Consider the following 69,499-nt stretch of genomic DNA (forward strand, 5'->3'; position numbering starts at 1 on the left):
GTTCCACCTGATCTCGCCTCCTCCTACCTGCCTTCCATCTTTGAGGACATGTAGTTCCATTACTAGAGCGGTCACATGACTATCTTGTCAATAAATAGACTATCTTTGTTTGGAGGGCGTGCGCCTGTCATGTGCGTATTAGATATCAAGCAGGTGCTAGCGCTCACCGCTCATTCATTTGTATGTTTTATGTTGATCTGTATTTTCCTAGCATATGTTAATGTTATCTTTTTTCCTGAGATATTCAAATGTGTTATGTACTGACCATTGATTAGCATTGATTATAGAGTGAGATGTCACTTGATGAAATATCTGTTTCGGTGTACTTTGGATAATCCCCGTGTTAGGGGTTGGACTTAAACTCAGATGCTCAAAGGGTTACATTGTATAAGTTGTCCATGTGATCAGGCCAAAGGCAAGAATGAAAGACAGCTGACAGAAAATATGTCTTTCATAATCCATATGAAACCTGAGAGATAGAGGGAGAAGAGGAGAAAGAGAGGGGGGAGGTATGGAAGTGGAGAGCATGGGATAAAACCAGATATCAGAGCATGGATAAACCACTTATCAGTCAATCAATCAAATGTATTTATAAAGCCCTTTTTACATCAGCCAATGTCACAAAGTGCTATACAGAAACCCAGTCTAAAACCCCAAACAGCAAGCAATGCAGATGTAGAATGGTGGCTAGGAAAAACTCCCAAGAAAGGCAGGAACCTAGGAATAAACCTAGGAAGAAACCTATAGAGGAACCAGGCTCTGAGGCGTGGTCAGTCCTCTTCTGGCTGTGCCAGATGGAGATTATAACAGGACATGGCCAAAATGTTCAAGCGTTCATAGATGACCAGCAGGGTCAAATAATAATAATCACAGTGGTTGTAGAAGGTGCAACAGGTCAGCGCCACAGGAGTAAATGTCAGTTGGCTTTTCATAGCCGAACATTCAGAGTTAGAGACAGCAGCTGCGGTAGAGAGATAGTCGAAAAACAGCAGGTCCGGGACAAGGTAGCACGTCCAGAGAACAGGTCAGGGTTCCATAGCCACAGGCAGAACAGTTGAAACTGGAGCAGCAGCACAACCACGTGGACTGGGGACAGCAAGGAGTCATCAGGCCAGGTAGTCCTAAGGCATGGTCCTAGGGCTCAGGTCCTCCGCGAGGGGAGCGAGAGGGAGAAAGAGAGAATTAGAGGGAGCATACTTGAATTCACACAGGACACCGGATAAGACAGGAGAAATACTCCAGATATAACAGACTGACCCTAGCCCCCCAACACATAAACTACTGCAGCATAAATACTGGAGGCTGAGACAGGAGGGGTCGGGAGACAGTGTGGTCCCGTCCGACGATACCCCCGGACAGGGCCAAACAGGCAGGATATAACCCCACCCAATTTGCCAAAGCACAGCCCCCACACCACTAGAGGGATATCTTCAAACCACCAATTTACTACCCTGAGACAAGGCTGAGTATAGCTCACATGGATCTCCCAACACGGACAGAAGATCGTCAGTGATCTCAAGTGGCGCACCCCTCCTAGGGACAGCATGGAAGAGCACCAGTACGCCAGTGACTCAGCCCGCGTAATAGGGTTAGAAGCAGAGAATCCCAGTAGAGAGAGGGGAACCGGCCAGGCAGAGAAAGCAAGGGCAGTTAGTCGCTCCAGTGTCTTTCCGTTCACCTTCACACCCCTGGGCCAGACTACACTCAATCATAGGACCTACTGACGAGATGAGTCTTCAATAATGACTTAAAGGTCGAGACCGAGCCTGCGTCTCTCATATGGATAGGCAGACCATTCCATAAAAATGGTGCTCTATAGGAGAAAGCCCTTCCTTCAGATGTTTGCTTAGAAATTCAAGGGACAGTAAGGACGCCTGCGTCTTGTGACCGTAGCGTACGTGTAGGTATGCACGGCAGGACCAAATCGTGGGGGATAGGTAGGAGCAAGCCAATGTAATGCTTTGCTGGGTAGCAGTAAAATCTTTAAATCAGCCCCAGCCTTAACAGGAAGCCAGTGTAGAGAGGCTAGCCTTGGAACAATAATGATCACATTTTTTTGCTTTTAGTCAAGATTCTAGCAGCCGTATTTAGCACTAACTGAAGTTTATTTTGTGCTTTATCCGGGTAGCCGGAAAGTAGAGCATTGCAGTTGTCTAATCTAGAATTGACAAAAGCCTGGATTAACTTTTCCGCATAATTTTTGGACAGAAGTGATTTTTGCAATGTTACGTAGATGGAAAAAAGCTGTCCTTGAAATAGTCTTGATATGTTCGTCAAAAGAGAGATCAGGGTCCAGAGTAACGCCGAGGTCCTTCACAGTTTTATTTGAGACGACTGTACAACCATCAAGATTAATTGTCAGATCCTACAGAAGATCGCTTTGTTTCTTGGGACCTAGAACTAGCATCTCTGTTTTGTCCGGGTTTAAAAGGTAAACATTTGCTGCAATCCACTTCCTTATGTCTGAAACACAGGCTTCCAGGGAGGGCAATTTTGGGGCTTCACCATGTTTCACTGAAATGTACAGCTGTGTATCGTCCGCATAGCAATGAAACTTTCATATAATGTAAAACATAGAATCAAATTAATAAAAGCAGCATTTGCACTTCTAAGCTCTGGCTTCAAGTCGATATGGACACTGGCTTTTCTCCTCAATTTACATATGAGCTCAACTGCCACTGTATATTCCACCAATGTCCTCTCCAACAGAAACAAATGTATAATTGAATCAATTAGAAACGGAAATCCTGGGACCTCCACTGGGCCTGTCGTAGTCTACCAAGCACAGACTGTCTTTGTCTTGCTTGACAAATTCTGTAAGGTCTGGATGTAACATCCTGCAGGAATGAGAACCAGGTGTGTGTGTGTGTGTGTGTGTGTGTGTGTGTGTGTGTGTGTGTGTGTGTGTGTGTGTGTGTGTGTGTGTGTGTGTGTGTGTGTGTGTGTGTGTGTGTGTGTGTGTGTGTGTGCATCTTAGAGATTAAACTCCTCTCTCTGAGAATTAGGCAGCCGTCTCCTGACACCCTGGTTATTGGTTCAGAATCAGAACACACACGGAGACCGCCCGGCTCGCCGTCCATCTACAAGGCTCTGGCCAAATGTTACACACTAGCCACTATAAACAGGGGTGCTATTCTGGAAGCAGACAAAAAGTTGAAGTCGGAAGTTTACATACACTTAGGTTGGAGTCATTAAAACTTTATTTTCAATCACTGCACAAATTTCTTGTTAACAAACTATAGTTTTGGCAAGTCAGTTAGGACATTTACTTTCTGCATGACACAAGTAATTTTTCCAACAATTGTTTACAGACAGATTATTTCACTTATAATTAACTGTATCACAATTCCAGTGGGTCAGAAGTGTACATACACTAAGTTGACTGTGCCAAAAAACAGCATGGAACATTCCAGAAAATGATGTCATGGCTTTAGAAGCTTCTGATTGGCTAATTGACATCATTTGAGTCAATTGGAGGTGTACCTGTGGATGTATTTCAAGGCCTACCTTCAAACTCAGTACTTCTTTGCTTGACATGATGGGAAAATCAAAAGAAATCAGCCAGGTCCTCAGAAAAACATTGTAGACCTCCACAAGTCTGGTTCATCCTTGGGAGCAATTTCCAAACGCCTGAAGATACCACGTTCATCTGTACAAACAATAGTATGCAAGTGTAAACACCATGGGACCACGCAGCCGTCATACCGCTCAGGAAGAAGACGCGTTCTGTCTCCTAGAGATGAAAGTACTTTGGTGCGAAAAGTGCAAATCAATCCCAGAGCAACAGCAAAGGACCTCGTGAAGATGCTGGAGGAAACAGGTACAAAAGTATCTATATCCACAGGAAAACAAGTCCTATATCGACATAATCTGAAAGTGTGTATTGAGTGTATGTAAACTTCTGACCCACTGGAAATGTGATGAAAGAAATTAAATTAAAATAAATTGTTCTATTGGTAATGGGGAGGATTAGCCCTGTAGTTGCACTGGCTCTGAGAGAGACTCTGGTTTGGCATCCAGCCTGGTAATAGCAGAACATTTTCTCATGAATTGGGCCTTATTATATTGGATCGATACCAGATGGACCAAGATGGACCTAGCTCAGTTCAGTTCCGACGCCCACCTGCCCAGCACCCCGGCTGGGGTGAGAAGGTCACCACCTACCCCCTCACATCATATCAACCCCCTGGTTGAGTTCAGTAGGGCACACCGTAGAAAAATAATATATATATATGTTTTGAAATGTTTTGAAATGGAAAAAGTCCAAGTAGTCCCTCCCTGATTTAGTCCCTGTTATTTCCGGTACCTAATGAAAATGACCCTGGTTCGTCAGGCATAGGTTCTGCAGGTGGACTGGAGAAAGGTGAGTCACATTTCCTGGGAAAGCATTTAATGCAGTTCAGTGTGAGACATCAGGCTACGACAGGATGTGGAATTCTGTCCAAGTCAACTATTACAAGATTACAAGGCTGAGCCTGAAAAGTGCTTCCATGAGCATGTAATTATGAGATTGTGGGATAATTCATGGTCCTACAGAGAGCAATGGTTAAACAGAGAGAGAGAGGAGGTGGGGCCAGCAGTGCGGAGATTGAAACACTGGTAGGCTAGGATGTGATGACAGGGTATAAGTAACTAATTGCATGCTTCAAGATGAGCGAAAGACAAGGAGAGAGAAAGACAGGGAGAGAGAAAGACAGGGAGAGAGAAAGAAAGGGAGAGAGAAAGACAGGGAGAGAGAGAGACAGGGAGAGAGAAAGACAGGGAGAGAGAAAGACAGGGAGAGAGAAAGACAGGGAGAGAGAAAGACAGGGAGAGAGAGAGACAGGGAGAGAGAGAGACAGGGAGAGAGAAAGACAGGGGGAGAGAAAGACAGGGAGAGCGAAAGACAGGGAGAGAGAAAGACAGGGAGAGAGAAAGACAGGGAGAGAGAAAGACAGGGAGAGAGAAAGACAGGGAGAGAGAAAGACAGGGAGAGCGAAAGAGAAAGAGAGAGAGAGAGATAGGTTTACTGTCTGTCCACTAGGGTACAGGGAGATGGTGGTCCCATCCACCAAATTGAGAAGAGTTACCCAGGGGAGGGATTCAGGGGGAATGCTGATTTGGTTCAGAACACAGCTAACACATAGAACTAATCAAAACAGGTGTCCTTAGGGTGGTGGACCATTCCTGATACGCACAGGAAACTGTTGAGTGTGAAAAACCCAGCAGCATTGCAGTTCTTGACACAAACCAGTGTGCCTTGCACCTGCTGCCATACCCCGTTCAAAGGCATTCAATCTTTTGTCTTTCCCATTCACTCTCTGAATGGCACACATACGTGATCAATGTCTAAACTGTTTCAAGGCTTAACAATCCTTCCTTAACATGTCTCCTCTCCTTCAACTACAATGATTGAAGTGATCTAACAAATAAGGGATCATAGCTTTCACCTGGATTTACCTGGTCAGTCTGTCATGGAAAGAGCATGTGTTCTTAATGTTTTGTATACTCAGTGTATATCCTCACATCAGAATTGACTAACTACAAGGATGAGAGCTTATCCATTCTAGAAGTGGAGATCAATGATTTCCGGGCCCAGGGAAATGTTTTGATCTGTGTTGATCTTAATGCTAGGACTGGAGAAGAACCAGATACCTTTAGCACACAGGGAGACAAACACATAACTACAAACCTCAGCATTCCTCTGGCCTCATATCCCCCCAGGAAGAACTTTGATCAAAACTACCACAGAAACGGGAACCAACTACTGCAGCTCTATCGAACGCTGGGTCTGTATGTAGTCAATGGAAGGCTACAAGGAGACTCTTTTAGGAGGTATGCATACATACAACTCACCTCTTGGCAGTAGTACTGTAGATGATGTCATCACAGACTTAGGTCCAGTACTCACAGTCAGCCCACTAACACCACTATCAGACTATAGACAAATTACAGCATATCTAAACAGGGAGAAGAGCACAGTAAATTACACAAGACCAATCAGTCCTATAGATAGACTAAGAATAGTATGGAAAAGTACCAGAAAGCAATTGGCAATCAAAAAATGTAATCCCTCCTAGACAACTTTCTGGCCCACACATATCATTAAAATAATGGCAGTGTAAATTTGGCTGTACAAAACACAAACTTTTTTTTTTTTTTTTTTTTTTTTAGAACTTGGCATCCTTATCTAATTAAAAAAGACAAAATGGTTTGATTATGATGGCAAATCTATAACAAGAAAACGTAGGAATCTATCCAACCAAAAACATAGAAAACCAGACAACCAGGATATGCGCCTTCAGTATTAGGCAACCCTAAAAGAATCCAAACAGACTCTAGGAACAAAAAATGGACACCACAAGAGACACCATTTTAATGACATTGAGGACTCCATTGATTCAAACAACTTCTGGGAAAATTGGAACTCCCTAAACAAACCCCACAAAGAAGACTGAATTGGCAATCCTAAAAAGTGACCTATATAACACTCACTTTAAAGAACTGGTGTATATAGAAATATTAAGATGAATTTGGAACAAAAAGAAATATCTGAAAAACTGCAAATTCTTGAATTAGCCGATAAAGACAATGTCCTGAGCAAAATTCAAATTGGATTCCTACCAAATGATCAAACATCAGACCACATTTATACCCTACACACCCTAATTGATAAAACCTTTTTTAATCAAAACTAAAACAAAATCCTGTTTTTTGGATTTCCAAAATGCCTTTGATTCAATTTGACATGAAGGCATTTTTCTCAAATGTGTTGAAAGTGGTGGGGATGGAAAACCATATGATGTCATCAAATGAATGTACACAAATACAAATGTGCAGTCAAAATTGGAAATAAACATACACATTTATTTTCCCAAGGCCGTGGAGTGAAACAGGGGAACAATGTGAGCTCAAGTCTATTTAATATATACATGAATGGATTTTCAAAAACACTAAAACAATCAACATCTACCGGGCTCACTATTAACAACACAGAAATACAATGCCTCCTGTATGCAGACGACCTGGTACTGCTGTCCCACAAAAAAAGAGGGGCTACAGCAACAATGACATCATCTGCAACAATTCTGTTAGACCTGGGCCCTGCCAATCAATCAAATGAAAAACTAACTTTATTCCAGAAACGATCTCTATGTCAGTGAAACCGAGATACATTTTTACTGGGCTCCACTGACACAGAACAAACACTTACACATATTTGGGACAAAAAAATCAGCTCCACAGGGAACTCCAACCTGGCTGTGAAGGAACTGAAAGACAAGGCAAGGAGGGCTTTCTAGGCCATTAAAATATCTATCAAATTAGATATACATGATTAATATCCAAAAAAGAGCCACTAAGTTTTATAATAATTTAAAACCACTCTTACCATTACAAAGCCCTCTACTGCCAAGAGGTAACCATAGAGAAGATTCCCCTCAGACAGCTGGTCCTGAGGCTCAATTCACTAACCACTACAAACCCAACAAAGCCTCAGGACAACACTCAGAAAATATGGCCCAACCAAATTTTCACAAAGCAAAAATAAAAATATATCACCTATTGGAAAGACACAACAAAAAATCGAAGTAAACTTGCCAAATGCTATTTGGCTCTTAACAAGGTGACAGGCGATCTGACTACTTTGACTGATACTGACTACTGTATGTATAGACTCATTCTGCCCTCAGGAAGAGTTATAGACAGAGCTGCATTTTCTGTCAAGTTGTGACAGATAGTCTGACATGAGAAATACATTCTTCCCTAAATTATAAAACAATACAAAGAATTTGAAAGCCTAAATTATAAAGATACATTTAAATACATACTTGGTGAAAAAACTAAATGCTGTGTTTTGGCAGCCACATTTGTGGCCTCCTGACAAGACCTGAGGGACAGCTAGAGACAAATACAGTGTGATTATTCAGATTAGCCTATTATTACTAACAGTCTAGTATAGTCCTGTCTTTGACCATGGTTGTTATATGTTTACTTTGACAATGTACGTGTTTTACTTTCCATGTCAAGAAAGTATATGAGAGAGAGACAGATGGGGAGAGAGAGAGAGAGAGAGAGAGAGAGAGAGAGAGAGAGAGAGAGAGAGAGAGAGACAGATGGGGAGAGAGAGAGAGAGAGAGAGAGAGAGAGAGAGAGAGAGAGAGACAGATGGGGAGAGAGAGAGAGAGAGAGAGAGAGAGAGAGAGAGAGAGAGAGAGAGAGAGAGAGAGATATGGGGAGAGAGAGAGAGAGAGAGAGAGAGAGAGAGAGAGAGAGAGAGAGAGAGACAGATGGGGAGAGAGAGAGAGAGAGAGATGGGGAGAGAGAGAGAGAGAGAGAGAGAGAGAGAGAGAGAGAGAGAGAGAGAGAGAGAGAGAGAGATGGGGAGAGAGAGAGAGAGAGAGAGATGGGGAGAGAGAGAGAGAGAGAGAGAGAGAGAGAGAGAGAGAGAGAGAGAGAGAGAGAGAGAGAGAGAGAGAGAGAGAGAGAGAGAGAGAGAGAGAGAGAGAGAGAGAGAAAGAGATGTGATTGCAGATTGCAGATTGACTATGCAAATACGAGTTGAAACGGGAGATGGGGAGAGAGAGAGAGAGAGAGAGAGAGAGAGAGAGAGAGAGAGAGAGACAGATGGGGAGAGAGAGAGAGAGAGAGAGAGAGAGAGAGAGAGAGAGAGAGAGAGAGAGAGACAGATGGGGAGAGAGAGAGAGAGAGAGATGGGGAGAGAGAGAGAGAGAGAGAGAGAGAGAGAGAGAGAGAGAGAGAGAGAGAGAGAGAGAGAGAGAGAGAGAGAGAGAGAGATGGGGAGAGAGAGAGAGAGAGAGAGAGAGAGAGAGAGAGAGAGAGAGAAAGAGATGTGATTGCAGATTGCAGATTGACTATGCAAATACGAGTTGAAACGTGGCCCATGACCTGTGGATCACTTTCTGTTTCTTGTAAGGGCGTTTCTTACAGCGTGTTTGTGGTAGTTACGGTAATAAATAAAGCTAGGTGGTCTTACAGCATCACTGCTACTCAGAGGAGAATATGTAATCAGGGATAATTACAGAGAGGAAGTTTTACAAGCCTTGTATTATTGTGTCAATGACGCAAGCTCCGTTCTGAGATTCACAGACATGATTTCCCTATGCTTCTCCCTCATGGAATGCACCACTCTGTACTACTCTGGTACTGTCAGGTTTAGAACCACTCTGTCCTAATACCAAAATGAGCTGTCATCCCCAAACTACAAATATCAAGCGTTCCCAATGCTCTTTGAGGAAAGCATAACTTCCCCATGGTACTTGCACCACAATTTTAATGACAGCTCATTTTGGTATTATGTTAACATGTAGCCGCTGACTGGAACAGACCCAATAGCCTGGAGGAGAGGGGATTCCGGCAGAGAGTAGAGCTTGTATTAGACTCAATATAACATTTTATTACTGGCTAATACATCTGTTGTTACTGACTTCCTGTTTCCTGTGAAGTTATAGCTCCTCTGTCTGTGGCCTTGTGCTCAAAGCATTTAATTACTAATGATTAAAGCACAATTTATTGACAAGTCAAAAACATATTATACTAATTATTAAAGAAAAGTCATTCTTTATATTCAATCAGTGATCTAATCATAGTAGACATGATTTATTTCATTATCCAAGGCAAATAATTTGAGACACAATTTGTCCTGAAAGTGATTACATAGAATCTAGCAAATATATAAAAACATGAACTTATTTATATTTAGTTCAGCTATCCCCATACAAAAATATATTACATTGTCATAGTCATCTTTGACATACATTAAAAAGTAACCCAGAGTATAGAATCACTATTTATATACATACTCTGGCTTTTTCTGTTAATCTAAACATTATGATGTGGACAACATATTCATCTGTTGAGAGAACTCCTCATCTTAGCTGTCAAATGCGGTTCTTGTGCGATTTGAACTAGTCTCATTCTATCATACAAAAATGCATACATACACAAACACATCCACAGTGGTCAATATTTGGCAAACCAGTTGCACTGTCTGAGGAATCATTCCATAGCCTTCTCAATATAGCTGCATTAAATACAGCAAACACATTGTTGCCTTCTAAACAAAACTAGTGTCTGTTGGTGTTGTTTCTGAAGTGGAGGCACAGAGACCTTCCAACCCCTCAGAGGTGTACAGAGCCCCCTCCTGACCAGGGGGCTCAGTTCAGTATTTTTTAGGCTGTTCTTCTGCCCAGTCCTCCTGCCCAGAACGTCCATTCTTCCCTTCCTTTCCCTTCCTCCTCTTGGGCCCCTGGAGTGTGGAGCCCTGGCCCTGGGCCTGCCTGACCTCCAGCTCTGACTTCCCATTCCCTGAGTCATTGTTCTGCCTGGAGTAGCGTTTACACTTGCAGGAAGTAACCACAGTGATCTTATAGGTCCTGGACCTTCCGTCCTGACACTGCAGGCTGATGCGCTGGGTCCGGGTCCGGTCGATGACGCAGCGCCACTCCTGGGCCTCCCTGCGGCTCCAGAACTTTCCGGTGTAGCCGGGACCGGAGCCGATCCAGTTGGGCAGTAGGTGGGAGGGAAGACACTCCCCGGCACACACCAGCTCCTTGACCGGGTTCAAGCTGGTGCACTGACCATCTGAGATGTACTTGGTGGAACGCAGCTCTCTGCAGCCCACCTGGCTCTGTGCCTGACCCTGCTCTGTGATTGAGAGGGGAGGAGAGAGTGTTACATTCTGTCAGATACATATTGCATGGCATCTATATGACATTGCAAATACTTGAATTTGATTTAGTTTGCAGTTTGCGCTTTTGGATTATTCCATTTGCTGCTCATAAAGATTCGTTTTGACAGGAACTTCGGCATGATCAGGGGCATCAAAGCTGGGACCTAGAGACTGAAAAACAGCTTCTATCTCAAGGCCATCAGACTGTTAAACAGCCACCACGAACATTGAGTGGCTGCTGCCAACACACTGACTCAACTCCAGCCACTTTAATAATGGGAATTGATGGGAAATGATGTAAAATATATCACTAGCCACTTTAAACAATGCTACCTAATATAATGTTTACATACCCTACATTATTCATCTCATATGTATACTTATATACTGTACTCTATATCATCTACTGCATCTTTATGTAATACATGTATCACTAGCCACTTTAACTATGCCACTTTGTTTACATACTCATCTCATATGTATATACTGCACTCAATACCATCTACTGTATCTTGCCTATGCCGCTCTGTACCATCACTCATTCATATATCTTTATGTACATATTCTTTATCCCCTTACACTTGTGTCTATAAGGTAGTAGTTTTGGAATTGTTAGCTAGATTACTTGTTGGTTATTACTGCATTGTCAGAACTAGAAGCACAAGCATTTCGCTACACTCGCATTAACATCTGCTAACCATGTGTATGTGACAAATAAAATTTGATTTGATTTGAAAGACAGCATGAGTTGACAAGAGGTCCACCACAATTCCAAATTCTTGATTCTTTCTCCCATTCAAACACAAGTCTATGATTTATATTTCATTTTCATTTAGTCCCATTCATGTCTATGGAAAATGTGCCTATATAAGGAATGGAGTAATTCCAAATGTCAGGATCAATGAATCTATATGAATCGTCGAATCAATACATTTGATATGCGCATAAAAATGCAATTCACCTTTCCGCGCAGCGCTGGTCAAACGCCTTCCTCCGTTGCGTGCTTGATTCATTGATACATTACTACTCGGTGTATCCTGGACGGTACTGATCAACTGAGCGTTTAACTTTTCCGTATCGCTGTTCTTGGCAGCTGGACAGTTACTTATAAGAAGGCAGAAGAGCGCGAGCTGGAACACACTCGTGGTAAGAAGCATCCCTGCAACTCTCCGTAGGCACTCCGCAGTACAGATAGACAGGTAGGTAGGTAGGTAGGTAGGTAGGTAGGTAGGTAGTTGTGTCGTTATGATGTTACTTGTCGTTCAGTCGCTTATATACCCGCCCCTTGTCTTGGCACGACACAGCGCGCATGTAGTGCGTACATTTTATGAATCAACTAGGCGTTTTCACGCATAGCTACGCCCACTGAAGCAAAGGGTAATGCATATTTTTTGTGTGTACTCTTCCAATGTAGAGCCTACCTACCAGTCTGTCAACACAGACAAGTAATATATATTTCTGCCAATATAGTTTGATGAATGTTGCTTTCCCTTATGGATAGGACACTGTCACTGGATAAAACACGATCGAGACCTTTATAACGGCTTGTCATAGACAGTTCATTTTGGTTTGTTGACCAGTTAACTGTGTAAATAATTGATTCATGATTACACTATTGTAAATTCTAAGTAGACAATGAAAGAGTTTGCCAAAAAGGTTGTATGTGCCACATGCCAGAGGCATATCCTTTGATAGTCTATTTCATGATGATTTGTAAGTTCAAGTTCATATTTTATTCCATGTCTGAACGGATTGATTTGGTTTAGCAAGGGAGGTCAGCTGGAGACTGCATTCACGCCAGCTGAGTGCCTAGCTCTGGTCCAGGGCGATAGTGAGTGATCCCAGAGTGAACTCGCTAATGCCCTGGACCAGAGCTATTGAACACTGTAGATCTCATGTTGTGTTCTCGGATCCAGTGATCTCTGCAGGACAGGTGCTTCAGGTTATCTCACCAACACGATGTATGATGCATTACCCAAATTAGAGAACAATAGAAAGGTTCCGATCTCCTCCTTCATCCCTCCATCTATCCCTTCATCCCTCCATCTATCCCTTCATCCCTCCATCTATCCCTTCATCTATCCCTTCATCCCTCCATCTATCCCTTCATCTATCCCTTCATCTATCCCTTCATCCCTCCATCTATCCATCTATCCCTTCATCTATCCCTTCATCCCTCCATCGATCCCTTCATCTATCCCTTCATCCCTCCATCTATCCCTTCATCTATCCCTTCATCCCTCCATCTATCCCTTCATCTATCCCTTCATCCCTCCATCTATCCCTTCATCTATCCCTTCATCTATCCCTTCTATCCCTTCATCCCTCCATCTATCCCTTAATCTATCCCTTCATCCCTCCATCTATCCCTTCACCTATCCCTTCATCTATCCCTTCATCCCTCCATCTATCCCTTCATCTATCCCTTCATCTATCCATCTATCCCTTCATCTATCCCTTCATCTATCCCTTCATCCCTCCATCTATCCCTTCATCTATCCCTTCATCCTTCCATCTATCCCTTCATCCCTCCATCTATCCCTTCATCTATCCCTTCATCCCTCCATCTATCCCTTCATCTATCCCTTCATCCCTCCATCTATCCCTTCATCCCTCCATCTATCCCTTCATCTCTCCATCTATCCCTTCATCCCTCCATATATCCCTTCATCCCTCCATCTACCCCTTCATCCCTCCATCCCTCCATCTATCCCTTCATCTATCCCTTCATCCCTCCATCTATCCCTTCATCCCTCCATCTATCCCTTCATCTATCCCTTCATCCCTCAATCTGTCCCTTCATCTATCCCTTCATCCCTCCATCGATCCCTTCATCCCTCCATTTACCCCTTCATCCCTCCATCCCTCCATCTATCCCTTCATCCTGCCAACTCTGTGCCCCTAAGAACCAGGGTTCTCTTTCACTCCTTTCACAGGGATCCTTGACAATGAATTCCCACAATGTCTCCTCAGCTATGTTCCCTCCTTTGATAGCAGTGAAAATAAATCCACTGTAAAACTGTCCAGGCTCATTCCATATTGTTAATTAAGCAGGTAGATTTTCTTTGGTGGGATGGTGTGGATGGGGAAACGGTGTATTGGGTGGATGGGGAAACAGGATGATTGGGGTGGATGGATAAACAGAGGGATGAGGTGGATGGGGAAACAGAGGGATGGGGTGGATGCAGAAACAGGGGAGATGGGGAAACATATTATGGGGTAGATGGGGAAACAGATTATGGGGTGGATGGGGAAACAGAGGGATGGGGTGGATGCAGAAACAGGAGAGATGGGGTGGATGGGGAAACAGAGGGATGGGGTGGATGCAGAAACAGGGGAGATGGGTGGATGGGGAAACAGAGGGATGGGGTGGATGGGGAAACAGAGGGTTGGGGTGGATGCAGAAACAGGGGAGATGGGGTGGATGGACAAACAGGGAGATGGGGTGGATGCAGGAACAGGGGAGATGGGGTGGATGCAGAAACAGGGGAGATGGGGTGGATGGACAAACAGGGGAGATGGGGTGGATGGGGAAACAGAGGGATGGGGTGGATGCAGAAACAGGGGAGATGGGGAAACGGGAGATGGGGTGGATGGGGAAACAGGGTGGATGGGGAAACAGAGGGATGGGGTGGATGCAGAAACAGGGGAGATGGGGTGGATGGGGAAACAGGGTGGATGGGAGCGATGGAGAAACAGAGATATGGGATGGATGCAGAAACAGAGGGATGGGGTGGATGGACAAACAGGGGAGATGGGGTGGATGGGGAAACAGACGGATGGGGTGGATGGGGAAACAGAGGGATGGGGTGGATGGGGAAACAGAGGGATGGGGTGGATGGGGAAACAGGAAGATTGGGGTGGATGGGGAAACAGAGGGATGGGGTGGATGGACAAACAGGGGAGATGGGGTGGATGGGGAAACAGATATATGGGGTGGATGGGGAAACAGAGGGATGGGGTGGATGGACAAACAGGGGAGATGGGGTGGATGGGGAAACAGAAGGATGGGGTGGATGGGGAAACAGAGGGATGGGGTGGATGGGGAAACAGAGGGATGGGGTGGATGGGGAAACAGAGGGATGGGGGGATGTGGAAACAGTGTTATTACATAGGTGGTGCTAAAGACAGTCTGGAAGATGTGCATAGCAACCAAGAGGAGGCCGCCAACAAAAAAGGTAAACAATGGAGTAATTGGGAGATGTAGCCGTATTTGTTTATCAAGGACTTTTGTCTTCATGACTGGCTGATACATGAATAAGAATTGAAGGTCACTGTATACACTGTGAGAATTTGTCATTAGAATGAGCTCTGTTTCATGCTCACTCTCTGTAGAGAAAAAGTCTGACTGCATATTGTATAGAACTATCGCTGTAGCAAAAAGACCATCATGCTTCAGTACCCTTTGAACATTGCCAACAGAGTGCAGTAGCTATATTACCAGTCATCATCAATGCATGGTAGTAAAGGGGAAAGCTGCCATCTAGTGTCCAAACAAATATGGGCATATCCCCATAACAACAATGGACAATGAAGGAGAATTTTTAAGGCACTCTTTATTGACGTAATTGAAAATGTAAAACTGTCAACCAACACAAAAGCCACTTAGGTGTAAAGGGTTTGCCAGAGTTAAAGTCAGATCATTATTGGATCATCATTCTACTCTGTGACATGGAATGGTATTGATACATCACTGGTAAGACATCTGTGTCAACAAAGGGAACATAGAAATAATGATAATATGTTCAAATTATAGCAGGAATACACAACTTAACAATAACGCATAAAGAAGCCCTTAATATTGTGTTTTCTACCCATGGCCATACCTAAATAATTAGAGATGTATTGTTCAATAAGGTGGTCCCATTTCAACATGAGTGCATTTTTAAAATGACTACAGTGAGGGATGAAATTGTTATTTCAAGACATTAAAGAATATTCAAGGCTTACATTTTAAATAAGAGAAGGAATTGCTCAAATGACATACAAAGAACAAAAAAAGAAAACACCACCACAGCTAATCCAAATACAACTCAATGGCTGCATTTACACAGGCAGCCCAATAGTGATCATTTGCACAATTATTGGCCAAAGATCTGATCTGACTTGTTAAAAGACCCGTTATTGGCAAAATATCAGAATTGGTCTGCCTGTATAAACACAGCCAATAGACTGTACATCATATGCACACCCTGTATACTTCAGCCTCCCCTAGCCAAATAGACCACATTGGGTCCATAGTAACAATCCTTCCTTAGACTCCAGTCCAGCTGCCTGTTGGGTAAAGCATTCATCCCCACTAACTCCTTTCTCTCTAATCTGGACATCATGGCCAATCAGTAGTACTGCTGATTTAAAAAAAAATCATTCTCCTTTAACCAGGGACTGATTCAGACCTCAGGTGAATGTAATCAATTCAGTTTAATATTCAATAAAACTTTATTATTAATATCACTGAACTCTGGCCAATCAGTAACATTCATCAATGAATCAATACTACCCAGTAGAAAAGAACACCAGCAGTCCATCTCATTCCTGGTTGCAGGATGGTGGTCCCTCTGAGGATGTGGAGGGACAGTTCAGCTGGTCTGGCGCTGAGGGACCGGGACACCCTGATGACACCATGCGCTCCTCTGCCTTCAAACACAGCTCTGCCAGGAAGCTGGCTGTCTCCTTCACCATGTCACTCTCCTCATCTGGGCCCAGGATAAAGAGGAGAGGGGTAAAACAGTCTAAAGTTGACCTTAGAGGGCGAAACAAAGCCACAAGTACGTAACAAGCTACAGTAGTAATGTAGACTATAGAGGCCGGTATACCGAATCCAGATTAAGCCAATTCCTTGGTTAAAAAGCATGTCTGAAGCACTATAGTACACTGTAGTATAGCTGCAGTATGTACAGTGGGGAGAACAAGTATTTGATACACTGCCGATTTTGCAGATTTTCCTACTTACAAAGCATGTAGGGGTCTGTAATTTTAAACATAGGTACACTTCAACTGTGAGAGACGGAATCTAAAACAAAAATCCAGAAAATCACATTGTATGTTTTTTAAGTAATTATTTTTCATTTTATTGCATGACATAAGTATTTGATACATCAGAAAAGCAAAATGTAATATTTGGTACAGAAAACTTTGTTTGCAATTACAGAGATCATACGTTTCCTGTAGTTCTTTACCAGGTTTGCACACACTGCAGCAGGGATTTTGGCCCACTCCTCCATACAGACCTTCTCCAGATCCTTCAGGTTTCGGGGCTGTCGCTGGGCAATACGGACTTTCAGCTCCCTCCAAAGATATTCTATTGGGTTCAGGTCTGGCTGGCTAGGCCACACCAGGACCTTGAGATGCTTCTTACGGAGACACTCCTTAGTTGCCCTGGCTGTGTGTCTCGGGTCGTTGTCATGCTGGAAGACCCAGCCACGGCCCATATTCAATGCTCTTACTGAGGGAAGGAGGTTGTTGGCCAAGATCTCGTGATACATGGCCCCATCTATCCTCCCCTCAATACGGTGCAGTTGTCCTGTCCCCTTTGCAGAAAAGCTTCCCCAAAGAATGATGTTTCCACCTCCATGCTTCACAGTTGGGATGATGTTCTTGGGGTTGTACTCATCCTTCTTCTTCCTCCAAACACGGCGAGTGGAGTTTAAACCAAAAGCTCTATTTTTGTCTCATCAGACCACATGACCTTCTCCCATTCCTCCTCTGGATCATCCAGATGGTCATTGGCAAACTTCAGACGGGCCTGGACATGCGCTGGCTTGAGCAGGGGGACCTTGCGTGCGCTGCAGGATTTTAATCCATGACGGCGTAGTGTGTTACTAATGGTTTTCTTTGAGACTGGTCTCTTCAGGTCATTGACCAGGTCCTGCCGTGTAGTTCTGGGCTGATCCCTCACCTTCCTCATGATCATTGATGCCCCACGAGGTGAGATCTTGCATGGAGCCCCAGACCGAGGGTGATTGACCGTCATCTTGAAACTTCTTCCATTTTCTAATAATTGCGCCAAGAGTTGTTGCCTTCTCACCAAGCTGCTTGCCTATTGTCCTGTAGCCCATCCCAGCCTTGTGCAAGTCTACAATTTTAGCCCGGATGTCCTTACACAGCTCTCTGGTCTTGGCCATTGTGGACAGGTTGGAGTCTGTTTGATTGAGTGTGTGGACAGGTGTCTTTTATACAGGTAACGAGTTCAAACAGGTGCAGTTAATATAGGTAATGAGTCGAGAACAGGAGGGCTTCTTAAAGAAAAACTAACAGGTCTGTGAGAGCCGGAATTCTTACTGGTTGGTAGGTGATCAAATACTTATGTCATGCAATAAAATGCAAATTAATTACTTAAAAATCATACAATGTGATTTTCTGGATTTTTGTTTTAGATTCCGTCTCTCACAGTTGAAGTGTACCTATGATAAAAATGACAGACCTCTACATGCTTGTAAGTAGGAAAACCTGCAAAATCGGCAGTGTATCCAATACTTGTTCTCCCCACTGTATATTGTATGTGTTTTCAACAGTGTGTAGTTTACCATTGAGCTCCCTCAGCCTCGGGGCATCCTTCTCCTGCAGTCCTTTACAGATCTTCTTATGGGTGAACCAGTGGAGTCGCTGACACATCAGGCCACAGTACGTCACCTGTAGTAGTAGTAGTAATAGGAAGAATTTATTAATCATTTTATAGGCATTCATAATGGTGTATTCATGAGCGTTATCATTAAGTAATAAAGAGGGAAATGATTGAGAGAAGCACTGTGCTTGTGGTCGGAGGTGGTTTTCGTACCATTTTGCAGAGGGAGCATCGCTTCTCGGCCCCCCTCTCTCCACACGTAGCACAGAACTCAGCGTCTATGAAGGCCATCTTACCCGTGAGAGCCTGGGTTAGCACCGAGAATGCTGTCGGGTCGTTACCCTGGAGACAAGAGAAGCAGTGGAACATTGAACAGTAAACATTCCCTTACGAACATCAATTGTCAAAAAAGTCTGAATTCATTGAACATGATCATGAACTCCTTAAAAAGGTACAATGCAGCCATTTTTATCTCAATACCAAATCATTTCTAGGTAACAATTACAACCTTACTGTGATTGTTTTAAATTAAAAATCAAAAAGAAACAAAAATAGTTTCTTATCAAAAATCTATTTCTCAAGCGATAATTTTGCTAGGATTGTTTAGGAGTTTTTTGCAATAACTTTTGTTATTGACCAAATACTTATTTTCCACCATAATTTGCAAATAAATTCATTAAAAATCCTACATTTTTTTTTTCTTTTTTTTTCCTGTCATAGTTGTAGTGTACCTATGATGAAAATTACAGGCCTCTCATCTTTTTAAGTGGGAGAACTTGCACAATTGGTGGCTGACTAAATACTTTTTTGCTCCAGTGTACATAAGTATTCAGACCCTTTGCTATGAGACTCAAATTGAGCTCAGGTGCATCCTGTTTCCATTGATCATCCTTGAGATGTTTCTACAACTTGATTGGAGTCCCCCTGTGGTAAATTCAATTGATTGGACATGATTTGGAAAGGCAAACACCTGTCTATATAAGGTCCCACAGTTGACAGTGGATGTCAGAGCAAAAACCAAGCCATGAGGTCGAAGGAACTGTCTGTAGAGCTCCGAGGCAGGATTGTGTCGAGGCACAGATCTGGGGAAGGGTACCAAAACATTTCTGCAGCATTGAAGGTCCCCAAGAACACATTTGCTTCCATCATTCTTAAATGGAAGAAGTTTGGAACCACCAATGTTTGGAACCGCCAGGCCAAACTGAGCAATCGGGAGAGAAGGGCCATGGTCATGGAGGTGACCAAGAACCTGATGGTCACTCTGATAGAGCTCTAAAGTTCCTCTGTGGAGATGGGAGAACCTTCCAGAAGGACAACCAACTTTGCAGCATTCCACCAATCAGGCATTTATGGTAGAGTGGCCAGACGGCAGCCACTCCTTAGTAAAAGTCAAATGACAGCCTGCTTGGAGTTTGCCTAAAGGCACCTAAAGACTCTCAGACCATGAAAAACATGATTCTCTGGTCTGATGAAACCAAGATTGAACTCCTTGGCCTGAATTCCAAGTGTCACGTCTGGAGGAAACCTGGCACCATCCATACGGTGAAGCATGGTGGTGGCAGCATCATGCTGTGGGGATGTTTTTCAGCTCATGGACTGGGAGACTAGTCAGGATCGAGGCAAAGATGAATGGAGCAAAGTACAGAGAGATCCTTGATGAAAACCTGCTCTATAGGTCCCAGCACCTCAGACTGTGACAAAGGTTGACCTTACAACAGGACAACAATCCTAAGCACACAGCCAAGACAACGCAGGAGTGGCTTCGGGACACATCTCTTTAAGGTCCTTGAGTGGCACAACCAGAGCCCGGACTTAAACCTGATCGAACATCTCTGGATAGACCTGAAAATAGGTGTGCAGCAACACTCCCTATACAACCTGACAGAGCTTGACTGGAAGAAACTCCCCAAGTACAGGTGTGCCAAGCTTGTAGCGTCATACCCATGAAGACTCGAGGCTGTAATCGCTGCCAAAGGTGCTTCAACAAAGTACTGAGTAAAGGGTCTGAATACTTATGTAAATGTAATGTTGCAGTTTATTATTTTTAATAAATTAGCAAAAATTGTGTGTGGATTGATGAGGGGAAAAAACTATTTAATCAATTTTAGAATAAGGCTATAACCTAACAAAATGTGGAAAAAGTCTAGGGGTCTGAATACTTTCCGAAGGCACTGTATGTAACCTTCAAACTAGCTGTTATTGGCAGAGATGTTTGAAACTTTATTTGTTGTTGGTCTATTGAAGTAACTGTCCAGTGTTTCCAGATTTCTATATGACCTATAATTAATTTCAATATAGAGTGAAATAGTTTTCCTTACAAAAAATGATAATTAAGTATGTTAAAAATAAACTTTTCTGTGTTGGAATGGTGTGGGCAGACCCGAACTACAGAATGGTGTGGCCGTATACCGGTCATTAAAAATATTAATGCGAGTAGACCACTGATTGGTCAGCTCATTGATATATTCTCAATCAATTTTGAAACGGTCTGTTTGAGATACAAGTTTGAGGTGGATTTTTTTAAGTGTTTAAAAAAAAGTCCTATTCATGTTTTGGCCACAAATACGAGTAGAGGATTAGTCAACAACATAATTTGTGTATAAATTAACAGAATCTGAACTTTTAAAAAAGCGAGATTTTCACTGGACAGTTACTTTACCTTGGCGTTTTAATGTAAGCTTGCGGGATCAGGTGGCTTTGCAAGGCTAACTTTAACTTATGCCACCTGGTGATGTCACCAGGCAGGCCAAAACTCCACCCATGCAAAACGTGCTGAACTTTCAGGCGGTCTTTTCAAACAGCTCTTACACTAACAGGGTATTATCGTAATTTTCAAAAATTCCAAGTATTATTCCAACCTCATAGTGTGGAAATGTACAGTATATAAAACACAGGAAATCACATTTTGGACTGCACTGCCCCTTTAATATATAAATGTATAATTTAAAAAATGTTGCGCAACCCAATCAATCTTCAATTGGTTAATTTCCCGAGAGGACTAATTAAGTGAGTCCATAAGTGAGTCCATAGGAGGAGCCTTACATTGGATAAGACCTAAGTCAAAGGAAAGTTTGAATCAATGAATGACAGGAAGCTCACTCACAATCTCCACTGGTGCGATGCTCCTGACCAGCTGCTGTAGTAGTGCGGCTTCACAGTAGGGAAACTTCCTGATGCAGTCTCTAATGAACTTCTCCTGGTACTGAGGAAAACCATCTCCATCCCTCCCCTTCAACAGGCTGAGAGAAGAGACACAAATTAAATCAATGTAAAGAACTGTCTATGCAGTTTACGTACAATATTCATGCAATATACAGCACTAAAAATAAACTATGAAACACAATTCGTACCCAATGGTTAGTCTCAGAATTTTGTGCAATAACAGAAAAATGTATTGGACAGTTACCGGTTAGAATGCCAGCAATGCAATCAATCAATCAAATCAACCACTGTCAAGAAAAACAAGATGATGTACTGAGAGTGACACACACACAACACACACACACACACACACACACACACACACACCACACCTCTTGATGAGCACATCTAGCTTGTCATCACGGTCCAGAAGGAAGGCCATGCATTTCTGCAGCACATAGCTAATGTAGTGCATCTTCATGGCCAGGACTTCATTCATATCCTGCTGCTTCACACACTGCTCACACAGCAGATCCATGACATGGTAACACTTCTCTAATGCTCCCACGTCCACCAGCAGAGGGTTCTCCCTGACCAGCATCACCAGCTAAGAAAGGGGGGAGGTGTGGAGGAGGTGTGAAGTGTTATAGAGAATATTAGAAAGAGAGACAAAGAAAGAGTTAGAAAGAGAGATTTAGAAAGAGAGAGAGAGAGAGAGGGAGAGAGAGAAAGAAAGATTTAGAAAGAGAGAGATAGAGAGTTAGAAAGATACATTTAGAAAGAGAGAGGGAGAGAGAGAGAGAGAGGAAGAAGAAGATGTTACGTTCCCCAGTTTATGTGTTGTAGTTTGTGTATTTGCATGTGTTTTATTTCAGGAAATGGCTTCCTGAAATCCCTCAAGCAGCTGATTGGTCGACTCCAGGGCTAATTGGAGAGCTGACCCCGCCCCCTCGTCAAGACACAGCTGTCTCCAGTTACATTCATTCTGAAGCTATATAAAAGCCAGTGTTCTGTTCAGGAGAGAGAGATTTTGGAGGTAGGGATTACTGAGAGAGATTTGCTGGGAGGTCATTGCAAAGCGATTGTTTGTGATAGAGATTTTGCTGAGGTCATTGCAGAGCGATTGTTTGTGATAGAGAGTTTTTGCTAGAGGTTGATCTTGCTGGGAGTTCATTGCTGGGAGTTCGTTGTTGGTATGTTCTGTGAGTTTGTTGCTCAGGTAGAGCTTATTTGATGACCTTTGTTTCTTAGTTTGTTTGTGAAATTGTTTAATATTTTGTTTCATTTGTTCCCAGGGGGGAAGGGGAAGGCACCTTGGGAGTGTTTAGGCAAGAGGCCCGCGGGCATACATATACCCGTAGTATATTCACTGTCTAGGCACACTAGGTAAGACCTGGGCGGACCACCCCCTGTATTTTGGTTAGGGCACCAGGTGGTGCTAAATTAGGTAAGTAGTGGGTAGGCAGGTAAGATAGGAGAGGGGGGGGGCTTTGAGATTTACTTTCTTTGCTTTGGTTCCGTCCAGCCCCTTTTCCCCATATTACCGTGTAAAGGAATAAAGTCCTTGTAAACCACATGTCAGAGTCAAGGCCCGCGGGCCACATCCGGCCCGCAAGAAGGTTTTTTACGGCCCCTGGGATGATCTTGATTTATTATTAGAACCGGCCCGCAGCAAGCCGGCAGCCCGCAGATCTTTTACACGCACCAATACTACATTTCCCACAATGCAAAGGTGACGCACCGAGCAGTAGGCTGCTTCATTTCAATATTTATTGGCACAGCAGTCGTCAGCATCACAGTAAAATTAACTTTCAGATACCCATCAAAAATGGCAAAACGGAAGGTGGATACTGAGAACCGGGGGTTTCAAACAAGGTGGGAGTCGGAGTATATGTTCACGAAGGTAGCTGGAAAACCTGTGTGTCTTCTGTGTGGAGAAAGTGTGGCGGTACTGAAAGAGTATAATCTGAGACGACATTATGAAACGAAACACGCGGACAAAAACAAGAATATGGACATGGAACAAAGGCTACAAAAGGCAGAGGAATTAAAACGAGGCCTCAAATCTCGACAGGCTGCTGTCAAGGCCAGTTTTATTTTGGCAGAAGAGATCGCTAAATCAGCCCGGCCATTTACGGAGGGGGATTTCATCAAAAACTGCATGATTAAAGTTTGTGACGAAGTTTGCCCAGAAAAAAGGCAACTCTTTTTAAATGTGAGTCTGAGCAGAAACACCATTGCCGAGAGAGTAGACCAGTTGTCCATCAATCTAAAAGAGCAGCTTGTGAAAAAGGGAAAAGATTTTATTGCATATTCCTTGGCTGTGGATGAGAGCACCGACATTTCTGACATTGCCCAGTTGTCAATTTTCATCCGCGGAGTGGACTCCAGCCTAAGCGTGACAGAGGAGTTTTTGGCTTTACGTCCTATGCATGGCACAACTACGGGGCATGATTTGTATGAAGAGGTGTCAAGATGTGTAAATGAGATGGAGCTGCCTTGGGAAAAACTCGTGGGTTTGACAACCGACGGAGCACCTGCGATGTGTGGACACAGGAGCGGACTGGTGGCGAAGATACGGGAAAAGATGCAAGAGGAAAACGCGACAGGTGAGCTGACAGCTTATCATTGTATCATACACCAGGAAGCGTTGTGCGGTAAAGCCTTGAAAATGGAGCATGTAATGAGCATCATCACGCGCACAGTTAACTTTATCAGAGCCAAAGGTTTGAATCACCGCCAGTTCAAGGCATTTCTGACGGAGTTAGAAACGGAGCATGGTGATTTGCCTTATCACACAGAGGTGCGATGGCTAAGCCAGGGAAAGGTGCTTCAAAGATGTTTCGAGCTTCGTGAGGAGATTTGTCTATTCTTGGACAGCAAAGGGAAAGACACAACACAACTCCGAGACGAAATGTTTCTGTGTGAAATGGCTTTTCTGTGTGACATTACGAGTCATCTGAATGCAATAAACTTGCAGCTGCAGGGTCGGGATCGTGTCATCTCTGATATGTACAGTACAGTGAAGGCATTTAAAACCAAACTGACTCTGTGGGAGACGCAGATGCGGAAAGAAAATTTGAGCCACTTTCCCAGCTGCCAGACCATGAAAGAGAAGCTCTCTACCAGTGCGTTCCCGAGCACACAGTTGGCTGATAAAATAGGTATGCTTACCACTGACTTTCGACGCCGATTTGCTGACTTTGAAGCACAAAAAAGCAGGTTGGAACTGCTCGGTAACCCATTTGCTGTTGACGTGGAAAGCTCACCACCAAACCTCCAAATGGAGTTGATTGACCTCCAATGCAATGATGCACTGAGGGAAAAATATGCGGCAGTGGGTGCTGCGGAGTTTGCCCGTTTCCTCCCCGGCACAATGCCCCAGCTGCGCATCCAGGCTGCTCAAACGTTGTCTATGTTTGGCAGCACATACCTGTGTGAACAACTGTTTTCTTTGATGAACCTGAACAAAACATCACACAGAAGTCGACTTACTGCTGAACACCTCCACTCAATTCTGAGGATTTCTTCAGCTCAGAGCCTTACCCCGAACATTGATGAACTTGTGGAAAAGATGGGACACCACCAAGTATCACCCTCAACCTCAAACAAGTGAACATTACTGTGCAATCACATATTTAGAGTTTTTACTCAGTTCAAGTTTAAAAGTTAAAATTTAATATTTGTTTTCACTGCATGTTACTTCTCCTTAAACAAAGTGTTGTTTTTGATTAATAGATTTTTGCACTTTATTTTTTTGTATTTCAATCCAATTATATTTTAAAAATATTTCAGTTGAGTGGATGATAGAAAATTGCTATTATTGTTTTTTCTTTGAAGTAAATTTAGCCCACTTTTGCTAAAATAGAAAATATAGTCTACTGATGGTGCCTTGAATACCGGTTTCTTTCATTTAATGTTCATGTTATGGGGATATTTATATAAAGGAAATTTGTCTTTTGTGTCTGTTGAAAATTAAAGATTACTGACAGAGCCATAAGAAAATATTGCTTTATTTATCTGATCATATTGTAATATATTTGTTAGGTTTTCAGTAGGTTCAATTAGGTTCACTAGACTATATGCGTCATTTAAAAATGTTTCAATGAACATTCGAACAGTCCGGCCCTCGTCTTGTAGCTGATTTTTTTATTTGGCCCTCCGTCCATTTGACTTTGACACCCCTGTTGTAAACGGTACCACATTCTGTCTGTTGTCATTCTTACTCGCACCTACAGTCATACCTTTTTCGCTTCACGGAGAGTTTAGTTGTAGCAGGGTGTTGCGTTCTCTCTTCATAGAGGCGTGCGTAACAGAGTACAACACTATCTAATGACCCCACAATTTGAAAAGAAGGAAGAGAAAGAAAGAGGCCTGGTTGCTCCTCACCACACGCGCCATTCCATCATATCCCAGTATTCCTAGTTTGCTGTTTATTCTATACTCTAAGACTATAACACTATGTATCCTGCTGAACTCCCATAGCGAAGGCTACTCTGTGAGACCGGGGCCATAGGGCTAGGGGATATGAATGTCTCAGTTCATGTTCTAGAGAAGAGATTCCACACATCAAACAAAAAGACACTTTCCAATGCCATGTTTCAACAAACTGAAGTCTTATGATGTAAAGAATCAGTATCCATCACAGTGACACAGTGGCAGAAACTATAGATTACGTACTGACTGGTCACTTTGCAATGCTACTGAATAAACACACGCTCCTATGACTTCATAACTGTCTCGGAAAAATACTTAGCAATAACTAAGTTGCAATCTAACCGACGTATGACAGCCACAAGGTGTGTGCAGTTGGTTAGACAGCCAAAACAGTTCAGACTTTTCTTGTACATTGGTGCACTGCCCCGACCGCAACATGACTTTAAGTAAGCATTTCGTTGGACGGTGTATTCCATGTATATCCTGTACATACGACTAATAAAGCTTCAAACTTTAACCATGACTTTAGTCAGCAGGCTGATATAGCAGAGGTCTGAGAGTGTTAGTGGCAACCCTCTCTGTGTCCTGAGTTCACATCCAGATTTAGACAGATCTAAAGCGGGCAGCGGCACCACGGGAGTGTGACTGCAGCCTGCAGCGGGTGAGGGTTGATCATGCAGAGAATGGAATTCAAAAGGACACTAGGCTATCCAAGCCATAGTTGAATTACAAAATAATAGGGGGACTTGGGGGGAAGGTGGTGGCAGCTGGGTATTCCATAACAAATCAGCCTTCCATCCTACCCCCCAACAAAATGATAATATCAAGTGTGCACCCATCCCCACTTTCATTATTGCCAAAGATATCAATGTGCACTAAATGGGGGATATGGTGCCATTTCAGGGAAGCAGCCTTAGACTACTGGAGAAACTGAGTAAACCAAAGCCTATTGGGTTCCTGGAAACTATCCTGGCCATCTGAAGTGTCTTAACAACACGATCAAGCCACTCCACTTCCCCAGAGTCAGGTGATCTAATATATACATACCATTTGTATGTCTCTGGGGCAGTTTGAAGGAAGTTGATGGTCGTTTCTACTAGCTGCTCCTGTAGACCTCAAGTCATTGCGCTAACGCTAGTTAGAAATAGCTTCAGAAACTATCTTCAACTTCTTTCCAACTGCACGCAGAGACATACAAATATTATCCATGAGTTCATATGACTCTGGTCTCTTTAATGCATTTTAATTCTCTATTTTACATAAACACTTGCACTAAAAGCAATCTCATAGAGTGTGCAATGCACAGAGGTTTAAGGAGAGGATTGTTTTTAAAAAGTTAGATAGGAACCATTTAGAATTCAATTTAGAATATAACATCTCCACCTTGACAGGGTTGAGGTTGGAGGTCATGATGATCTTGTGAAGAGGTCCAGCCAGTTTGGGAGGCAGTTTGGCTTCTCGCTCCAGCCCCTGGGGTCTAGTGTAGTACTCGAGCCGCGCTCGAGAGAAGAAGTTGTTGATCACTGTCACACAGTCATGCTGGCCTGAGAGGTGAGACAATCGTCATCATCAAAATTATCATCACCATCATCATCATCATCTTAATTTCCATAATCATCATAATAAACCCAAAAGTTTGGGACAATGGGACTGATATCAGGGCTGTGGTTAATTTGGTTTTCAATTCAGCCTATTCAGAAAAAGTCACAAAAAAGCTGGGTATTTGCAGGAAAAGACTGTGTGAAAGAAGTTTAAGGCGATCACTTCTTTACCCACGAAAGCAGCCATCTGAGCAGCCGTGCGACCTACTGAATTGACCAGGTCTGTCTCTGCACCCGCATCCAGCATCATGGAGGTTATGTCTGTCTTTCCTGGGATAGGGCAAGTTATGGCAGAGTCCAATTTATTTTATTAAAATATTAAGTTTATTAAGTTTATTAAATTATTATATGGTGCTTATAAATGAGTTATTTATGGATTATGAATGTGTTATGAAGTCCTTTTGTAGGTACCCTTCAAATAAATATGACCAATATCAAAATATTGTCTAAATTACAGTATATGCTGTATGAAAAAGGATGCCTGCCCTGGACTAACCTGAGAGTCCAGCAAACATGAGGGCTGTGTATCCATAATCATGTTCATTACAATTGACGTCTGCCCCGTGCTGGAGCAGCAGACTGCACATGTCTGCCTGGCCCTTGTATGCTGCGTGCATTAGGGGAGTCATTCCATACTGAGGGGAGACAGAAAGGATCATACTATCATTTAGGGTGCTGATTCTACTGGCATTCACCTGGTAGCCAACTTGTAACAGCTTCTTTTAATGAATACTAAAGAAACAAACACGTAAATCATTGGTTATGACCGTTTAATTACCATAGTAAATACCTGGTACTTTTTGCACTGTAAAATAAAGTGCTATGGAAGTAAGGCAGGAAGAGACAGTTACTGTTACATGTTTATCCACATAATACTCAAACGTGACAATTATGTCAGCGACATACTGTATAGAGTTATAAGGCCAGGCTGAGACTGAGTGCGCATATAGAGATCAAGATCTGCTGCTCCATCTGATTTTGACAGACTGAACACACTTGTGCCACTTTTTTTTTTTTTTTTTTACATCCGGCTCCCACACACACACACACACACACACACACATAACACACATACATACACATACACACATATACACACAGACGTGGTCTGAAGTAGTCTGTGGGTTACATCTAGTGGCTGGAGTACTTACATCCTGCACTCAAGAGTCTCAGCCATATGTCTACATAACAATGGAAAACATATGCTGCAGGCCTTCACCCACAGAATGTTATATATGTCTCCATGGCTACACCATCCCAATAACATCACTATTTACTTTGTGTCATTAACGCCCTATAGGTTTGTCAGACTATGTCAAAACTATTAGTGGTCATGCGTAAAGGATTTTTGTGAAATAGACTTTTAAGTGACATTTATGTGTTTTACTGTTCTAAATCTCAGGGATATCGTGGCTAGTGTATGAATTGCTGTAAGCTAACTTGTACACTGATATATTGGGCAAGAGAATGACAAATCTCATCTTAGCATTAACTAATGACACAAACAACACAGGTAACTTTGTCAGAGTTTTCAACGACAAGACTCAATAGCCCCCATCCATACAGTACCTCATCCAGACAGTACCTCATCCATACAGTCCCTCATCCAAACAGTACCTCATCCATACAGTACCTCATCCAGACAGTTGACTCTGACGTCCTTGGACCCCAGCAGCCGTGCAACCTCCTGCACATCACCTGGTTCACACAGAATAGAGATTTTAGATATAAAATGAAACATGCAATACCTCTCATTAACAATATATCATGCAATTTGTATAAATGATCTGTGCAATTTCACTTTATCTCCCCATAGGTACAATGAGGTTTTTGCAAGACACTGTGAATGTGAAAAACAGGTGCCCTCCAGCAGTTTGGTATAAAATGTTTTAAATCAAATCAAATCAAATGTATTTGTCACATACACATGGTTAGCAGATGTTAATGAGTGTAGCGAAATGTCATAATGTGTGTTGGTGATGTATGGGAAGTATTGGAATTATTACTATAACATTATTACATCAAAAATGTAGCCTACTGATAATGCATTAATGCCTGAAGAAATTGTTTGATCATATATTCAGATTCAGAGTGTTTAATAGTCACATGTATAGGGTTACAGGTGTGATTACAGGGTACAATAAAAGTCTTAGGCTTCGAGCTCCAACATGCAGGACTAAGTGAAACAAAATAATGAAAATGAAAACAACACTGTAAATAGAAATAGCATTATATACATAAAAACAACTGTGGCAGTGATGACCACACAAATGTTGAGGGAGTGAAGTGGAATGACCATAACGGGAGCATGACCATTGAGTGAAATAAAAACTATAACAATTGTATTTTCTAAAAGTAATATAAAAAAGTAATACAACAAGTAATATTTGTGTGACAAATGAAGACATTACTGTAACAGCATTGAACAAAGGAAAATAACAGAAAAGTGTTTACAAAGTCAGCCAAAAAAATAAATAAAAACTTACCTGCAGCAATAACCTGTAATATTTCTCGCTCAGCTGCTGAAAGATCTCCTTTCTTGGGAGCAGCCATTCTCTCTGTTGTTAAAATTGTATTTATATTTTCTCAATTCACAAGTGTTGACGAACAATATCTTGCTGTGGATGTGTGTTTATCCCAAAATCGTTACACCACTTGGCAGGCACAGACGTGACGAGAGTAAAAGGTGATGGCCTTGACCAAATGTATAATAAATATGTAATTGAAGGGAAGTTAAACCATCATTGGACCACACCACTAAGTGAAGAAAAGAGGTGACAGATTGTCCACTCACTAACTTAAAATGCATAAATGTGTTCTTATTCCTCTTTACAATTTTAATAGCTTGTAATAAATGTATTTGGAGGGGAAATATCCTATATGTTAATGTTATAGTTTGGTATATTTAATTCTGTCTGGATTCCCCCTATACGGACGTCTTTGGTTTAATCCGGCTGTATTTCAAGTGTCTGGCCACTCTAAGCGGTTTTGATAAGTGACTGTTCTTGCTTGTCGTCGTTCATCTCAACTTGTTGTAGAGTCATCCACTGCAAGGTAAGTCCCTCAAATATTTCACATTATGAAATGTAATATTTAAGCCTAAATGTTCAACTTTATGAGCTTGGCTAGGTTTGGTGACAAGTTTAGACCTAGTTCTCTTAAAATGTTTGTTGTTTGGCGTAAGAAATCATTTACATAAGTACATTTTTGACAAATATATATTAACATTGGCTATAGAAACAACGTGGATAGCTGTAATTGCCATTGCCAAGCTGGTTCTGCCCACGGTGCGGTGGGTTACAGGTGCGCCGTGCTCGCATGGCCGGTTTTGGAGATGCCAACCGCCATGGGCTACTGTACAATGTAGCCACTAGCTATGTATCATTTAAACAAGCTTTATAAACATTATTTGTGACATGATAGTGTCCACAGTCCTCCAAAGACATAATAGCCAACTGGAGAACGAGACTGGCATATTTGGGTATATTTGGAATTCGATAGTCTGTAATAACACGCAGTTCTGTCAGCACGTGCACAGATGATCAGTGATCCAAGAATAACGATCGAGGTGACCGCTCAGCACCCGCTGCCGCTGAACTCTTTGGAGGGCATTAAAGCGGCTATAGGAGAGGATCTTAATTTCAGCCAGTTTGCTACAGCAGGAAAATAATCCTGCAGCAACGGGAAATGTGAATTATTATGTCGATTATGATTAATGAACATTTGTGTAGTTGATACCCATAATATTTTTGCGGATAGAAATGTAAATGTAAAATTACTTTTTTTTCTTATGGCTAACTTCCAGGAAATTTGAAAAGACAGTTAATGAGTTCGCCTTGACTAAGGCTTTTCAAAAAGCTTTATGTCAAGAAACTTAAATGCAGTGTTGCAGTAAAATCATCTAAAGCAAATTTGGTGATAGACAAAGAAAGTGAGGCATTAATGATGTCAACATTTTTTTATATTTATACATCTCTTGTGATGCGGTTCTGAGCAGCACTGATGGATGTGTTGACATGACAACAGCGTCAGAGTTTTGAGTGACCCTTCCCCGCCTTTTGTTCCATGCTGCCTGAAGACCTAGCTAGCCAGTAACTTGTTAATACCAGATACAGATAAAAGTGGAGACATAAGTACAGTATCTTTGTCATAAATGAATAGTGTAAACTTTCTTTATAATTGCTGACACCCTACAGTCAAATTTGGCACCAGTAGAGTTGCGATCTAGTTAAATAAATCACACCCCTCTGCAAACACGCATTCTCCATTATTGGTTACAAGGCTGTACATATTTAAATTAGGTAAGAGAATATCATGTTTCCATTGGTGTATTAAAATGAGAGTTGGGGTGATGTCACCTTATCCCTTAATAATTCCGCCTCCTGAATACAAGTGTTTGACATGGGGTAGGGGACCAGTAACTTTATGATCAAACTTTATCAATGTGAAAGCAATAGTAATTTCTCATACTTTGGTCATCATACTTTGATCTGGTTTCATCCAAATATCATAAAATCATGTTTTCCATGAAATGTGAACTGTTCATGGCCTTTAAATTTCAATGTGAAAAGTATACGTTTTACACTGCAAGTTTTACATTTCCTGTGTTGCAGGAAATTCTCCTGCAACAAGGTGATCAAATTAAGATCCTACACCTGTATTGTTGTCCACTATAATGAGAGCTGATGGCCAGATAGGGCGCAGGCATTCATTCATTCATGGAAGTGAAGTCTCTTTCGCTCACACAAAAAGAGGTGCATTCTTTTATACTGTAGTCTTGAAACGTGAAACTAGTCGCGTTTTGTTGTCACCCTCTCGTACGAGCACACACTTTCTGTAATTCCTATCAGCCAGACTGAACTCCACCGAGGCTGTTGAGTCTCCCCTTAACCATTCTCTGGCCACTGTTGCCTGCTTCCAGGAATTGTATTTATTTTGGGCATTGAATGTCAGTTGGACAGACCTACAAAGCCTGTGTTTGTGCATCTGTGCGTGTTGGTGACAGGCAGCCTGCTGTATGTGTGTTTGTGTGTGTTGGTGGCTGGGGAAGGGGTCTGTGTAACATGGCACTGGTATGTGACAATGCACATGGCTTGACATGTGAAATCATGAGGGGAGTTGTTGTTGAGAATACTGGTTGTGATTGACCATATAAAGCTGTGGTTATGAACCTGGTCAGAGATGTTACACAAGTGCAGCCTTCCACATCAAACTGGTTCTCTGTCATGGAGTCTATGGAGTTCAGAAGAAGTCCACTAACAGAGGAAGAGTCTCCCATGACCGACCATTATGCTGAGATTTGGCTCTAGGTGCCTAAATGAACAGAGGAGTAATATTGTGAAAAGGGGGTTGATTTTCCCCCTTTTCTTGTGATCAGACAGTGTAATAGGCCTTTTCACAGACAATCTGGTTGTGAAAAGGAACATTATTCAGATTGATTGTCTCATCACAGAAATGGCAGATTTTCTTCTCCTTTTCACAATTTTACCTCAGAGGTGACGCATAACTCTATCTCCTCCTTAGCAGAGGTCTGTGTGGAGGTTAACATCAGGTGAGTCCTGTTTACAACATCTTCTACACTGATAATTGCTGTGGGATCACTACCATCATCCCCCAGGGCAGACTACCGGTGCCTAGCCCAGCTCACTGTGCTCTCCCTGGGGGCAAAAATACTAAATCTGTGGGTATTGTCAGGTGCTTTTTAGAGGTCTTAGAGGTACAGAGTACACAGTGTGCACAGAGCTATAGGGAGACAAGAGGCTCACTCTAACCTAACTAACCCTAACCACCAAATATGATTTGTTGGTAACACTTGCACCTGCAGCTAAAATAATGCTTTATAGATTATAATAAGCATGTATGAGCCTTTATAATGTCTTAACACTTAAACTGCCGGGCCTTGCTTCCGCCCTTATTACGCCAATGAGAAGCCATTTTGACTGCAACATTCTACGTCTAATAAATACATTTCATATGCTGTCAGAAAAATAGTAAGTGTTTTGGAAACCTCATAATTGTCTCTTTATGATACAATATAGAAATCCTAGTGGTTAGAGCATTGGGCCAGTAACCGAAAGGTTGCTAAATTGAATCCCCGAGCTGACAAGGTAAAAATCTGTCTTTCTGCCCCTGAACAAGGCAGTTAACCCACTGTTCCCCGGTAGGCCGTCATTGTAAATTACTTTGTAAAAGGATTTGAAAGTCACTTTTTTTGCACTCCAGGGAAAAAGTCATCTTAAACTGCTTAATACACAAATTATGTTCATATCAAAATTCTAACAACATACTTGTGTTAAATTGATGTAGAAAAAGTCAAGGACGGAGGGTGGCATGACTTGTCAAATGTGACCGACCACCTTGATTCTAGAGGTTGACCAATTAATCGGAATGGCCAATTAATTAGGGCCGATTTCAAGTTTTCATAACAATCGGTAATTTTGGACGCCGATTTAAAAATATATTTATATATATACATTTTTTTACACCTTTATTTAATCTTTATTTAACTAGGCAAGTCAGTTATTTTCAATGACGGCCTAGGAACAGTGTGTTAACTGCCTTGTTCAGGGGCAGAACGACAGATTTTTACCTTGTCAGCTCAGGGATTCAATCTTGCAACCTTACGTTTAACTAGTCCAACGCTCTAACCACCTGCGTCACGAGGAGCCCGCCAGTTACGCGAATGCAGTAAGAAGCCAAGGTAAGTTGCTAGCTAGCATTAAACTTAATCAATCATTATCACTAGTTATAACTACACATGGTTGATGATATTACTAGTTTATCTAGCGTGTCCTGCGTTGCATATAATCGATGCGGTGCACCTTCACCAAAAAGGACTGTCGTTGCTCCAACTTGTACCTAACCATAAACATCAATGCCTTTCTTAAAATCAATACACAGAAGTATATATTTTTAACCCTGCATATTTAGCTAAAAGAAATCCAGGTTAGCAGGCAATATTAACCAGGTGAAATTGTGTCATTTCTCTTACGTTCATTGCACACAGAGTCAGGGTATATGCAGCAGTTTGGGCAGCCTGGCTCATTGCGAACTAATTTTCCAGAATTTCACGTAATTATGACATAACATTGAAGGTTGTGCAATGTAACAAGAATATTTTGACTTAGGGATTTCACCCGTTAGATAAAATACCGAACGGTTCCGTATTTCACTGAAATAATAAATGTTTTGTTTTCTAAATAATAGTTTCTGGATTCGACCATATAAATGACCAAAGGCTCGTATTTCTGTGTGTTATTATGTTATAATTAAGTCTATGATTTGATAGAGCAGTTTGGCTGAGCGATGGTAGGCAGCAGCAGGCTCGTAAGCATTCATTCAAACAGCACTTTCGTGCGTTTTGCCAGCAGCTCTTTGCAAGCACAGCGCTGTTTATGACTTCAAGCCTATCAGCCTAATGGCTGGTGTAACCGATGTGAAATGGCTAGCTAGTTTTCTGGGTGTGCGCTAATAGTGTTTCAAACGTCACTCGCTCTGAGACTTGGAGTAGTTATTCCCTTTGCCCTGCAAGGGCCGCGGCTTTTGTGGAGCGATGGGTAATGCTGCTTCAAGTGTGGCTGTTGTCGATGTGTTCCTGTTTCGAGCCCATGTAGGAGCGAGGAGAGGGACGGAAGCTATACTGTTACACTGGCAATACTATAGTGCCTATAAGAACATCCAATAGTCAAAGGTATATGAAATACAAATGGTATAGAGGGAAATAGTCCTATAAATACTATATTAACTACAACCTAAAACCTCTTACCTTGGAATACTGACATCTCATGTTAAAAGGAACCACCAACTTTCATATGTTCTCATGTTCTGTGCAAGGAACTCAAACGTTAGCTTTTTTACATGGCACATATTGCACTTTTACTTCTCCAACACTTTGTTTTTGCATTATTTAAACCAAATTGAACGTTTCATGATTTATTTTGATGTATTATATTAAGTTAAAATAAGTGTTCATTCAGTATTGTTGTAATTGTCATTATTACAAATCAATGTAAAAAAAAAAAAGGCAGATTAATCGGTATCGGCTTTTTTGGTCCTCCAATAATCCGTATCGGTATCGGCGTTGAAAAACCATAATCGGTCGACCTCTAATCACGACTTAACACATGTGTGCCGTACAGAATCCGTCTGCCAGGGGTAGCGCTTCTCTCTCAGATGAATCTGCAGGTAGCTAATCATCCAGGTTAGCTATGTAACATTAGGCTATAACTAGCAAAGTAAATGGCTCTGAGATACGAATAATAAGATCATACACGTAACGTTAGCTAGCGAGTTATTCAACTGTTACTATGCACCTGCAACAAAGAGAGCTCAGATGTGAGTGCCTTTAGAATTTGGAATCAGGATATTTTCTACCTGTGGCCTGCAGTGTTTATATTTGTTGGCTTTATGTAGGCTACTTTTACATATTGGTAATGGTAATAGAAGTTACTAGATTTGTATCATTTTAATTTAGATTTAGATTTTGATTAACCACATGACATTTCATTTATAATAGTCTTCATATCTCAAAAGTAATGAAACTGTTCCACGAAAATGTGCATATGAGTATCATAACTTGCACGCAGATCAGTAGAAATGGTACGATAACTTGGCACTACAAATGAAAAAGGTTGCCGACCGCTGGTGTAGCCTATACCGGCAACTTCAGGAGCTTAATGGCAGAATCTGTGAAGGCCAGCAGCAGCGGGAGGAGGAGGGTTGGAACAGGTTCTTTCTTCTGGTTAGGCTGTATTGATATCTGGCTCCCTCTTTAGTAATTTGTCTTCATTTTTAATTGCAGTAGCCTACATATAGCTGATTTTATTCAAACATATGGTGTGTTAAAATACAAGTTTAAACATTTTGACTAATCGATTGGTCGAAAGAACAGACAACTCGATCGACCAACCAAGATTTTTTTTATTTTTAAGTAGGGGACATCCCTAATGGCATGTCAACCATAGTCAGAAGTTGTCTAAAGAACATCTGGATCTAGGACCAGACAACATGTTTTGGTGTGGTACAGTAGATTGTAAGATTCTTTAATCCCTTTGACCCTCTAGTACTGGTCTGTCTCACTGTCTGTCCCAAGGAGGACTGTGCACTCAAAGACCCTTCGGTGTCCAATTGTTAGTCTCTCTCATTGGATCAGATGCAGTTAGCTTGTACCAACCGTGCATGTGTATCCCTGTGGTCATTCATGTCCTTTTTGTAATAAGAGAGAGGGAGACTTGTGCTGTGTGGACGATGACAAGTGTGAGTGTGCATACAACCTGTCAAGTTTTAGAACACCTACTCATTCAAGGGTTTTTCTTTATTTTTACTATTTTCTACATTGTAGAATAATAGTGAAGACATCAAAATAATGAAATAACATATGGAATCATGTAGTAACCCAAAAAATAAAATTAGCCGTCATTTGCCTTGATGACAGCTCTTGGCATTCTCTCAACCAGATTCATGAGGAATGCTTTTCCAACGGTCTTGACGGAGTTCCCACATATGCTGAGCACTTGTTGGCTGTTTTTCCTTCACACTGTGGTCCAACTAATCCCAAACCATCTCAATTGGGTTGACGTCGGGTGATTGTGGAGGCCAGGTCATCTGATGCAGCACACCATTACTCTCCTTCTTGGTCAAATAGCCCTTACACAGCCTGGAGGTGTGTTTTTGGTCATTGTCCTGTTGAAAAATAAGTGATATTTCATAGTTTTTATGTCTTCACTATTATTCTAAAATGTAGAAAAGAGTAAAAATAAAAACCTTTGAATGAGGTGTGTCCAAACCTTTGACAGGTGTATAGTACAGGGCACAAGGTTGACAGACTGGACAAGTCTCAGACAGTCACAGAGCATTAAGTGAATTCTTTCTCTAACTCACTGTCACTGCTAAGAGGGAATCACAGCTGGTAAGCATAGAGCTTTCAACTGACATCTGAAGATTTGCTGAAGGTTTGAGATTTTATGAAGTGCTTAACTATTATTGAATTTGTTTGTCAACTATTAGTAAACTGTCACAGTACATTTTTGGGCATATTAACACATGTATAAATAACTTTACCATAGTAAATGTACGACATATTTATTAAGATATAGCCTAGAAATTATGTTGCGGACCGTTAAATATGACAGAAACGAAGACATTCTGTCATTAAATGGAATGGTAGTGTTGTGTGTTGACCATGTTGTATATGGTCTGCTCATTTCCCATTTCTGTATTTGTTTTCCTCAGGACTTTTATGAATACCGGTAAGCAGCAGAAGCCAGTGCTAACAGGCCAGCGGTTCAAGACCAGGAAAAGGGGTGAGTTGCGTTACGACCACAGACGGCTGTCTACGTGCGAAATCAATGCCTATTGTTTACCACGTACAATGTGTTAGCAAGACAACATGCATGGTGTTAAATTGCAGTACCAATATGTTGTCAAGACAACAAACCGTGTTAAGTTGCAATAAGTTGAGATAATTGAACCAGTCTTTGAGACTATAAAATGTCTTGATTATTTTTTAAGTCTCACCGACAACCAAATTGTCAATGCACACTTGTAGCTCATATCTCTTCTATTAAGATCTGCTTCTTGGTAAGGGACCAGCAAAGGGATAGCAGGGTTCTCCTCTATGTTCCTCCTCTTCTCCTGTCTTCTCTCCTCTTCTGTCCTCTTCTCTCTCCTCTCCACACATAAACACAGACTATAAACACTCTTCGCTTCTAGGGTTCTGTTTCATCTCTTTGTTGTGGCTTGACATTCCCTTTTACACAACACCTACTGCAATGACTGGCTCCCAGTCATTAAGATGTTGAAGTTTCTAGAATGTCACAGCATCGGTGTGTGACCAAGTCACACCTAGTCTCAGCGTGAGTGGAGCATGTCACTGTTGCTGACAGCAGTGGCAGGACACAAGGCAGAGCTGAACTAGCCTTGTCCCAGATCTGTTTGTGGTGTCTTGGCAACTTCCAGACATGACATCACAAACAGATCTAGGGCCAGGCTATAGCTGAACTTCCTCCCAGTACAGTGGGTGTCGTTATGAACATTACTCACAGAGCAGAAGGACATGTAGTGTTGTAGGAACATTTCGTTCATACTCCGTGAGGCCCCTTGTTGATTCTCTTGATCCGTGTGTTGATACCCAGAGAGCTATTAATGAAGAGGACATCGTTTGGACAATGTGTTCTTTGTGAAAAACACAGAGGATTAATCAGGGAGGCTAACCCTCCACCAGGCCAAGTAGCAGCTAGTGTCCCATCACGGCAGTGTCCCTTGTCTTCATCACACATTGACTGGGGAACTGAACAGCTGTCTGTGACACTTCCAAATGTACCGCTGTAGCTATACCATATGTATTGACTTTTACCCCTAGAGATCATTCACTAACGTACATATGGCAGCGCTTCCCAACTGGCGGCCTGCGGGACATTTTATTTGGACCCCAAGCTGTCTGAGCAAAAATAAATGAAGCAAGTATTTTTTATTGTTGGACATAAAAGACTGTAAAAACACCAGCAAATCTGCTCCAAGTTATTAACATTTTGGAAATTTGTTCATAATAGAGAGATTTTATACAAATGTAAACTAGATTTGACATGATTTAGTCAAATATTATATCTGTTTGGGCTTCTTACGGTCAATTTGACATCTACAAATGATTTTAGAATTATGTTCCGGTCCCCTGATCATCAGCTCTAGTTGAGGGTCCCTGACATACGGTATATATTATGCATGGTTCACCATACCTTCTTTTCTGATGTTGTCTGTGTTAGGGTTTGATAGACATTAGTGTACCTACAGTACAACACTGTCCTCCTCTGCCTTGTCCCTCCCCACCCAGATGAAAAGGAGAAGTTTGAGCCCACAGTTTTCAGAGACACAATTGTTCTGGGCCTCAACGAAGCAGGAGGAGACCTCGATGCTGTAGCTAAGTTCTTGGACGTTACCGGTTCCCGACTCGACTACCGTCGCTATGCCGACACCCTCTTCGACATCCTCATCGCGGGGAGCATGCTCGGTGAGTGGAGGAGTGTAGTGAATTTAGCAGGCAGCACAACCGGGACTCAAACCCAGGTCCCAGGACTGTCAGTCCACCTTCTTAGCCATTAAGAGGTCTGCACCGCTTGATGATGTCGCTAGGTGTTATATTAAGGTAGCTACAGTGTTATGGTTATCTGCACGGTGTCAGCTCAGTGGTGGAACATCGTGGTCCTTTGTATCAGTACTGTGCACAGTGTTACTGTCCCCCAGTGTCCATCCATGAACCAGCTGATCGCAGTAACCGGGCTGTCCATTCAGGCAAGGACAAATTTACAAACAGATCACAGCTGGCTTTGTCAGATTATCAGGGTCATTTCCCATTATCAAAGACATCCGGGAGAGACTGTTCTTCAGTAGACTGCAGGCACCAGCATGAACCCTAGTGGGTACCATATCGCTGGATCAGAAAGCAGAACTTTGTTAGAACATAAGGAAAGGAAAATTGTACACTCTCTGTACTAGGCTTTAGAAACGTAATTCATGTCCAAATACACACTATCTTTCTTGCACACACACATTCACACACGCTCATTCACATCCTGACATGTTTAATCTGTGTAGATTTAGTTGCTGTCTGTCTCTATCCAGCTCATACACACGTGCACACACGCATGCAAACACACGCAGGACCCTCTGCCAGGCCTGTGTCAGTCTCTGCATGTCAATCCCCATTAGAGATAACAGGTTTACCCTGGTCCTATAGTCCTATAATAAGACCCTGGCAGGGAGAGACCGAGCAGCACAGAGGGAGACCAGGGATACAGATGTAGGCTCTTAATTTGATTTATTTCTTAACAGCTAAATAATCCTGCAGAAACAGGATTTTACCGTTTTTTGCTTGATCGGTAATGTTGCTTGATCGGTTCTAAGGCTATTAGCTGGCCAAAAGAGGCTACAAGAAAAGTGGAACACTTAATATAACTGTGTTAGTGTGGGTTTTCAATAAATTAATCACAAAGCTCATCTGCATTTCCTGCGATGAAGAAAAATTCTCAGCAAAAGGAGTGATCAGATTAAGATCCTACCTGGTAATCCACCAAAATAAACCATCCTCTCAGGGAACCAGATTAGCCTTAAATTTAGCGTGGAGGATTAGCTCCTGGTTCACACTTCACACACATGCACTCGTGAAGGCAACAAATGCAGGAAATTCAGACGCACACAAAACAGTTTAGTTTGATTGTATTGTTTATCCACAACAGTCCTTAAAAATGGATTCAAAGTCAACAACGATTGTTAAAGCATTAGATACAGGTTGCAGTTTGGACTAGAGGTCGACCGATTATGATTTTTCAACGCCGATACCGATTATTGGAGGACCCCCCCCCCCCCCCCCCCCCCAAAAAAACGATACCGATTATTCGGCCGATTTTTATTTTATTTCTTATTTTATTTATTTGTAATAATGACAATTACAACAATACTGAATGACCACTTATTTTAACTTTTAATATAATACATCAATAAAAATCAATTCAGCCTCAAATAAATCATGAAACATGTTCAATTTGGTTTAAATAATGCAAAAACAAAGTTTTGGAGAAGAAAGTAAAAGTGCAATATGTGCTATTTAAAAAAGCTAACGTTTAAGTTCCTTGCTCAGAACATGAGAACATATGAAAGTTGGTGGTTCCTTTTAACATGAGACTTTAGGTTGTAGTTAATATAGTATTTATATGACTATTTCTCTCTCTACCATTTGTATTCCATATACCTTTGACTATTGGATGTTCTTATATGTTCTTATAGGCACTTTAGTATTGCCAGTGTAACAATATAGCTTCCGTCCCTCTCCTCGCTCCTACCTGGGCTCGAACCAGGAACACGACAACAGCCACCCTCGAAGCAGCGTTACCATTGCAGATCAAGTCTCAAAGCGAGTGACATTTTAAACACTATTAGCGCACACCCCATCAGTTACACCAGCCTCATCTCGGGAGTTGATAGGCTGGAAGTCATAAACAGCGCAATGCTTGAAGCAGAGGGAAGAGCTGCTGGCAAAACACACAGTGCTGTTTGAATGAATGCTTACGAGCCTGCTGCTGCCTACCACCGCTCAGTCAGACTGCTCTATCAAATCATAGACTTAATTATAATATAATAACACACAGAAATACGAGCCTTTGGTCATTAATATGGTCGAATCCGGAAACTATCATTTCGAAAACAAAACGTTTATTATTATCGCATATACCCTGACTCTGCGTGCAATAAACACAAGAGAAGTGACACAATTTCACCTGGTTAATATTGTCTGCTAACCTGGATTAAAAAATTTAAAAATATATACTTCTGTGTATTGATTTTAAGAAAGGCATTGATGTTTATGGTTAGGTACAAGTTGGAGCAACGACAGTCCTTTTTCCGCAAATGCCACCGCATCGATTATATGCAACGCAGGACATGCTACATAAACTAGTAATATCATCAACCATGTGTAGTTAACTAGTGATTATGATTGATTGATTGTTTTTTATAAGATACGTTTAATGCTAGCTAGCAACTTACCTTGGCTTCTTTCTGCATTCGCGTAACAGGTAGGCTCCTCGTGGAGTGCAATGTGAAGCAGGTGGTTAGAGCGTTGGACTAGCGTTAGTTAACTGTAATGTTGCAAGATTGAATCCCGGAGCTGACAAGGTAAACATCTGTCGTTCTGCCCCTGAACAAGGCAAGACACTGTTCCTAGGCCGTCATTGAAAATAAGAATGTGTTCTTAACTGACTTGCCTAGTTAAATAAACAATATTTAAATCGGCCAAATCAGTGTTCAAAAATACTGATTTCGATTGTTATGAAAACTTGAAATCGGCCCTAATTAATCGGCCATTCCGATTAATCGGTCGACCTCTAGTTTGGACTCTAAGCCATCATATACTGTATCCTCAAACAAGAACGGATTAAAACATTGGATCAGGCTGCATCAAGAGCCATCCATTTACAACTAGATGACAGACATGTTATACATGCATGATGTTTTAGTCAGATTTAGCAGCCGGTCTTATCCAGAGCGACGTACAATCAGTGTATTCCACTAAACTAGGTAAAAAACACCTTACACAATCATTACAAGTAAAAGCTAGCCGTTAAGACCAGAGATGGGGAAAGGCCCATGTAAACAGGATTTAACCTTTAACCCTGGTGGCTTTCCCCTTTTGTCTCTCAGCTCCCGGTGGTACGCGTATTGATGAGGGGGACAAGGCCAAGGTGACGGAACATTGTGTGTTTACCACCGAGGAGAACCATGCTAACCTCCGCCGCTATGCTCAGGTTGGTACACACGCACGCACGCACACACACACACACACACACACACACACACACACACACACACACACACACACACACACACACACAGACGGACACACATGAATGAATGAATGAATGCACACACGCACGCACACACTCTCTGTCTCACCATTGACTTTGTCACATCCTCAAACGTTAGCCAACATTTCCTACCAAGGCCTTGAGGTGGAGAGGATTTTGGGCTTGAGACACCTGCAGTAAAGTGGTATTAGACCTGCTAATACCCACCAAACCCCTGGGAGTATCCAGTTTGTCAACACTCCACCATGACATCCTTTTAATATAATCCTCCTCCATTAAACTCACTCACTCCTGCTTGTCTGTCTTTCTTTTGCTCGCTCGGCGTCTCTTTCTGGCCGTTTCTCTCTGGCCGACTCTCTCTGGCCGTCTCTCTGGCCGTCTCTCTCTCTCTGGCCGTCTCTCTCTGGCCGTCTCTCTCTGGCCGTCTCTCTCTCTCTCGCCGTCTCTCTCTCTCTCTGGCCGTCTCTCTCTCTCTCGCCGTCTCTCTCTCTGGCCGTCTCTCTCTGGCCGTCTCTCTCTCTCTCGCCGTCTCTCTCTCTCTCTGGCCGTCTCTCTCTCTCTCGCCGTCTCTCTCTCTCTGGCTGTCTCTCTCTCTTGCCATCTCTCTCTCTGGCCGTCTCTCTCTCTGGCCGTCTCTCTCTCTGGCCGTCTCTCTCTCTCTCGCCGTCTCTCTCTCTCTCTGGCCGTCTCTCTCTCTCTCGCCGTCTCTCTCTGGCCGTCTCTCTCTGGCCGTCTCTCTCTCTCTCGCCGTCTCTCTCTCTCTGGCCGTCTCGCTCTCTTGCCGTCTCTCTCTCTGGCCGTCTCTCTCTCTGGCCGTCTCTCTCTCTGGCCGTCTCTCTCGCTCTGGCCGTCTCTCTCTCTCTGGCCGTCTCTCTCTCTCTGGCCGTCTCTCTCTCTGGCCGTCTCTCTCTCTCTCGCCGTCTCTCTATCTGGCCGTCTCTCTCTGGCCGTCTCTCTGGCCGTCTCTCTCTCTGGCCGTCTCTCTGGCCGTCTCTCTGGCCGTCTCTCTCTCTCTCTAGCCGTCTCTCTCTCTGGCCGTCTCTCTCTCTCTGGCCGTCTCTCTCTCTCTCTGGCCGTCTCTCTCTCTCTGGCCGTCTCTCTCTCTCTGGCCGTCTCTCTCTGGCCGTCTCTCTGGCCGTCTCTCTCTCTGGCCGTCTCTCTGGCCGTCTCTCTCTCTCTGGCCGTCTCTCTCTCTGGCCGTCTCTCTCTCTGGCCGTCTCTCTCTCTGGCCGTCTCTCTCTCTGGCCGTCTCTCTGGCCGTCTCTCTGACCGTCTCTCTCTCTCTGACCGTCTCTCTCTCTGGCCGTCTCTCTCTCTGGCCGTCTCTCTGGCCGTCTCTCTCTCTCTGGCCGTCTCTCTCTCTGGCCGTCTCTCTCTCTGGCCGTCTCTCTCGATGGCCGTCTCTCTCTCTGGCCGTCTCTCTCTCTGGCCGTCTCTCTCTCTGGCCGTCTCTCTCTCTGGCCGTCTCTCTGGCCGTCTCTCTGGCCGTCTCTCTCTCTCTGGCCGTCTCTCTCTCTGGCCGTCTCTCTCTCGCCGTCTCTCTTTCTCTTTCTTTTCAAGGGCTTTATTAGCATGAGAAACATGTTAACATTACCAAAGCAAGTGAAGTAGATAAACAAAGGTGAAATGAATAATAATGTACAGTAAACATTATGCTCACAGAAGTTCCAAAAGAATAAAGACATCTCAAATGTCATATTATGACTATATGCAGTATTGTAAGAATGTGCAAATAGTTAAAGTACAAAAGTGAATAAATAAACATAAATATGGGTTGTATATACAGTGGTGTTTGTTCTTCACTGGTTGCCCTTTTCTTGTGGCAACAGGTCGCAAATCTTGTTGCTGTGATGGCACACTGTGGTATTTCACCTTTTCGAAATGGAAATTTATCAACATTGGGCTTGTTTTCTAATTCTTTGTGGATCTGTGTAATCTGAGTGAAATGTGTCTCTATGGTCATACATTTGGCAGGACGTTAGGAAGTGCAGCTCAGTTTCCACCTCATTTTGTAGGCAGTGTGCACAGCCTGTCTTTTCTTGAGAGCCATGTCTGCCTACGGTGGCCTTTCTCAATAGCAAGGCAATGCTCACAGAGTCTGTACATTGTCAACGTTTTCCTTAAGTTTGGGTCAGTCACAGTGGTCAGGTATTCTGCCACTGTGTACTCTCTGTTTAGGGCCAAATATCATTCTAGTTTGCTCTGTCTTTTTGTTAATTCTTTCCAATGTGTCAAGTAATTATCTTTTTGTTTTCTCATGATTTGGTTGGGTCTAGTTGTGTTGCTGTCCTCTCGCTGTCTCGCTCTCTCTCGCTGTCTCCCTCCTAGCCCTCTGTCTGTGACTGAATCTCATGTCCCTCTGTGCGTCTTTGTGTTTCTCTAGGTTTTTAACAAGCTTATCAGGAGATACAAGTACCTGCAGAATGCCTTTGAGGAGGAAATCAAAAAGGTAAAGTATTCACAGGAAACACTCTCATGTGAAGTCCCTAACTGATCTACTTCAGTTTTTCATTCTCCTAAGTACTTCTGGTGATGTCATATCTTAAGGTGTTTAGGCATTTTGTATCTATTGTCTTTAGTTTACATAATTGTCTTGATTGATTAATTGATTTTATCGTGTGTAGCTTTTGCTGTTCCTGAAGGCATTCAGTGAATCAGAGCAAACCAAACTGGCTATGTTGACTGGTATCCTATTGGCTAATGGCACTCTGCCCCCGCCCATTCTCACCAGCCTCTTCAGCGACAATGTTGTCAAGGAAGGTGAGTGTGTGTAGGGGGGGGGTTTGATTTCTTGAGGCATATATTTATAGCTTCTTCCAAGTTGTTCTCTTATTCTTGGTATATTGCAGGTATCTCTGCGTCCTTTGCGGTGAAACTGTTCAAGGCATGGATATCTGAGAAAGATGCCAATGCAGTCACCTCAGCCCTGAGGAAGGCTAACCTGGATAAGAAACTCCTGGTAAGAAACCCTTTAGGCAGTTAGCCTAGAGCAGTCATTTCCAACCTGATGTTAAAAAAAGACTTGGTGGTCCTCAAGAGCGTTTGAGAGTGATTTGGTAGTCCCCGAAGTGGAAAAGATTGGGAACCACTTGCCTAGAGGTTAGAGAGCCTCTTTTATTGTGCTCCTATTCTATTTCAGCCACAAGAGGGAGCTGTTGTGTCAATTTTTAGGGTTGAAGATCAATGGAAGTTGTTTGAGCCTCGACTTGTTGTTTCTCTAGGAGCTGTTTCCTGCCAGCAAGCAGAACGTGGAGCATTTCTCCAAGTACTTCAATGAGGCGGGGCTAAAGGAACTTTCAGACTTCATGCGTGTGCAGCAGTCTCAGGGAACACGCAAGGAGCTGCAGAAAGAACTGCAGGAGCGCCTCTCTCAGGACTGCCCCATACGAGAGGTACAGTACCAGATGCCATGTCCTGCCGTTGTACTCTTGAACAAGCACCAATATAGCTGCATTGTGCCCCACCCTGTGTTTCCAACCCCTCATTGGAGTGTGTTTATCTCTGGGTTGGGTTATATAAGCAAAAATAATACATTCCATTCTCCACAAGATAATGGACAGTGAAGAGTTATTATTCTGTGGTTCTAGATGGTGGTGTATGTGAAGGAGGAGATGAAGAGGAGTGCTCTCCAGGAGCAAGCTGTGATTGGTCTGCTGTGGAACATTCTCATGAATGCTGTGGAGTGGAACAAGAAGGAGGAGTTGGTCACCGAGCAAGCCCTCAAACACCTTAAAGTATGTTATCATAACATTAACCATTAATAACATAAATCACTCCTAACCTAACCACTCTATAACAACATGAGAGCTGGTCACTGGAGGCTCTCAAACACCTCGAACACTGACATCAACCAGGAATTAATGACTTTGTTTATGGGGTGTGTATCCTCTCCCCTCCAGCATTATGCCCCCCTGCTAGCAGCGTTCAGCACCCAGGGCCAGTCAGAGCTGGTGCTGCTACTGAGGATCCAGGAGTACTGCTATGACAACATCCACTTCATGAAGTCCTTCTCCAAGATAGTGGTGCTCTTCTACAAAGGTCAGTATTATCTTATACAGAACACTGTTTCACACAATTTCTCTGTAGAAAAAGAAAGGGTCTCTCTTTCATTTGTCTTAGTAGTCAGGTTGCAGTCAATTGCATTTCAATTTAGGAAGTAAACTGAAATTTCAATATCAGAGTGCATTCGGATTTTGTTACGTTACACTCTTATTCTAAAATGGATTAAATTGATTTTGTTCATCAATCTACACACAATACCCCATAATGACAAAGTGAAAACAGGTTTTTAGACATTTTTGCAAATGTAGAAAACATTTGTTTAAATGTATTTACATAATTATTCAGACCCTTTGCTATGAGACTTGAAATTGAGTTCAGGGGTATCCTGTTTCCATTAATCATCCTTGAGATGTTTCTACTACTTGATTGGAGTCCACTTGTGGTAAATTCAATTGATTGGATTCAATTGATTCGACATGATTTGGAAAGGCACACGCCTGTCTATATAAGGTCCCACAGTTAACATGTCAGAGCAAAAACCAAGCCATGAAGTCGAAGGAATTGTTCGTAGAGCTTCGACAGGAGTGTCGGCACAATTCTGGGGGTGGGTACCAAAACATTTCTGCGGCTTTGAAGGTCCCCAAGAACACAGTGGCCTCCATTCTTTAATGGAAGAAGTTTGGAACCACCAAGAATCTTCCTAGAGCTGGCCGCCTGGCCAAACTGAGCAATTGGGGGAGAAGGGCCTTGGTCAGGGAGGTGACTAAGAACCCAATGGTCACTCTGGCAGAACTCTAGAGTTCCTCTGTGGAGATGATTGTCCTTCTGGAAGATTCTCCCATCTCTGCGGCACTCCACCAATCAGTCCTTTATGATTAAGTGGCCAGGCGGAAGCAACCCTCCGTAAAAGGCAAGCCCGCTTGGAGTTTGAAACAAGATTCTCTGGTCTGATGAAACCAACATTCAATTCTTTGGCCTGAAAGCCAAGTGTCTGGAGGAAACCTGGAACCATCCCTACGGTAAAGCATGGTGGTGGAGGCATCCTGCTGTGGGAATGTTTTCAGCGGCAGGGACTGGGAGACTAGTCAAGATCGGCAAAGTACAGAGATCCTTGATGAAAACCTGCTTCAGAGCGCTCAGGACCTCAGGCTGGGGGCGAAGGTTCACCTTCCAACAGGACATCGACCCTAAGCACACAGCCAAGTCTCTGAATGTCCTTGTGTCCCAGCCAGAGTCCGGTCTTGAACCCAATCTAACATCTCTGGAGAGACCTGAAAATAGCTGTGCAGCAACGCTCCCCATCCAACCTGACAGAGCTTGAGAGGATCTGCAGAGAAGAATAGGAGAAACTCCCAATATAGGTTGCCAAGATTGTAGCATCATACCGAAGACTCGAGGCTGTAATAGCTGCCAAAGGTGCTTCAACAAAGTACTGAGTAAAGGGTCTGAATACTTATGTAAATATGATATTTCCATTTATTTATTTTTATACACTGTAACTTCTTCTTGTGGTGCTATGCTAATTGTGCCTGTTCTCTCTCCTCTCTCCACCCAGCTGACGTTTTGAGTGAGGAGGCCATTCTGAGGTGGTACAAAGACACTCACACCACCAAAGGGAAAGGTGTCTTTGTCGAGCAGATGAAGAAGTTTGTTGAGTGGCTGCAAAATGCAGAAGAAGGTAACGTTTACATTTAAATACAGGTTAAAGGTTAGTTACAGGTAACCTAATCAATAACTGAATAGAAAACCATTGCATTTTCCGAAAATTATTGTTGAATCAATGAAACTGGACTATTAACATTCAATAGACTTCCTGTTGGGCTGTAACGTCCTCTAAACTGTAATTGCTGTTTTCACCACTAAGAGGAGCTGTTTAGTAGTTATCCTTGTTTATTTTCCCCTGTAGAGTCTGAGTCTGAGGGAGAGGAGGACTAGAAGACCGACCCAGCAAGGAGTTTGTCTGTAACTCTGAAGTCTGCTGCATCCTGTGGCCTGTATGTCAGTCAGTCCCCATGTTGCATAGTACATGTTTCAGGTTGTCTTTAAAGCATTCATGCTACCTATTTTTCGAAGATTTGCTAGGCTTTATCATATTAGTGGGGTTCCTGAGACATTCAATATAAGGCATTGTGAGAAGTATGAGAACGTGTGCAACATTACTGCAATAAAGACTACCTGGAACGCACCTATTCATAATGTTCGACCAACCAGGGGTCAGACTCCTCAACCTCCTGCTCCAGGCAATCAAAGCACAACCCCCAGCAATAAACCCCTGGACCTCCCGACTCAACCTACATGAGGACAGGAGACTAGATTGCCAATCTCTGATATTTTGAATTAAAGCTTGGGCCTTTAATACAGACTCCCTTCACTAATGTTGTTCAGGCATAGAGAGGAAGTCCAGACCTCAATCTGCAGTAGATTGTCATACTTGTTTTATGGATACTCAACTTTGTATGTAACTTGGCAATGCTTTTATCTTTTTATTAATAAAGTGTTTTTATATGTATTTGCTTGTTTTGTTTCTGTATTGTGATCTTAAATCAGTAGGTTAATAAATAAGGGTTATGTTTATGTGTCTGGTTGATAGAGGCCAAGGAAGTTGGTTTTAACAAACTGATTAGTTAGGTAGTCAGAGCTGAATGAGAAAGTGGGTGACTGAATGCTATTATTGGGAGGAGATGAGAGGTGAAGTTCACTCAGTCATTGTGTAACTTAACCTTCATGCACCTGCTTCTGCACCTGAACAGATCAGGTAAAGGAATGCCATTGACACTTGTGACCTCTGTCCATTCCCTATTTAGTGTACTACTTTTGACCAGGGCCCATGGGGTAGAGGTTGCCATTTTAGACTCCAAATCTAGGGAGTTAATGAGCAACAGGGAGCTCCACTGTAGCTAGAGAATTACATCAGTGCAATACTGCTGCATCTACTGTCGGTCAATGTTTCTCAGAGCAGTATGTTGCCTCTAATATTCACTAGAGCCATAACCTGATTTCAGAATGTTTTTCCTTTACAATCCAGGGACTGAGAGTCCACACTCTGGGGTTGTCAGTTAATTGGTGCATTTAGGTCAAATGAATGCCTGAACAGCTTTCACTGACATAGATATTGTGTGTTTGCGTTCCTGCCTGTGCGTTTTTCATTTGAGGATCTCTGGGTCTCCCCCTACCTCAACCTGTCTGTCGTTTTCCTGTCTGTTTAGGTGAGCAAGGAAATCCCAGCCATGCAGGGCTTCACTGACCCACAGAGGACGCTTAATTATTCATGAACTAGGCCTGCTTATGTCTGTAATGTGATGCTGGTCTTACATGCACATTTAATGGTAACCTCAACTAATTAGCCAGCTCCAGTTGTCATAAGGATATTTGGATATAGTGTATCATGTGTCCTCATCAATATTGATACAATGATCTTGTAATTTTTGTGTAGGCTATTTCTCTGGAACGGTCAGGACGGTCTGAAACGCTCACCCGCTCCAACGCCGCTCCGCAATTATTTGCATATCAATGACAAACGTTCTCCTTTAACCAATCAGCTTCCAGTGGAAGCTCCATCTCAACCTCCATTCTAGGCATGTCATCTCGCGACCAGACTTTGTAGTGGTGAAATTCGTAACCGTCTTGTTTAGGGTATTTTAATTTTGTTTTTACAAGGAATTACTTTATCTTATTATTCGTTTAGACTATTACAAAAAAATCGCCAGGATGGGCTGCGCCGGATTCACCTGCTCCAAGCACTCCCTCTGTGCGCTCAATATCCTCTATGTTGTGAGTATACGTTTCAAGAATTTACCATATGGACCATTATTATTCCACTGTAACAGGTTTTGGTTGTTGGTCGGGTAGACTGACTATATGCTGCTTTTTATCCCGTCTGTACGGGTGTGTAAGAAACATTTTTGCCGTGCAGCCTATTGAAAACAATACATTGGGTCAGACCAGGCTCCCATGCTATTAATTATTCAAACTGAGCCGTTGTCTGGAATAAGATCTGCGTCTCCAGTTTGCCAAAGGCAACCTCGGCACGTCAAAATATTATAATTTATATTCACTATTTAGGTTAATGAATATTTAGAATAGCCTATATTATTTCCTGTTCATTTCCTATCTCTCCTGAGTCCTGACACTTTCCAATGTAAGTGTTCATCCTGTCTTTGCTCAGCTCAAACCATTCCTGATATATCTTATCGAGTGATAGTTACTGAAAACAACATATGGGCCATAGTGTGTGTGTCTGTAGACTCCATAGCATTCCTGTCCAAATCCTCAACATAGGGCCTCCAATGTTTTGCAGTCTGAGAAATACAGGAGTGATGTGGCATCAAAACAGACCACAGTGGTGACCTAGATTTAAGATGAATATATGTTTGCAGGCAAATAAATGCTGTCATGGTGGAAAATTATGTTCCGCTTTTGACTGTCGCTTCTTCTGCCTCTAAAAGCATGTAGTCTGAGGTGTAGCCTGTGTCTGCTTCAATGTCCTCCTGACCATTTGTACCATTGCAATTACATCACTCACTTTGTTTTATTACATAAGCCTATCTGATTTGTGGTCAACATCCACTCTCTCTCTCTCTCTCTCTCTCTCTCTCTCTCTCTCTCTCTCTCTCTCTCTCTCTCTCTCTCTCTCTCTCTCTCTTTCTCTCTCTCTCTCTCTCACACACACACAGACCATGTTTGACTGTGGAGAGTTCATACTTCATATACTGACCCATAGAGATCTATCACTTAGGGTCTTGGCTCTCTGTCCGTCCGTCCCTCCATTTCTAGATGGTGAGTCTGCTGATGATCGGCATCGCTGCATGGGGGAAGTGGTTCGGCCTGGTGTCAAGCTTCCAGGTGGTGGGTGGAATCATCGGAGTGGGGGTGTTCCTGTTCTTGGTGGCGTTGGTCGGCCTCATCGGGGCCGTGAAGCACCACCAGGTCCTACTCTTCTTCGTATCCCAACCTTCCACCAAGGCAGACTTGACCTGACCCTAGACCCAAGTATATTTGGGGTCTAGAATTTGAATTATGGCTTGAGTATAGGTTTGGGGTTGGTTTTCAAGTCTGTTCGATTGAGGCCTTGGGAAGGCTACGTGTTAAATTCAAGAGAACTGAAGTTTCAATGAAGCTTTTCAAATAGCTTCCGCAGATTGTCTGAATGAGACAATCCTCTACACGTCGTGCTTTAGCCTCACCCATAGTGCTTTATTTCAATAGGACTCATAGCCCCTTGTTGTTTATCCATGACTTGTTCTCCAGGTTGTGCTGTTCTCTTCCCCCCTGCCCTTCTGTATGTTGTGGGGAAATTCCTGCTCATCTTCCATTCATGCATGGCATGCACACGCAATGATATCTATGAGACCAGGTCCGGCATGGTATTACACATTGTAGTCAGCCTGCATAGATACTCCTGACCCCTGACCCCTGCTGCTGTCTTTGTCATTATTACAGTATTATTATTATATTATTACATTACGTTATTACAGTATTACACAGTCATTAATAGTGTATTTCACTCTCAAAATAATGAACCTCCGCCTTCGGAAGTGTTACGAACTGGGTTCAAAACTACAAACGCTCTGTGTTGAGTGTGTGTATTGGAGTGTTGTTCCTTGACAGTGGAGCCCAGTATATGATCATCCTCTTCATGGTGTTCATCGTCCAGTTCTCTGTCTCCAGCGCCTGTCTGGCCATCAACAAGGACCAGCAGGTAGGAACACAAACTGCTGTCAATCACAACAACCTTCTGCTAGGTGCTAGAGGAACAAAACCAACTTTTCAGACAAAACCCAGAAACCTTGTGATGAAATAGTAGATGGATACAAGACAACCTGTACTCCCGAACCATGATACAGTGTGTCTATAAGGATGTGAGCTGCATTTTGTGGCGAAATCTTAGAGCTAAAGGACGTGTCTCTTCTCAGGCTTTTTAGTGTTCTGCACTGTGGTGTGTTCCGGTTCCATGCCGTATGGATTATATTTTTAGAAGTAGATTACTATTTTATTCAGACTGACCTCCATCCGGTTCTAGAACAGCTGACTACCTTAGAGATGGTCCTGTGCATACAGGCATTGTAATACACTCATACACACAGATATAACTGCATCTATGGTGGTCAGTGCCTGCGGTTGTACCCCTGTTTTAGGAACACCTGTTGGAGGTGGGATGGAACAACTCTCACACCACCCAGAGAGACGTAGAGAAGAGTCTCAACTGCTGTGGCTTCTACTACGTAGACAACAACGGAACCTGCGATGCTGTGAGCATGACCGAGTGAACCCTCTGTTGCACTGAATCTACCGTCTGTTGTCGTTGACCGCTCCTTCACATGTCCCGAGCTCTGTTTGTGCATGCCAGGATGTATAATTACAATGAAAGAACACGTTTTTACGCATACAGTTTCTGATGATATTAGTTGCTGGATATTCAGTATTGTGGCTGTGGAGCAGTTTTCCTGACTAGTTGGTCTGTGTGGTGTTTCTGTGTCCCTCTACAGGCCTGTTTCCCCAACCACTCCTGTTCACCGTGTGCTGAGCAGATCCAGGAGCATGCAGGAGAGGTGCTGCGCTTCGTGGGCGGGATAGGCCTCTTCTTCAGCTTCACTGAGGTGAGATTGCCCTTTATATACAGTCAGGGGAGTGTTCTGCTGTATCAATCAATCCAGCAATCAATCAATTTAACTTATAAAATATTTTAAAATAGTGCTTTTGTCTTTACAGTAAACTAGCCTATTTTGAGGTGCAGTTCATGAAATCTAATAGGTAATGAAAATGTAGCTATATACAGTATGTAATCTATTTGTAGGTCAGCAGCATAAAACTGGGCCCAGTAATTCTTGTTACTTTGACCTCTGAATGTTTTATTCGTCCTTTTTCAGATCCTGGGGGTGTGGCTAACGTACCGGTACAGGAACCAGAAGGACCCTCGAGCGAATCCCAGTGCCTTCCTGTAACCGTTGGCAACTGCTGGCTTTGTACCCCGCTCTTGGAGTGGCCAACGTTCCTCCTGGAGAGCTACTGGTTGCGCAGGCTTTTGCTTCAGCCCTACTCTAACTGTGACACTAAAACAACTGATTCTTAACAAATTAGCTGCTCATCGGAGCCTTGTTCAGCTGAATCAGTTGTGTTAGTTAAAGCAGGGCCGGAGTAAAAGCCTGCACACCAAGTAGCTCTCCAGGTGGAGGAGGGCTAGCCGCCTGTTTTAGAGGGCTGTGTTTGTAAATAAGCGAGTGACTTGTGTGTGTTTTAACCAGCTGAGCAAAGCGGTAGCCCTTTGTGTGGTGTTACATGAAGTGATTGTTTTTCCAGAATGTGGTGTGTGTCTGGAAAATAACTAGGTCATGTTCATTAGGCACCAAACGGAAGACAAGAGGAACTAGCTTCACTTGTCGAATAGGAAACGCTCCTTTACACTTTCCGTTGCTAAATGTTTTCCGTGGTGTGCCCTAATGAACACGACCCTGCTGTATATTAAAGATGCTGCATGAGCCTATTACCCTAATAGGACACCTTAAACCACTCCCGATCAGAACCATATCCTGTATACACTGAGTGTACAAAACATTAAGAACACCTTCCTAATATTGAGTTGCACCCCCTCCTTTTGCCCTCAGAACAGCCTCAATTCATCAGGGCATGGACTCTACAAGGTGTCGAAAGCATTCCACAGGGATGCTGGCCCACTTTGACTCCAATGCTTCCCACAGTTGTGTCAAGTTGGCTGGATGTCCTTTGGGTGGTGGACCATTCTTGATCCACACGGGAAACTGTTGAACATGAAAAACCCAGCAGTGTTGCTTGCAGTTCTTGACACAAATCAGTGCGCCTGGCACCTGCTACCATACCTGTTCAAAGGAAGGCACATCAATCTTTTGTCTTGCAAATTCACCCTCAATGTCTCAATTGTTTCAAGGCTTAACCCCCCCCCCCCCACACACACACACACACACACCCTTCATCTACACTGATTGAAGTGGATTTAACAAGTGACATCAATAACAGATCATAGCTTTCACCTGGATTCACCTGGTCAGTCTTTGTCATGGAAAGAGCAGGTGTCCTTAATGTTTTGTGCACTCCTTGTTTATCCTCTCATATACAGATGCTCAGGCTTTGCTTCTGGTGACAAATCTCGAGAAATTAACATTTTCAGATACCACATTTGATATTTGACACACCCTTGATGGGCAAGCGTTCAGTATGCTCAGACCTGTATTAAAGCATGTGAACTGTGATGTTGTGACTACTGAATGACTCCTGTATTACAGATGATAGCTGACATGATGAAGAACAGTTAGCATTATTTTGTGCGCATTACAACTGAAGATGTCATTGAATATTTGTACATTTGATTTGAATCACTCAGTAACTGAAGGACTGTAGGATGCCGTTGATAATTGTATGCTGTAACTTCATAACTACAACTATTTAAGCAGCTTGTTGTTGCCTTTACTTTAAGTCATTATGTTACACAGCATTTGCATTTTTTTGTGTTCTGAATGTTTATTTCAGACACAAATAACCTGATAATTCCTAATGATTTGAAATCAGAAAAAACAAGGGGATACTTCAAGGGATTTTGGCAATGATGCCTGTTATCTACTTCCCCAGACTCAAATGAAAACGTGGATACCATTTTTATGTCTCTGTGTCCGTTATGAAGGAAGTTAGAGGTTGTTTTGTGAGCCATTGCTAACTAGCATTAGCGCAACGACTAGAAGTCTTTGGGTATCTACTAGCATGCTAGCAGACACCCATAGACTTCCAGTCATTGAGCTAGCGCTAGTTAGCAACTTCCTTCCAACTGCACGCAGACACATAAAAAGGGTATCCATGAATTCATCTGATTCTGGGGAAGTGGATAAAAGGCCTCATTGCCAAACTCCTAAAGTATCCCTTTAAGAGTCAATTGCTCATGCTGTCTGAATATCATCGGTATGAAATGCTTGGGAAGACTGACATGTGAAAGAAGAGATGAGCTTTGTTCTGCTGATAGTGTTACAAAGCCTGGCAGTCGATTGTGTGTGTGTGCGTGTACACAAGTGCGTGTGGGTCTGTGCAAGTGTGCGTGTATGTCTGTTGTGTGCTGTTGTATCAGTTACCTTGGCTTGTGCCTTTTGCATGTCTCCTATACTAGTGTATACTGCTGCTTCCACCTCCCTGGTGGTTCTGTGAACTACAACATACCTGAGCCTTTGTACAAGAAATCTCAATTAAATAGAAAGGTCAAAAAATATATATTTCATACACTGTTTCTGTTCTTTGGTTTTCCTTTCAACAATGAGTAACTCCATTCCCACCAATGCCCAGTCAAGTTGACCTATTAGAAAAAAAAATTCCTGAAAGTTCACTGGGTTTGTTGGGCTCAGTTTCCACAGAAACCAGTGGCATTCAATGACGTTGCAAAATGTAGAGCTCAGCTCACAGCAGTAGCCTAACCCTTTCCAAGAAACTCTAAAATCTCTACAGAAGTGGAATGACAAAATAATGCTTTTATTTGCTAAATGACATATTAGATTCGCATGAACTTATTGCATTGCAATATTATAGTACTACATGACATTACTAAGAATCATGTGTGGGTGTGTCATTCCCTCACTGGCCCCGCCCATTCAGGATGTGACCAGGATGTCAGCACTCACTCCCTAACTACACAAACACAAACTCACGGATTCATGCACACCCACTGTGTGTTTTTTTTCCAATAGCCCTTTTAACCTGAGTCATTGTCATGAAGGGTGAAAGGACTGAAATACATTTTCCAATGAGACACAAATCATTTCATAATTGCACTATATTTAATAAAAAGACATCTCAGATGTACAGCAATACATTACAAAGACAGAGAAGTTCAGGAAAAATAACAGAATTTAAAAAAATGGAATTGCGTTTTGTGAAAGTGAAGACTAGTTCTTTCCAGTGCTTAGGTTTACATGGTGACAGTATGCCACTGGCTGACTCCTAGGCTCCAGAGAACGTTCAGACAATGTTCGGAGAACCTCTGAAGTCGCAGGCCAAAGGTCATGAGGTTGGTTACATGATGAGTCAGTGCTTACAACTCAGTCTTCAGCAGCTTCTTGGCCTTCTGCATGTTGCTCAGTACTACAGGGAGAAGGGAAAATGAAGAGTAGGTCACTCAGGAGCAGGTTGTTTCTCACAAATGCAACATTTTCTCATCTCTGAATTAATTCTAAAACAATCTGAATACATTTAGTAATACCTTACATTAATAAAAACATAGACATGTGTATAAATACTTAAACATTTACAATCTATGAAATACAGATTTATTAAAAGTATGTAAACCGTTAGTATGCAATGAAACAGTCAAAAGGGAGATAAGATCAAGTTGTACTCACAGAGTTTGATGTCAGAAGGCTCATAGGCGTACATACGGTTGGAGTAGCGCCCTGTGATGTCAGCTCTCACTGTCATAGAGGGATCTGAGGAGAGAGCGATTAAGAGAGAGAGAGAGAGGGAGGGAGGGAGAGATAACTATTGGTTAAAATCTGTTGCTTTTGTTTGATGCCATCATAACCTGAATAATGACATTCCTTCTCATGTAATGCTGCTGGGAAAATGTGACATTTTTACTCACCGACAAAGATGATTCTAGGGACATACTGGCCATCAGGGGAAAGGTGCTTGTCTGTGGTTTCATACTGACAACACAGGGAAAGAAACATATCAATGATTTGCTTCTTAATACTAAAAGTCAGGTCAACAAAAAATAAATAACAGTGCCCTAAAATACTAATATAAATCAAACCATAGAATCATCAAATCTAATAGATCAAAAGGGAAGTCATCTAGGTATTGATTCTGACAATGTTTTCCAAAGACTTCATTTACAACTCACCACCAGATTGAGGACGATGAGGTCTTCATCAGCCACCTTCTGGATGTCCTTGTCTTCAGCGAAGACCTTCTTCATGGCTGGATTCATGGAAGACATCATGAACGACGTTATAAAAAGTGTTACATTGACTTAAGAGATGTCCATACATGGCAGCAGGATGTAAGAGGTGTATACCACCTTGGCAAACAGAGCCATGTTTGTTCTACTGCGAGTTTGATAATGGCTGTTTAAACAAGTCCTGGTTTCTAATACAACCGAATGATGCATCGCGATTTGGGAGAATACCAGGATGCAAATAATACTCATAAAAGCCAAGGGAGGGACATTGACCTGTGGTCTGTTCAGGAAGGTGCAACAGAGTGGCAGCTTATTTGCTATAGGTCAGGGGTTAGAGGTTAAAGGTCAGGGTCTTACATGCACTGTGAGGACAGTCCTCCAGGTGGAAGATGACCATCAGAGGCTTGTTCCTATGGAGACAAATTAGTTCTGGTTACAGAATAAAATAGAATATAAATCCTTGAAATGTATTTGTTTTGTTAAGTGTATTTATCAGTCATCTAGATCTGTTACATCAATGTGAAATAACACCTTGTTCCCTATTTTCAACTTCATAAAAAGTAGGGTGCCGTTTGGTATGTAGCCATAAACGTTTGTTCACTCACTGTGCCCTGGCCCAGTACAGAGCCTCCTCATAGGTCTGAGCCCAGATTAGTTGATCACCCCAGCCTATAGGAGACAGTCAGGAAGAACAGTGTCAGTGCAACAGTTTCAGTACAACATTAAAGAACATTCAGGTAGAGATATATTGTTTAGAACAGACATGCCTCTACTGACATGTAGAACAAGGAAGCGCATGTCAGCTCTTTTCATTAGATATCTCCGACCACACTGATCTTACAGAGCTTTGAGAATGAGGAAAATGAGAATGTGTGCTCATTAATTCATTCCTTAACAGCACTATACACTGTGATAGGCTTTGGAAATAGTAAGGGGAGAGTGTTACCTCTGGAGAGAGTCTGAGGGATCCTCTTCCCCCTCTTGGCGATGTTCTTCTCAGGCTTAGCCAGAGATGAAGACACGGCTATGGCCACCAGGACCAACAGCACCGACAGCAGACCTCGGATCATGATTACTACCTTTCTGGAAGGAAACAGAGTTCAATAAGCATCTCAGAGTAGGTAGGAGGTAGGATCAGGTCCCCACTGCCCATATCATTTTAATCATTATAATCTACAAGTCAAAAGTGATCCTATGTCAGCACTCCTATTCTGAATCATTGTGAATATGGGCCCAGATAACACATGCCTGCCACAAAACTGCACAGAGAGTCTACTTCTATTTCTACTTCTATAACAGTATAGCTGAGGGAAAACAATATGGAGATCCATGCAGAATTACAAATAATTGCACATCTATTCCGATTTGTTCAAGTTGTTGAAGACTGAAAGACAGAAAAAGTTCACAGCATTTCAAGGCACATTTACCAGACAAAGGATCAGATGGATGGATTAGGGATGGTGAAGAGAGATGTGTGGTTAGAGAATAAGGCTTCCATTGTGGTGGAGGGAGAGATCCATTTCCTACCTGTTCTCTGTGGCACCTTTGTGTGTCTCCTGTGTTCTGCAGCTCCTCGTTCTGCTGTGTCCCTTCTCTCTCACCTGGACCTGCTCTTATACACGGGCCCTAAGCTCTCATGCTGACCCCTCCCACCAACCCTCACCTCTCCCTCTCTCCTCCCACAGCTCTGATTGAATGTGTGTCTACTGTGTAGGTAAGCAGCTCTGATTGAATGTGTGTGGACTGTGGAGGTAGGCAGCGTAATAGATTCTAGAACTTTCACTTTCTCTCCCTTCCATCGCTATCGGACACAGGCTTTTAAAGACATATTAAGCCTGGTTAAAATGTTTGCCCTGAGTTGGATATGATAGTGTTGTCATGTACGTTTTCATGGAGTTTTACGCGAAGAATGTGTAACGGAACTGTTGAATCATAATAGTTGGCTCAGATCCAAGGACAAGTCAGCATTAAATTGAGGAATCTGATATCGGGGCTACTAGTCAGTTCATGATTGGTTCAGGTCAGATCCGTGAGATTGACATCATTCTCAATAAATTAACTTTCCTAAAGTAAACAAAAACTTTTAATAGGTTTGAAGGGGGAAGTTCATCCATTTTTACGTGGCCTTATTTTCACTCTTTCTGTGCTTGTAGTTGATCCCCCAAACCATTTTGTTTTGTTAGAGAAAATTGTCTGTCACATTTTGTTATAACTATAATGCAGTAGGAAAATATGAAAATGTGTCTAAAGCATATTAGAAAACGTTCTAAAACACTCCACACCAACTCGTATTACATCACAATCCCAGTCTGAATGATGTCTCTGCACAATTTTATTTTTCAAAGATGTTCTACTGTCCCATAAATCCATATTTGCATCTCGTTGTAAACACAATCATGCAAACATGGATTTAGGGCACAGTGGAAACTCTTATTGTGCAGAGACATCATTCAGAATGGGATTATGATGTAATATGAGTTGGTGTGGAGTGTTTTAGAATGTGTTTTAGACACATTCTCTAAACTAATTGTAGTCAATGTCAAGTGATGACAGTTTAGGGCATCAGAAGCACAGAAAGATTGAATGTGTGAACCTCCCCTTTGGTGTTTGTACTTTTAGTGTAACTGTTTGTAGTGATGTAAAGGGTCATTGTGCACCAACATTTAAAAGTCTTCCTTTTTAGGGAAGACCCAGATGCAGACAGTGTTGAAGTAATGAAAGTGTATTACTAGAACAGGGGGCAGGCAAAACGACAGGTCAAGGGCAGGGAGAGGTCAGTAATCCAGCTCAGAGTCAAAGGGTACAGAACAGTCTCAGGGTCAGGGCACGCAGAGGTCAGTAATCCAGATCAGAGTCAAAAGGTACAGAACAGTCTCAGGGTCAGGGCAGGCAGAGGTCAGTAATCCAGATCAGAATCAAAAGGTACAGAACAGTCTCAGGGTCAGGGCAGGCAGAGGTCAATAATCCAGATCAGAGTCAAAAGGTACAGAACAGTCTCAGGGTCAGGGCAGGGAGAGGTCAGTAATCCAGATCAGAGTCAAAAGGTACAGAACAGTCTCAGGGTCAGGGCAGGCAGAGGTCAATAATCCAGATCAGAGTCAAAAGGTACAGAACAGTCTCAGGGTCAGGGCAGGGAGAGGTCAGTAATCCAGATCAGAGTCAAAAGGTACAGAACAGTCTCAGGGTCAGGGCAGGGAGAGGTCAGTAATCCAGATCAGAGTCAAAAGGTACAGAACAGTCTCAGGGTCAGGGCAGGCAGAGGTCAATAATCCAGATCAGAGTCAAAAGGTACAGAACAGTCTCAGGGTCAGGGCAGGCAGAGGTCAATAATCCAGGGCGTTGTTTTATTTTATTTATTTCACCATAATTTAACCAGGTAGGCCAGTTGAGAACAAGTTCTCATTTACAACTGCGACCTGGCCAAGATAAAGCAAAGCAGTTTGACACATACAACAACACAGAGTTACACATGGAATAAACAAACATACAGTCAATAATACAGTAGAAAAATCTATATACAGCATGTGCAAATAAGGTAAGATAAGAGAGGTAAGGCAATAAATAGGCCATGGTGGCGAAGTCATTACAATATAGCAATTAACACCGGAGTGATAAGATGTGCAGATTAACCTTTTGAGGATCTGAGGACCCATGCCAAATCTTTTCAGTCTCCTGAGGGGGAATAGGCTTTGTTGTGCCCTCTTCACGACTGTCTTGGTGTGCTTGGACCATGTTAGTTTGTTGTTGATGTGGACACCAAGGAACTTGAAGCTCTCAACCTGCTCCACTACAGCCCCGTCGTTGAGAATGGGGGTGTGCTCGGTCCTCCTTTTCCTGCAGTCCACAATCATCTCCTTTGTCTTGATCACGTTGAACTGTAACTCAGTAAAATATTTGAAATTGTTGTGTGATGCATTTATAGTTTTGTTCAGTATTCATTATAGCAAGACTTCGTAACATAATATTCTGGAGTCAGTTTTGCTTTCTTAAACTAAATATATCCTATATTCTGTCTTTACGGTGCCATACACATGTAGAAATCAGCATTGTGCTGTGAAATGTGCATTGTACTGCCTCTACCCAGAGGCCTGTTTACTTTTATTTTGGGGGGGGGGGGGATTCATGCCTCTACACCATAAGAACTACAGCTTGATTACCCCTTACAGCTTTCACTCTCTCCTGCTAAGTTACTAAATAACTCTCCAGCTGTATTGCCTAACACCCTGAACACACAGATTAAAGTGGGTGAAGAAACAGACTGCCACATTGATTCTCTCTGTTGGTCTCATTAACCTTTTACTGCAGTGGGCTAAATCAAGGTCATACAGAATCTATTTTGAAACAAAAGTATACACCTCACACACATGGTTATGGGCTTAGAAAAATAAGACACTTGTACCATGTCAGGTATAGAGTTGAAATCTATTCAATGTTGAGTTTGCATCCCAATATTACACCACATATGTGTTACAGAAGACTGCAACATAACAAAACTGTTTAACATAGAAACTGTTTGACATAACATGACACTCATGAAGCCACTAGGTCATTTTGACTACCTAAAAGGGTTACTTAAGTAACGGTTGGGTTTGTTTAAGGAACCAGGAAGTGCCTAGACAATGATGCCTATGAATTGAGAGTGGTTATACTGGTGCCCTTACTGAGCCCTCTCTCTCACAGGGCTTCTGACGGCACAACCCCCCCTCCATCCGACCCCATGCACAGACCAAGGGTAATGTGATCAGACCAACAGCAAGCACCAGGATCAATGGTGGCTTTGTTCAAGTCTCCATCCAGACAGACTGGCCTCTTCAACTACTACTACACCTCCGATTGATTTATCCACTCAGTCTTTTTAACATGGATATGATTGGTTTACTTACACACTGAATGTACAAATATTAAAGATACTTTCAGAATATTGAGTTGCACCCCCTTTTGCCCTCAGAACAGCCTCAATTCATCGGGGCAAGGACTCTACAAGGAGACAAAAGTGTTCCACAGGGATGCTGGTTCATGTTAACTCCAATTCTTCCCACAGTTGTGTCAAGTTGACTGGATGCCCTTTGGGTCGTGGACCATTCTTGATAAACAAGGGAAACTGTTGAGCATGAAAAACCCAGCAGCGTTGCAGTTCTTGACACAAATCAGTGTACCTGTTGTTAAAACAGTTGCTACTTTGAGGGTTTTACTTGCAGCTATAGATCTGGATAAGAGCATGTGAAATGCAGAAGGATAGGTCTATGTCGTTTATCGCAGCAGACAAACTCAGGCCGACAAGAATTCCAGTGTGGACGTTGGAACAGCGGAGTGCTGAGGTGTCCTTAACCCTCTCTCCCTTACTTCCCTCTCAGAATGCTGAGGTGTCCTTAACCCTCTCTCCCTTACTTCCCTCTCAGAATGCTGAGGTGTCCTTAACCCTCTCTCCCTTACTTCCCTCTCAGAATGCTGAGGTGTCCTTAACCCTCTCTCCCTTACTTCCCTCTCAGAATGCTGAGGTGTCCTTAACCCTCTCTCCCTTACTTCCCTCTCAGAATGCTGAGGTGTCCTTAACCCTCTCTCCCTTACTTCCCTCTCAGAATGCTGAGGTGTCCTTAACCCTCTCTCCCTTACTTCCCTCTCAGAATGCTGAGGTGTCCTTAACCCTCTCTCCCTTACTTCCCTCTCAGAATGCTGAGGTGTCCTTAACCCTCTCTCCCTTACTTCCCTCTCAGAATGCTGAGGTGTCCTTAACCCTCTCTCCCTTACTTCCCTCTCAGAATGCTGAGGTGTCCTTAACCCTCTCTCCCTTACTTCCCTCTCAGAATGCTGAGGTGTCCTTAACCCTCTCTCCCTTACTTCCCTCTCAGAATGCTGAGGTGTCCTTAACCCTCTCTCCCTTACTTCCCTCTCAGAATGCTGAGGTGTCCTTAATCCTCTCTCCCTTACTTCCCTCTCAGAATGCTGAGGTGTCCTTAACCCTCTCTCCCTTACTTCCCTCTCAGAATGCTGAGCTGTCCTTAACCCTCTCTCCCTTACTTCCCTCTCAGAATGCTGAGCTGTCCTTAATCCTCTCTCCCTTACTTCCCTCTCAGAATGCTGAGCTGTCCTTAATCCTCTCTCCCTTACTTCCCTCTCAGAATGCTGAGGTGTCCTTAACTCTCTCTCCCTTACTTCCCTCTCAGAATGCTGAGGTGTCCTTAGCTCCTGAGGCACTGTCTATCCTTCTCGCCGTTCCTTCGTGTGTTTTCCCCAAGTCAATATTTGCAGTGGAGGGCACGGTTAAAGCCACTCCTGATCACACATTGAGTTGTCAGCCACCTGAGCCACCTGTCACTAGCCTCGCCCTGGGAACACGGATCTTCCGTACACTGCCATCGTCATAGGATGTAGGAGCTTGGATCAGGATGTGTAATGTGTTTAATGACGCTTAAGAATGTTTCAAGTTCCCCTGAAACTTGTATATGTTCCTTTATAGGTCTTCTGACTATCTGGAACCTTCATTGATATCCAAATATTAAAACATTTCAATAATGGCAGTCATCTTCAAAAGAAACTGAGATAAGAATTCCATTCAATACTGAAACACTTGTTAGATAAGAACTTGAAACAAAACCGTTAATGAACGACATATTCACGCCTCAAAATAACACAGAGCAACCCAGATATTCATTTTAGGACATTTATTAAGACATGTACAAAATACTCATATGTACGTGTGTATGAATGCGTGTATGCATTCACAGACACATGGATACATATATTTCTAACAAAACAAAACAGACCTCATTTTGGAGAGATCCAACTCAATCATATCAAAATAAACACAATAAATCCAACCAAAAACATGACATAATTCTAGTCCCACAAGAGACATGAAGGCCACTGTTTTCACAGAAAACACTTTGAATTAGTTGACCCAGAGAATGATTCCATAGTTTTACCCCGTTGTACATAGAACACAGTCTGAACACGCGTCACCCAACTGAAGCCAACACAGTTGTGTGTGTGGAGTAACACTAATATAGGACTGTGTTTGTCACGTGGCATACAGGGGGACATTTGACCATCATGATGTCACATGAAAGACAAGACACGCTCAGTGGTACATGTTATAAAGCTGATGAAATATAATCAGAGGCTTCCTGAACTGAACCTCAGAAAGGAAAACCCTCATTCACTGTTATGTACCCTTCTTGGTGAAAAGGCTCAGTCAAATCAAGCAACACTTGGCCCCGTCGTTCCTTTTCCTGTGATATGCAGACCACTAACGCCCACCAGTAGAAAACAACATGTAGCCTGCAGGCAGCGTTGGTTCAGTGCGTAGGCCAATCATCTAGGGGCGGTTCTGTTAAATGTTCTCTTCTCAATACTGTTTCATCCATTTGTTGTGGAGGGGAAATGTTGGGAGTCAGGTCTTTTTTAGAGCTAGATAGAAGTAGAACATAGCACAAGCCGTGTGGTGGGGATGGAGGGACATTACACATTACAGATAGGTCCTTCTTTTTAAAGTACTTCCTCACTGATAACTCTTGCCTATGGGGAACTTTGCAAATATCAACAAACAATATTCTTATTATTTGGTCACCTTTACATTCATTGTCTTGTTTTCTGTTGAAATCCTACGGTAGAAAAAGTGGCATGTTTTTCTTTAAGCGCACTTGGCCATAAATAGCTTTTAAAATGGTGTACTGAGCATTGTCATTTGGCCACGTCTGACTACAGTTTGAAAACTCCAGGGACCACAGTTGAACACAGTGCAACATTCATTCAGGAGAGAGGGCGGGGCTTAGACTCATTCGGGAGCTGAAGGTTGGCCACAGATCCTGTCTGTCTGAGGAACGTGGGCCAATAGGGACACCCAGGGCAGGGATGGCACTACACAACTACAGAGCAGAATGATGGAAGGATCATTTAGCTTAAAGAAGTCTGACTCAAGACTTAAAGTCTGACTTAATACTGGGGAGATGCTGGAGATGTTTCTATTGATTTTCTACCTTGATCATTGCTCACCTCTTAGCTCAGTGCTGATAAATCACTATCAGATAAATATATAGGAGATTAGTGCATAAGTCAGGGATAGCTGATAGGCTATATGGGACAGTGACAGACAGCAACCAGAGTAGTCATAGTGTGTGGTTACTGTACATCATCAACCTGAACCAACAGTGTTAAAAATGATCACAATAAAACATCTACATCATATGAATGATCATCTCAGAGCTATAGCAGTACCTATACTTTCCAAAGCCGGGGCATGAGTGTGTGTGTGTGTGTGTGTGTGTATTCTTGCATACAAGCAATGTCCTCTATCCCTGATTGAGGGAGTTTGAGCGAGCAGGGCAAACAAAGGGATGTAGGAAGTTGAGCATTTCTTGGTGGACATCTTAGGTTGGTGTGTGGAGAAGAAAAGGAAGTAGTAGAGACATGTCTGATTCTGCCCTGTACATTCAGTATCTTCCTCTGCTACTGGGGAGTCCTCATATCAAAGTCCCAGTCACACAGAAGGAGAACAGTAGCAGAACTGCTTCTTCAACAGACCTGCAGAAGCATCACATTGATATCAGCAGACCCGTGCAGAGCAATTGTTAAGGCAGCAGGACTGCCTTGTCTGTCTATCTATTGGCTTGTCTTTCACCATGTCTTTCTAGCCTGGTGGGCAATCTGTCTCTCTGCACCTTTGTCCCAGTGGTGAAACCAAACCAGCAGAGTTTAATTCAGAGTTCTGCCACCTAGTGGTGATAAAATGGTATTGTCACGTATTTGTGTCAGTGGTGTGTTGGGTGGTCTAGTGCCCGTGCTGTGGCCCATGGTCGTTGTACTGGTTGTGGGCGGGGTGGTTGGGGGGCAGGGGAGGACCGTTGACGCCGGGGTGGTAGAAAGCGCAGTTGCTCTCGTAACGGCAGTTTCCTTTCATCATGAAATGGCGACACACTGGCCTTTTGGACATGTCTAGAAAAAAAAGAACAGAGTTGGCACACAACTAGCCAGCCAACCAAACGTCTGTACTGACTGCATCAAGGCTACAAGATGGCAAACAGAAATCAACTTGGTCTTTACTTCAATTGCACTACTGTGGGGCGTGGCCCTACATGGACAATACAGGGCACCATTTGAGACTGGCCCTATAGGTATCTAACATAGAAACAGAATTACTAGAAGGAACATTCCCTTTCAATTCAACTCACCTCCCATGTTGTTGTGTCCTCCTCTAGGTCCTCCACGTCCTCTCCCTCTGAAGCCCACCTGTTCCCCTCCTCTACCTCGGCCCCCGCGGTGGAAGTGTCCCCCCCGGTGTGGCCCCCCCCTCATCGAGTCGTCCCCCCAGTAGTTGCCGTTGTCTCCTCCGTGGCCCTGGGGCGGCGGGGGCCCCATCATGCGGGGGTTAGCGTTGAAGCCAGGGGGTCCGTGGTTGTGTGGGGGCGGGGGGTGGTTGTAGTGGGGTCCTCCGGGGCCCGGGGGCTTGCCTGCAGGAGGGAAACCCACTCCGTTCATGGGCATGCCCATGTTGAGGTTGTTCATGTTGGGCAGGTTGTTCATGCCTGGACCGTGGCCCAACAGGCCATGGTTCACTGTGGAGGAAAGACGGATACTAAGTTAACAATCATTCTACCACACATATCGTCATATACAGTTAAGTGCAGCAAGAAATTGAAGAATACTTGGTTTGTTGGCTTGAATAAGTGTGAGAGAACTGAAGGTGTTGTGTGTTGTAAAGGTGTGTGTGTACCTCCAGGCGGGGGGCCAGTGGGGGGGCCCTGGTTCTGCTGTAGAGAGCCCAGCAGCTGTTTGATCTTCTCAGAGAAATCTGGCTGCTTGATCAGGTCCTCAGTAGACTGGCCACCGCTAGCTCCCTACAGGAGAGAGAGGGAGGAAGACAGAATAAAATAAACATCACAGATCCACTGGTTACAGGGCTTCTCCAGGGCTTCCAGAAGTTGTTTAAAACAGTTGCAGTACTCAATGCATTAATCCGATCATAATGTCAAAACAGGATTAGTTCATGTTTTGACATTTAAAAAAAAATCTCTCTCTCCTACCATGATGGAGGTGAGTAGCTCCTGTACGTTTACGGAGGGGGCAGCGGGGGCACCAGGCGTGCCCTGGGCGAGGTTGCCTAGGTTACCCAGGTTGCCCAACAGGTTGTTGGCCCCAAGGTTCCCCATGAGGTTGGCGAGGACGGGTGGCAGCTTGGAGGCCTCAACCCCCCCGGGGCCCACGCCAGAGCCAGGCTGGGACGACGTGTCCATGGGCTCCATCATGGTGGAGTCCTGGACAGGAGAAAGTTAGAGCACTGGACACAGAGGATGTTTGGAACATTGTGTGTGTTCTATATACTATAGGTTCTTTTTCCATCACTTTGCCGCTTTTTTCAGATGCAAAACTCTTGGAAACAAAAGCCAAAACTGATAACACTTGTAATGCTTCTTATTTTATGTCCAAAACCCTCTGGTTGGGCATTCATTGGAGCTGAACACATTTTTAGAACTGCACCAAAGTGATTGACAGAAAAGGGTACATCTCACCTCGTCCAAAGGTATGAGGCGTGGAGGCATGGGTTCATAGGCCTCAGGCTCTGGTTCATGGGGGCTGTCAGGAACACTGAGGAGGAGAGAGGAGGTGAGTTTCCCCAATACAATGCGAGGCACTTTGAGCACCTGGTAACCCACTAGGCTATAGAAATCCATATCATTTTAAGCCATACTGCTCTCTCACACACACACTCAGTGAATACGTACCTCTCCTTGGTGAGGAAAATCTCCTGCAGGATGCCAGTCTCACGGTCCCTCTGTGTGAGTCTCTCTGTGCTGTTGGCCCCGGCGTTGACCAGGGGGCCGGTGAGGGCCAGGGGCCTCGGGAGGCTCCAAGGTACCCGCTCCTCCATGGAGTCGTGGGACAGGCGTCTCGCCATCTCAAACGTGTGGCGGTCCATCATCATCTCTCGCTTTGCCGCCTCGCCAAAGTCCTTAACCTTGTTGACGTTGACTGGAGAGGGGGATAGAGGGAACAGGAGGAAGGAGAGAGGTGGAGGAGGAGGAGAGAGGTGGAGAAGGAGAAGAGAGTTAGCCATGGCACCCAACATGGATGTGATCAGGAGAAGGGGATGCATTTTATTTATATACTTATTTATTTATTTCATCTTGGAGGATAAATTACATTTGTTTTTATTTTTTATAATCACATCCCTGTCCAAAGACTCTTAACAGAACTTAGTGAAGAGTAGATGTCTTCACTGTACAGTTAGCTAGCTACTGTATTGACAACTACCTAGTTTGACTATACAACCACAGTTTGACGTGCAATTACAAACAACACCGACCAAAAAAATTGAATTGAAGTTACCGTTAGTTTTTGTTCTCTCACCTCTCTCGGTCTCGTCCAGGTCGAAGTAGAAGTACTCTTTGAGCTGCTCCTCCTCGGCCCAGCGCACGCTCTTCTTCTTCTTGCCCTTCTTGGTCAGCTGACTGTCCTCTTCACCGCGGGGCTCCGCCAGGGCGTTGGGCTTCTCGCTGCCCGTGTCCATGGCCTCGGGATCGTCAGCAGGGACCGGCGTCCCAGGCTGCTCCAGGTCTACAGGGACCTCGTGGGGAGGGGTGGTGGAGGCCATCTGGGTCTCTGGGGACAAGGGTTTGGCACCGCCCTGAGGCGACAGGTAGGGGAGTTTACCCTCGAATTGACACGGCTGAAAGGAGGAGGAGAGAGGTAGAGAGAAAGAGATGGGTGAATACTCAATTCCATTTGCACAGCCTTCCATAGATTCAGGTGGCTGAGAGAGGAGTTGTCTGTCTGTCTACCTTGTTTGATGTGGGAGAGACAGCTTTGGGGTCTCTACCTTCCTTCCCTTTCTTC

At 43.2% G+C, this 69,499-nt stretch overlaps 6 protein-coding genes across 13 annotated transcripts in view; 2 read left to right on the plus strand and 4 right to left on the minus strand.

The window, feature by feature from the left end:
* Nucleotides 1-8,840: 8,840 nt before the first annotated feature.
* LOC110496450 (sclerostin domain-containing protein 1) lies at nucleotides 8,841-11,942 on the minus strand. Its single transcript, XM_021572367.2, has 2 exons — nucleotides 11,631-11,942; nucleotides 8,841-10,644 (listed from the first exon to the last, which is right to left on the minus strand). The coding sequence occupies exons 1-2, from the start codon at nucleotides 11,824-11,826 to the stop codon at nucleotides 10,160-10,162; spliced, it is 681 nt and encodes a 226-aa protein (XP_021428042.2). The 5' UTR covers nucleotides 11,827-11,942; the 3' UTR covers nucleotides 8,841-10,159.
* Nucleotides 11,943-15,205: 3,263 nt separating this feature from the next.
* LOC110496449 (ankyrin repeat and MYND domain-containing protein 2) lies at nucleotides 15,206-30,023 on the minus strand. Its single transcript, XM_021572366.2, has 10 exons — nucleotides 29,899-30,023; nucleotides 29,046-29,110; nucleotides 27,909-28,047; nucleotides 27,584-27,682; nucleotides 27,195-27,355; nucleotides 21,767-21,981; nucleotides 21,337-21,472; nucleotides 18,447-18,575; nucleotides 18,196-18,301; nucleotides 15,206-16,365 (listed from the first exon to the last, which is right to left on the minus strand). Exons 1-10 carry the CDS (start codon nucleotides 29,963-29,965, stop codon nucleotides 16,199-16,201), a joined length of 1,284 nt encoding a protein of 427 aa, XP_021428041.1. The 5' UTR covers nucleotides 29,966-30,023; the 3' UTR covers nucleotides 15,206-16,198.
* Nucleotides 30,024-30,361: 338 nt separating this feature from the next.
* Nucleotides 30,362-49,276, plus strand: LOC110496451 (basic leucine zipper and W2 domain-containing protein 2). 3 transcript variants are annotated; one of them, XM_021572368.2, is made up of 12 exons: nucleotides 30,362-30,466; nucleotides 37,643-37,713; nucleotides 39,240-39,416; nucleotides 42,602-42,705; nucleotides 45,149-45,214; nucleotides 45,390-45,525; nucleotides 45,615-45,724; nucleotides 45,987-46,157; nucleotides 46,353-46,499; nucleotides 46,665-46,803; nucleotides 48,323-48,445; nucleotides 48,674-49,276. In XM_021572368.2, the coding sequence occupies exons 2-12, from the start codon at nucleotides 37,650-37,652 to the stop codon at nucleotides 48,700-48,702; spliced, it is 1,266 nt and encodes a 421-aa protein (XP_021428043.1). In that variant the 5' UTR covers nucleotides 30,362-30,466; nucleotides 37,643-37,649; the 3' UTR covers nucleotides 48,703-49,276. The 3 variants fall into 3 exon arrangements, with proteins under 3 accessions (XP_021428043.1, XP_036808925.1, XP_021428044.1); XM_036953030.1 differs by lacking the exon at nucleotides 30,362-30,466 and adding an exon at nucleotides 32,940-32,963; XM_021572369.2 differs by lacking the exon at nucleotides 30,362-30,466 and adding an exon at nucleotides 34,074-34,112.
* A 1,030-nt stretch (nucleotides 49,277-50,306) lies between these two features.
* On the plus strand, nucleotides 50,307-54,418 carry tspan13b (tetraspanin 13b). Its single transcript, XM_021572370.2, has 6 exons — nucleotides 50,307-50,538; nucleotides 51,541-51,708; nucleotides 52,385-52,465; nucleotides 52,902-53,015; nucleotides 53,253-53,363; nucleotides 53,634-54,418. Exons 1-6 carry the CDS (start codon nucleotides 50,476-50,478, stop codon nucleotides 53,706-53,708), a joined length of 612 nt encoding a protein of 203 aa, XP_021428045.2. The 5' UTR covers nucleotides 50,307-50,475; the 3' UTR covers nucleotides 53,709-54,418.
* Nucleotides 54,419-56,530: 2,112 nt separating this feature from the next.
* Nucleotides 56,531-59,329, minus strand: agr2 (anterior gradient 2). 2 transcript variants are annotated; one of them, XM_021572372.2, is made up of 8 exons: nucleotides 59,198-59,329; nucleotides 58,617-58,749; nucleotides 58,276-58,339; nucleotides 58,028-58,080; nucleotides 57,614-57,690; nucleotides 57,353-57,416; nucleotides 57,114-57,197; nucleotides 56,531-56,856 (listed from the first exon to the last, which is right to left on the minus strand). In XM_021572372.2, the coding sequence occupies exons 2-8, from the start codon at nucleotides 58,738-58,740 to the stop codon at nucleotides 56,807-56,809; spliced, it is 516 nt and encodes a 171-aa protein (XP_021428047.1). In that variant the 5' UTR covers nucleotides 58,741-58,749; nucleotides 59,198-59,329; the 3' UTR covers nucleotides 56,531-56,806. The 2 variants fall into 2 exon arrangements, with proteins under 2 accessions (XP_021428047.1, XP_021428046.1); XM_021572371.2 differs by having other exon boundaries at nucleotides 58,617-58,753.
* Nucleotides 59,330-64,317: 4,988 nt separating this feature from the next.
* Nucleotides 64,318-69,499, minus strand: part of LOC110496457 (serine/threonine-protein phosphatase 1 regulatory subunit 10) — a 13,080-nt gene continuing 7,898 nt past the window's right edge. For 3 of the 5 annotated variants that reach the window (XM_036953044.1, XM_021572377.2, XM_036953042.1), the window contains exons 10-17: nucleotides 69,445-69,499; nucleotides 68,993-69,332; nucleotides 68,389-68,635; nucleotides 68,176-68,251; nucleotides 67,690-67,920; nucleotides 67,380-67,503; nucleotides 66,838-67,221; nucleotides 64,318-66,601 (exon numbers count right to left, since the gene is read on the minus strand). The exon at nucleotides 69,445-69,499 is cut by the window's right edge and continues 67 nt beyond it. In XM_036953044.1, the coding sequence (XP_036808939.1) occupies nucleotides 66,438-66,601; nucleotides 66,838-67,221; nucleotides 67,380-67,503; nucleotides 67,690-67,920; nucleotides 68,176-68,251; nucleotides 68,389-68,635; nucleotides 68,993-69,332; nucleotides 69,445-69,499 (1,621 nt within the window). In that variant the 3' untranslated portion in view covers nucleotides 64,318-66,437. The remainder of the gene's footprint in view (nucleotides 66,602-66,837; nucleotides 67,222-67,379; nucleotides 67,504-67,689; nucleotides 67,921-68,175; nucleotides 68,252-68,388; nucleotides 68,636-68,992; nucleotides 69,333-69,444) is intronic. The other 2 variants (XM_036953045.1, XM_036953043.1) reach the window with 1 other exon arrangement.

Source organism: Oncorhynchus mykiss, chromosome 18, assembly GCF_013265735.2.
Source record: "Oncorhynchus mykiss isolate Arlee chromosome 18, USDA_OmykA_1.1, whole genome shotgun sequence".
Taxonomy (NCBI): domain Eukaryota; kingdom Metazoa; phylum Chordata; class Actinopteri; order Salmoniformes; family Salmonidae; genus Oncorhynchus; species Oncorhynchus mykiss.

Coding starts and splice junctions, on each gene's coding strand:
- LOC110496450 (XM_021572367.2), bottom strand. CDS start 11,826: ATGCTTCTTACCACGAGTGTGTTCCAGCTCGCGCTCTTCTGCCTTCTT. Junction 10,645..11,630: donor GACCAGCGCTGCGCGGAAAG/GTGAATTGCATT, acceptor TCTCAATCACAG/AGCAGGGTCAGGCACAGAGC.
- LOC110496449 (XM_021572366.2), bottom strand. CDS start 29,965: ATGGCTGCTCCCAAGAAAGGAGATCTTTCAGCAGCTGAGCGAGAAATA. Junction 29,111..29,898: donor ATTACAGGTTATTGCTGCAG/GTAAGTTTTTAT, acceptor TGTGTGAACCAG/GTGATGTGCAGGAGGTTGCA. Junction 16,366..18,195: donor GAGGCTGAGGGAGCTCAATG/GTAAACTACACA, acceptor TCCTGGGCCCAG/ATGAGGAGAGTGACATGGTG.
- LOC110496451 (XM_021572368.2), top strand. CDS start 37,650: ATGAATACCGGTAAGCAGCAGAAGCCAGTGCTAACAGGCCAGCGGTTC. Junction 39,417..42,601: donor CATCGCGGGGAGCATGCTCG/GTGAGTGGAGGA, acceptor TTTGTCTCTCAG/CTCCCGGTGGTACGCGTATT. Junction 46,804..48,322: donor AGTGGTGCTCTTCTACAAAG/GTCAGTATTATC, acceptor CTCTCCACCCAG/CTGACGTTTTGAGTGAGGAG.
- tspan13b (XM_021572370.2), top strand. CDS start 50,476: ATGGGCTGCGCCGGATTCACCTGCTCCAAGCACTCCCTCTGTGCGCTC. Junction 51,709..52,384: donor ACCAGGTCCTACTCTTCTTC/GTATCCCAACCT, acceptor AGTGGAGCCCAG/TATATGATCATCCTCTTCAT. Junction 53,016..53,252: donor ACAACGGAACCTGCGATGCT/GTGAGCATGACC, acceptor GTCCCTCTACAG/GCCTGTTTCCCCAACCACTC.
- agr2 (XM_021572372.2), bottom strand. CDS start 58,740: ATGATCCGAGGTCTGCTGTCGGTGCTGTTGGTCCTGGTGGCCATAGCC. Junction 58,081..58,275: donor CTGTACTGGGCCAGGGCACA/GTGAGTGAACAA, acceptor TTGTCTCCATAG/GAACAAGCCTCTGATGGTCA. Junction 57,691..58,027: donor GGACTGTCCTCACAGTGCAT/GTAAGACCCTGA, acceptor CCATGAATCCAG/CCATGAAGAAGGTCTTCGCT.